The sequence below is a fragment of the Argiope bruennichi genome, chromosome 11 (assembly GCF_947563725.1).
Source record: "Argiope bruennichi chromosome 11, qqArgBrue1.1, whole genome shotgun sequence".
Lineage (NCBI taxonomy): Eukaryota > Metazoa > Arthropoda > Arachnida > Araneae > Araneidae > Argiope > Argiope bruennichi.
This window is the reverse complement of record NC_079161.1, coordinates 40,148,927-40,219,851: the sequence shown is the minus strand read 5'-3', so window position 1 is coordinate 40,219,851 and position 70,925 is coordinate 40,148,927. Positions and strand designations below refer to the sequence as shown.

At 29.5% G+C, this 70,925-nt stretch overlaps 1 protein-coding gene across 1 annotated transcript; it reads right to left on the bottom strand.

Annotated features, from left to right (window-relative positions):
• Nucleotides 1–10,325: 10,325 nt before the first annotated feature.
• Nucleotides 10,326–63,017, bottom strand: LOC129957258 (aquaporin AQPAe.a-like). Its single transcript, XM_056069511.1, has 3 exons — nucleotides 62,390–63,017; nucleotides 21,863–21,943; nucleotides 10,326–12,214 (listed from the first exon to the last, which is right to left on the bottom strand). The coding sequence occupies exons 1-3, from the start codon at nucleotides 62,960–62,962 to the stop codon at nucleotides 12,053–12,055; spliced, it is 816 nt and encodes a 271-aa protein (XP_055925486.1). The 5' UTR covers nucleotides 62,963–63,017; the 3' UTR covers nucleotides 10,326–12,052.
• Between the last annotated feature and the right edge of the window lie 7,908 nt (nucleotides 63,018–70,925).

Sequence of the window (70,925 nt, the reverse complement as noted above, 5' to 3'; positions counted from 1 at the left end):
CCTGTCAGATTTGGTTTGCCTCCCCGTCGGCAAATCTCTGCCGCCGCCTCTGGTCTCACAGTACACATAGAGTTAATTTTTCTTCTATGATCGAGGAATTCAACAAGTAGCGGACCTTGGACGACGAACTCAAGGACACTGTAAAGGACTAGTCTTGTCACGGCCACAGGAATTTTGGGAGAGAGGAATCTTTCGGCTCGTTAATCAATGGGATCATTTAGTCCATGCTTATGGTGCATACTTTGAATAAAGTCTTCATTTATACCTACAGTGTCGTTTCGTACCTTTTCATTTGAACACCCCTTTAGTTAATTTTTGTTTATTCACTAATTCATAGCATTTGATTCCTGTTTTCTTTTAAAAAGAGGAATGCAATTGTTTAGCACATACAATAAATAATATATTTTTCTTTTTTTTACTCTTCATCAATTCATAGCTACTTCAAAGAAAAATAAATGTGAAAATTAGTTTCTATAATGCAGATAATTCGTGTAAATAGTCAAAAATGCTAGAATAACCAATCTGGTTTTTGAAGTTTTTAAAAGTATTGACAGCATTTTGAAGATTTTGGAGATATCCGCAGTTATTTGATAAAATTTTAGACTTCAACATTGCGGAATAGCAACACTGGAACAATTTCGCTGATTTTTATATTTCCGATGGCCATCTTAAAATTTTTTTTAGTTTAGTAATGTTAAATAAAGGAATAAAGTATCTTTTTTTTTCAAAGATTTTAATTTTGTTACAGAAAATTCTTTTAATTTTTATTAATTATTTTATAATGTGATTTACCGAAATAAATTGAAATATTGAGGCTCATTTGTATAAATAAAATAAGTATTCCATTAAACCTGTTCTGGACACTTTAACTGTTCTGGCACTTTAACTAACTTTTCTCTTACACAATTAACTGATAAAGAATCCTTTGTAAAATGTCACTTTATCGTTTACGTTCCTATGTTCTTTTATAAAAATAAAAGGAAATTCATACCTAGCTAACCTTAGAAATTTTGCTAATTTAACTTATATATACTCACGCTCAACTCAGGAGAGAACCTCACAAACACATGGATGAGAAGTTACCATATATGTAAGCAGTGTTACAGATTTGTAATGTTTTTTTTTTTTCCTCAGTGCATTTACTTCTATTGTAAAGAAGATAGTTTTACGGGCAGCTCTGTCAGATACTGAACTGTTGCCCGATCAATGGTCTGCAGGTTTGGCGACCATTTGACTTTGGCGACAAAATGAACAATTTTAAGAATGGACAAAAACAGTTTTCAAGAATTTTGGTTATAGGTCAGTTAAAAAATGATTTAAAATAATTTCTAGAAACTTCTCTATCTTGTCACGGAAGCTATAAAAGGTCGTGAGGCTGAAGTCAATCAGCTGAGCGAAGTGCAACCGTTGAGTTAGTATAGCAGAGTTCAAACGATTAATGAATTGAAGATTGCGCCGTGTATCGAGTCTTGGAGTCAAGTATTGAAGAAGCTTCGAGTCGTATACTGAGAAGCTAGTTTATAGTCAAGTCAGTTGTGAGTCAGCCGTTGAGTACAACTAAAGCGAGGAGACAATGGAGAATAGCCGATGTTTGAGAGATGTGAATAATTGTGAGAAGTCTCCCTACCTGCTGAGGTCTGTCTAGTTACTTTTTGTTCCTACGATTGCTTACTGCTGATTAGTTACTAATATGCTGCTGTTAACAGTAAGCACTGTTGTTATGTACATGTCTGTTGTGTTTTTGTCGTCTGTGTGTTCGGATCTTTGTGTTGTTATTTCTTTATTTGTTATTTATTAATAAGCCTGCTGGACTGTTTCACTACAATCACTACACCGAACCCATTGATTTTCGTTAATTTGCGGATTTTTTCAAGAAATTTTCCCTAATAGTAATCTCCCTTCCCTGGTGGATGCCACGATGGTGTGAGATCTGTAACCCCCCGAAAAAACCCTCGACATTTCTATGATTTGTTTTGGGGAAAAACATTTGCGCCATGAAACATGCCCATTGAAGTCATCCTACCTAAATGCTCATAAGTGGAATTTTCTAAACAAAATCTTACTATTCATTGTTAACTTTGCTCCCAAAAGCCTTCTGACTTTTAAATTCTTAGAAGGCGTGAACGAGGGATCAGATAATAATGGCAAAAAAAAAAAAAAAAAAAATAAGTATACTGAAATTTGAAATTAAAATATTAATTATTCGGAGAAAATTTGATTATTTCGTGAAATGTTCCATTTTTTCTTCGTATAAATTTAGAACTTATAAAATAATTTGTTCAAGCAAAACTGCAAGAACAATATTTCAAATACTTTTGAGAGCATACCTCAGGTTTATCAGAAGCAAAGCTAATCCGAAGTATTATCAGGATTCAACAATAAAAATTTTACGGAGGTTGAAATTTTCTGCTCTAAATGGAAATAAATAAGAAACAGCATGAAAAACCTTAAAACCAGGACAGAGACTCTGGCAACAAATATATTGTAAAATAGATAATTGCAAATTTCAGAATATTAGAGTGTAACAAAAGTTTATGATTTCATTTTCTCCTTTTTCAATTGCAACCACTTTTTCTTCCAAAATAAAGAATATTTTAATATTGACTCAAAGTCTTAAACCGCTTTCTTCTAACAACAAGCATAAATTGTTTTTAGATAGCATTTAATCTTTAGATTGCTATTCTGTAATACAAATGTTATATCGATTAAATCCAATCTTCGGAATAAAGGACGCTAAAGGATTCATTTAGACGTTCGTGTTGTGACGTCTCTTAAGAGCAATAATGGTCAACAACCTTTTAGTGTAATATTTTTTAATAGGTAATTACTTGCACACGTCACATACACATATATAAAGTGATTTCAGCATTTAAATTTGTTAACAGGAAGTCTTATTCCTTGAAACACATCACAGACACCGTTTACAACACCATTTTCACATCACTCCATCATCCATCATGGAGTCTTTCGTTCTGGTCTTTTCTAGAGTTCCTTCATAGAGGGCGCTAGTCAGTACAGTGTTTTAGTTTTTAGTAAATTATATAATAAGTTTAACTCAGTGGAGAAATTGTTTTTCCTTTTTGGAATTTATTAAAGGATTTGGTTTAATTTTGGAGATTTCACATCACGACTGTAGAAGATTAAATTTCGTATTTTTTTTTGTCATGTTTGAATATTTTTCTTTTGTAATGAGAAAGTATTTTAAGGTTAAAAATTTCTTAAGTCTTACTTAGATCAAAGTATTAGCACAGCGTTTCTCAACCTTTCAGTATTCGTGGCCCAGTTTTCAATCATAATATTCATCGCGCCCCCCCGCTTACAATAAAAAGTATACAACAATAATGTATATTTAGTATTTTTGATTCTGTTTTTAAATTATTTTAACTGCCAAAACAAGACTAAAAGCGAGCCAACGTTGGCGAGAAACCATATCTTGCATTTTGGACAAGCGGGCGGTGAACAGATGAAGCGAATGACAGCGAAGAAAATTTAAATATTATATTTGAAATGAAAACCAAACAAGGAGATAACGTAAAAGAATATGAAAGTACGAAAATTCGTAAATGAAAGTTAACCTAAACGGTGTGAGCAAAATTTAGAAATTGGGAATTCATTTTTTCGAACAATAAAAGAAATAAAACGGAAGCATGAGAAAACAAAAGTGAAAAAAATAAGCAATATTTGTGGAAGGAAATCCTCACGGCCGTCTCGAGTATGCGCGGAGAAAATGTTTTCTCATAGGATGAAGGAAAATGTTCGATAACGCAAGTTTCAATTCCAGCCAGTCTCATTCGAGTCGATCCTTTTATCGCTATCGAATCTACCATGAATGTGTATGTTATATATGTTTTCGTGTTAATTGCAATTCACCATATTAAATATTCACGGCAGCAGATTTATGCAGACTCTTGGATAAATTTTTAAGCGGAAGTAAGCAAGCATTAGACGATAGTGAAGCATTAACAAGTACAGAGATGAGCGTGGTTCCGAAAATAAAATCAAGGAAATATTCTCAAGAATACTTAAATTTTGGGTTTACCAGTACTGAAGTAAATGAAGAAGAATAGCCCCTGTATATCATTTGCTCAAAAATGTTAGTCGCAGATAGCATGGAACCTAATAAACTTGAACGACATTTGGAAACGCTTCATAGTGAGTACGTCAAAAACCCAGAGAATTCTTCGAATTAAAATTAAAATCATATAAAAAGCAAAAATCATTTTTTAAAGAAACTTTGTATGTGAATTAAAAAGCTTTAATTGTATCTTACAAAGATCATATAAAATAGCCAGATGTAAAATAACCTCACACCATTGGTAAAGAGCTTATTTTGCCAGCAGCAATTGAGATTGTAGAAACTATGTTTGGAGATAATTTTTCAAAACAATTGCAGTCCATACATCTTTCAAATGATACTGTTGCTCGTCGAATTGGTGATATAGCTGAAGATGTACAGTGTCAGCTTTTCTCGAAGTTGCGTGACAAATTGTTTTCAATACAGCTTGACGAAGCAACAGATAGTAATAAAGATGCTCATTTAATTCCTATGTTCGAATTTGTGATAATATGTCAGCAGTAGAACTACTTTTCTGCAAACCAATAGAACTCAAAACATCAGCGCTCGCATTATTTGCTATTTTAAATGATTTATGAGCGAGGCAAACAGAATGGAAAAATTGCGTCGGAATACGCACCGATAGTGCTCGTTCAATGTCCGGGAGATTCCAAGGTATACAAGCACTTGTAAAACAAAACTCGCCTCAGTGCACACATTGCATGATCCACAGAGAAGCTTTGGCTTCGAAAGAAATGAGTCCTGGTTTGAATATTGTGTTAACTACGGTTGTAACCGTAGTAAATTATACAAAAATGAGACCTCTGAGATCAAGAATCTTTTCCGCACTTTGTAAAGACATGGGTTCATGGGGTAAGATGGTCATCACGTGGGAAATTTTTGCAACGTGTTTATGAATTTGTTAAAAGAAGAAATTGATCTTTTCCTAGAAGAAGAAAACAGACAGGAGGCCGAAAATTTTCGCGATGGTTTATTTGTGATGAAATTGAGATACTTGATCGACATATTCTAGAAATTAAATAACTTGAATCTTCAACTCCTAGCAGCAAATACACATATGTTGGATACGAGTGATAAAGTTAATGCTTTTTGTAGAAAATTGAAATTGTGGAGCAAAAATTTAAAGCAAAAAAAAAAAAAAAAAAAAAAAAAAAAAACCTAACAATGTTTGCAAATGTGGATGATTGTACTAAAACTTATAAGGCTGAAGAAGAACACATAAAAGTTGTTTTATAACCATTGAAAATCATTTAGCCATGCTGGCAAAGAATTTTAAAAAAGTATTTTCATGCTGACGACAAACTGATAGTAAGTTACGAGTGGATTAGGGTTCCATTTCATAAGACTTCTGAAGGACTCTCAATTGATGAGGAAGAAAAATTCATAGACTTCATGACAAGTGGAGAAACTAAAAGACAATTTAGTAATGTTGTTTCTTATGGCACTTGCCACGGACAAGCCTGCTGTTTCGAAGACAGCGATTTAAGCAGGAGGGGGAGCATCTCTTTTTTTTATAGTAGCGCCAACTAGGGCCAAGAGTACGACTTTGCTACGCACGCATCACTCATTCGATTGCACAACCCCTTTTTACAGGAGGGCACATTCACACATCTCACAGATAGAACAACGGAAGAACAACCATGCCAAAACCGGGACTCGAACCCGGGACGCCCAGATCACGGTGAAGACGCGCTACCCCTATATCTACGACGCCGGCACAATTTAGTAATAAATCACTATTTGAATTTTGGAGTAAGGATGATTTTTCTGCTCTAAAAACCAGGACATTTCACATTCTATTACCATTCAACATCCTACCTTTGTGAAACTGGATTTTCTGTTGTGGCTTCTTTGAAGACAAAATATAGAAACAGAACCGAGAGTGGCCATTTCTAATATTAAGCCTTCCTTCGAAAAACTTTGCTCTGCAGGACAAGCCCAAGGTAGTCACTAATAATTATTAAATTTGTTTTTAACTTAGTATGTTTTGATTAAGTAAGTTATGATTTAGTAAGTTGTTTTACTGCAATAATTTACTAAATATGTCGAAATGTATTTTGTTTTCTATGTGTATCTGTGCTTTCCTTTCAGTCAATTAATCAATTTTTTAAAATAATATTTTCTCTTGGATATTCTCGCGCCCCCCTTCTAGTGTGCTCGCGCCCCCCTAGGGGGGCGCGCCCCACAGGTTGAGAATCGCTGTATTAGCACCAATAGCAGTTCCTTAAACACCACACAAATGATTTGGGTGCTCTAGACCATAGAGGCCCATTGAGATTATGATGATAAAGTAAAGACAGTAGTTGGATTAAATATTCACTAAATGGCACAAAAAGATTTTTTTTTAAAAAAATTGAAATTTCATCATTCATGGCAACTAGAAGATATTGGGAAACTTAACATCTTGTGATATTTTTTTTAATCATATATATATATATATATATATATATATATATATATATATATATATATATATATATATATATATATATATATATATATATATATATATATTATTCTCAAAAGAGGTCGATTTCAAATTACTTTACTTATTAAAATGTAAGGTACACAAAAGCGAAAAGTAAATGCAATTCTTTAATTAAACTGTGATCAACTTTTTTCCAAGCTAAAAATATTTTATTAAGGAGTATTTTGATTCAATTATTAATGATGTCACTAAAAAAGATTAATTTGATTATATTTATAACATTACATAAATATAACCAATACTTTTGCAGCATTTTTTTTTTTTAAACAAGACTAAATTTACTAAAATGAGATTTTCAAGAAATTAGAATACTTTATATTTTCTCCAACTAAATTTAAATGTTTTAAATTCATACAGATTTCCTTAAATATTATTAATACTACAGTTGCTTGGATTTTAATGTGATATTTTTTCGAGAATAATTAACTAAAATAGTTAATTAAATTAGTTCCCATAGTTAAGGCATATACAATGTAAATCCATTAAAGTTCTCTTTCCCCCATAAATAATTAAAATATTATCACTTTATTAATAATTTGATTATAACAAATAAATAAATAAATAAATCAAATTTCATGACGTTAGAGCTTTAGGCTCTTATCTAAATTAGTTCAACTAATTTTAATCTTTCTCTTAAACTTAAAAATTATAATTGCTATTCCAAATAATGATGCGGAGGTGCTCGTGACCACTTTGTCACACCGCCGAGATTCAAAATAACACAACCTTGCAGTTGTAATGTGATATTGATATTTAAGTTTGCCGCTTTCGTTTCATGCATATTTTGCGTCATTATTTCAATATTCCTAAATTTTATGCAAATAATTTTTTTACATGTGTTGGCTAAAAAAAATTTCAAACTAAAAAAATATGTTTACCTTGTTGTGTAAAATTCAAATTAAAAAAATATGTTTACCTTGTTGTGTAAAATTCAAATTAAAAAAATATGTTTACCTTGTTGTGTAATTGTTTCTCTGCATTTCTTACTTAAAAAATGTTGTTTACTATTCATGTGTGAATTGTATACCTTCTAAATCACAGATTATATGGATTTAAAAAAATTTTGAAATTGGTATTTTAACATTTTATAGCTGTAATTAATTTCTTTCCGATAAAATACTTAAAAGTTTTTGTTTTTAATTAAGTTAAACTGACTTAAGAAGTTTTCTTTTTGATATATAGATGGCGGCAGTAGTCACTTCGAAATGACTTGGTAGTGCCAATTTCGTTATACATATTATTTTTACTCTTTTGAACAATTAATTAAATAGAAAACAAAATGTAAAATTTACAAGGTAGACAATTTTAATTTGTTTTTAAAATGTCTAATGAGCTTTAGAAAGAATTTTTTATTAAAATAATAATTTGGGAATTTTTTAATAATAAAATAAATTGTTAAAGAATTTTTTTTTTTAAAAAAATATTTTTTTCTTTGTTATATAATTAATATTTTTTTTTGTGTTTGTATTTAAAAAATCAGGATCCGCGATCAACTTGTGAATTATATGCTTTCAAATTCTCAATATTATTCTAACTGGAATTTTTAAATTTTATCCCTATGAAACTTCTATCCTATGAAAAACTTTAAACGTAATTTTTATTCAAATTGATGTGACTTAAGAAGTTTTTATTTCGATATGTAGATGGCGGTAGCAATCACTTCGAACTAACTTGCTGATATCAGCTTCATTATACATGCTACTATTATTCTTTTAAGTTAAGTGATTAAATAGAAAATAATGACAAGGCAGATTATTTTAATTTGACTTCACAAATGTCGAATGAGCTTTAGAAAACGAACTTTTAATTAAAACATTTTATTGATAAATATTTCCCCCATTGCAGGATAAAATAAATTTTTTACCGATTCTTAAAAAAAAAAAAAATTCTTGTTATATTATTAATATCTCTCTGAGTTTGTGTTTAAAAAGAAGGATGCATATTTCACTTATGAATATGCCTTCAAAATTTCAAGATTACCACTAAAGTCGTTACACAAACAGCAAGCAATTTTCTCCTATGAGCCTCATTTTATAAAGTTTATCTAAGAAAGGCGCTGAAGTTTAAAGAATAATCTATAAAATTTTACACTTAATGACAAATAATAAACGATTTTATTATAGTTTCTTGGACTTAATTGGGTTTATTTGATAGCAATGATTAAAAAATTTCTATATCAACAAATGATAGCAATAATTAAAAATGAACTAAATTAAAAAATTTAAGCTCACTTAATTTTACCTTAACATGTGATAAATTTTCGCATGCTATAATTATATTGCTTGAAACTAAACGGGAAATTTCGGGTTAATGATAGTGATTATAACCTGGAAAATGTTTAGAACACAGACGTTCTACAATGTCTTTGCAGGAGCTGCCCTTATTTGTTGTAGGAAAATGAATGAAAGTACGGTTACAGTACAAGTGTAATAAAATGTAGGGTTTTTTTTTTTTTAAATTTTTTTTAATTTTATTTTAAATTTAGGACAATGCAAAAAACAAATTTTGAAAGATAAAAGTTTTGGAAGATAGGATCACCAATTTACGTTATAAATCATAGCAATTACTGATTTGGCGATGATTGAAACTATTTTCGCTGTTAATTTTACTATTAATGAAGATAGGCAAAATTGCATCAACCAGCAAGCAGCCGTAGATCTCCCAATGAGTTAAAAATGAAGGAACCATTCACTTGTATTTCTTCTAACACTTCCATCGAATGAGATATTGAACTGAAAGGCTTAGTTTTAATGACGGAAGATAAGATTAGATCACCCAACAAAAATCTAATTTTGAGCAGTAGATCTTCCAAATGGTTAAAAATGGATTAGCTATTCATTTGTGTTTTCTCTGAAACTTCCATCGAATGAGATACTGAGCTGCTAAGTTTAGTTTTAATGACAGAAGATAAGATTAGATCTCCTAGCAGATAGTCTAATCTTGAGTCGTAGATTTTCTATTGAGTTGAAAATAAAGGAACCACTCATTTGTGGTTCCTCTAAAACTTCCATCGAATGAGATATTGATCGATAGATTTATTGTTAATGAAAGAAGATTAGATCACCTAAAAGGCAGTCTAATCTTGAGCCATAGATCTTCCAACGAGTTAAAATGGAAAGTGCTAATTTACGTCTCCTCTAAAATCGATGTCGAAAGAGATTTTGACTGATAGGTTTATTGTTAGCGAAGAAAGACAAGAGTAGATCATTTGGCAGGTAATTTAATCTTGAGTCATAGATCTCTCAGTGAGTTAAAAATGGAGTGAACACTTATTTGTGTTTATTTTAAAATCACCTTGGAAAGAGAATTTGATGGATAAGTTTACTGTTATTAAAAAAAGATAAGATTAGGTTACCTAGCAGGAAATCTAATTTATCCATAGATCACCCAGTGAGTTAAAAATGCAGAATGGGAGATACGATCTCATTTTTTCTCTAAAATCATCATCACAAGAGAAGAATTTGAAGAATAAATTTATTGTTAACGAAAGACGAGATTAGATCACCTAGCAGACAGTCTAATCTTGAGCCATAGATTTTTTTAATGAGTTAAAAGGGAGAAAATACTTTCTTGGTCATCCTGTAAAATCGCTGTCACGAAAGAAAATTTTTGATTTCAAAGTTTGAATCAAAAGTTAAATATGAGATAGGATCTAACAGAGAAGTTTGTCATTCAACTCTTGAAACATATTGAAGAATATTCTTCGTCTTTTTTAACATCAAAATCAGACCATTTTAAATAAATAATATTTTATTAGCAAGAATGATTAATGAAGGTACACAGTTGTCAAAGAAACACACCAAATATTACAGGCGAAATACAGTAGTTTAAGTAAAAGATAATACACATTTTATTTTACAGTCGTTTAACAGTTAATATTTGATATAATGAAGTAAATGAAAGTACTGCTACTCTATTTTAGAAATGCAGAAAAAAATCAACTCAGTCCTTATAATTGTTTTAAAAATGGGTAACATAATATTTTTTATGGATACAAAATGATATTTACAAAATTTTCAAATCATCACCTTTGAACAAAATTGAATAATAATGAATTTATTATTTTATATAATCAAAGAATTTTAATAAATTATTATTATTATTCTTTAAAAAATACACAATATCTGTTCACTTTATTTAAATTGCATATAAGTAAAATTCTATAAAATTTTATATTATTGCCATGAAATTTTTATCACAATTGAAACATGACAATTAAAATAATAATTCTGAGAAAAATTGCATTACATTGGATAAAATATATTAAAGAACAGCAATACAAGAAAATATACAAGATGAAATAAGATGCTTTGTTTTCGAAAGCATGAAATGAAGCAGAAAGTACTGGCACCACACATGAAATGCTTGTCCCGCTTGATTAACTAAAATCTAACTACATAAATGATAGTTTATTGGAATATTCTCCAAACCAAACAAGTCTTTACATTTATCTGATTTTTTTTTAAGTGCATGTGCAAAATTTATCAAATAGCAAAACAATAAAATAATTATTATTTCAGTTATAAATATGATTAAATATACAAATACTTTTTACTCCAAAATCGTTTGATGTTTTTATTTAATTAGGACTTTAGATATAAATGAATTATTCTTTACTTTAGCAAAACATTTATTCTTCAATTATTTTGAGAAATAAATTCATATATTTCGTTAGACCATAATTGCAATCGACCGTAAGTTCTCAGAAAAACGGTAAATGTGTAAATTTACAATCCAAAAATCGTTTGCATCGCAGATGAATTTCGGCAAAATATTTTAATTACATTTTTTTTTAAAAATGTGGATTTTTATTTTTAACAAAAATTGATCTTCAGTCATTTATTGCACCCAAGATATGGAATTTTTTTTCTATGTTAGAAAGGCTATACAACAGTAATGGATAGATAAGTCGAAGATTCAATAAAAATTATACAATGATATCATTATGTGGCAACACTTATAATCGTAAAAGTGTTGCCAACTAATAAATAGATATCCTACAATCATAATTTGTCCTCATTTGTTTCACATTATTGAAAGGTATAATTTTCTAGATCGTCTGCATGGTTATATGCAAAATTCTCATAAGTAGATTGATTCCAAATGAAACATTTTCAGCTTTAATCACTGATTTAAACGAATTGATGACAGATTTATTAATGCTGATTGCTCGTTGATATCAAATGCCATATTCTCAAGGAAAGGAACATTTTTACAAAAACAGCAACAATAACTGCTGTCTCAAAACAACATAATTAAAATTCCAACAGTCTGTTACTGATTGCTTGTTGGTATCAAGCGCCATTTTCTCAAGGAAAGGAACATTCTTTTTATAAAAATGACATACATTTGAGAAAAGGATATTCATTTTCTCTCTAAACTTATTGGAAAAATTAAGTTCCAACAGTCTTCGAATTCAACGCAAAAGCAACGATGGATGTTTATCAGTCACAAGAAATGGAGACTTTCTTGTAAAAGAACCGTGATAGTCAGATGGACGTTGTTCTATCAGAATCTTTGTCATTGTAGGCCTGAAGAGCATGCAGTTTGGCTCGTTCTACTTCTTCTTTGTCAGGGGGATTGGCAGTGAACAAGTATTCGTATATCAATCCTGCAACTACCCCACCAAGGATTGGACCAACCCAGTAAACCTGGAAAGAAAGACAGATTAATAATGTAGCCAGTGGAAAGTTTTGTTTAAAATGTATTAAACAAAAACCAAATGTGCCTTTATAAAAGTAGGGATGTAATATTTTCGAATGTCACGAATTTTGATCTTGCATCTATATTAAGATTCGTAGATTTTTTTTTTTGAAAGTAAAAAAATTATTTTTTAAAAATAAATACAAAATGCTATATTTTAACATTAAGCAAACAATTTCATACAATTCACATAAAAATAAATATTTAGAAGAAGATTGTTGAAACAAAATAAAAGACAAAAACCAGTAATAGTCTCTTCTAAACTTTTTCGTACACTACAAAATAAAGGTGTTATCTGTTCCATATCCATAAAATTGTGGACGTTGGACAAGGCCATGAAGGACATGAGTACTCTGAATGCATTTTGAATGCTTTTTTTCTTAACGGACAGAAACCAATATTTGACACAAAATTACAATTTTAGTAACAAGCTTACATACCAAATTTCATCTATGAATTTTGGAGTTGCTGCAATCAAAAACATGCGATCAACAGTTCATTTTACCGATTTTATTCAAAATGCGATAAAATTCAAGATCTAAAACTCTGTACTAAATTTCATTTGCGAAGGTTGAGGCGTTTTTACTTTCTCGTATATTTAGAATAAAGATAATATAACAATCGTCAAAAAAAAAAAAAAAAAAAAAAAAAAATCGAACTCGAGATTTGGATGAATTTCCACATTTAAAAAAGATTCCATGAGTTTGAAAAATACATTTTTGGAAAATGTTCGTCTGTCCATGACAAAGATCATTCAAAAGTGCTTTGAGCTAAAACTTGGTCTTAACAACAGATTTGCAGATTTCTATCAAATTTGGCGAAAACTCCATCCATTCTAAGAAAATCTGTCCGTCTGTTCTAATATAATTAACACTATAACAACAAAACCAAGTGAGCTAGATAAATAATATTTGGTACATAAATTTAATATCTATAGTGTTGACACTTGTCAAATTTTGAGCCAAATCCAACGGCGGGTTGACTCTCTGCCGCTCTGTATTTCCAGAAACATGTGAAACGATATTTCAAAAATGCAGTGACTTAAACGTATCAAATTTGATATGGGATTTTGGGAATACAAGTGCAGTTTTGTGTCAAATTTTTATTTCTATTGGTTGAGAAAAATATGTCTTAAGTCCAAATTTGATGTTTAGATAGTATTAAGTGCATTCCAGGAATTAATCATCAAAAAACTCGCCAAGATAGACACGATAGATTCAGTAAAAATGTCAAATTCAGGCAAAAAAACATTTCTTAACTATTGTACGCAAATGCCATGCAAGGCGCTTTCTAACACGTCAGATTTATTAGAGAGTATGCAAGAAAGTTTTGTGGAGACTACGCTTGCTGTTTTATTTTGCCACAATCCAGATTTATGCCGGGTTTACACTCGGCCAGTTATATGTCTGCCAGTAAGGTAACGATTTGTAAATATATTTTTTTATTTATCGTATCAAAACTCCCCCAGGGGGGGCACCTCGAAATGAGGATGAGATGCTTCCGGCATGGTGGTTGGATCTCGCTACCCTGGAGGGTACACTAATAGGTGGGGGATCTGGCTCCTCCCATCGATGACGGGACGTACTTCCTTCGGGGAGGGTTGTACCGTGGCCGGTGACGGCCCTTAGGACTCAACCACAGTTCCCGCCAATGTTGCTGTTGCGGCGGTCCGGTCATTCAGTTTTATGGTTTAAATCCGTGTGCCTTCGGGCGGGTCGGAGAGTTAGATGGTTGACTTATCGTATCAAAACGATTTGATATATATGTTACAGTAAATGTATTTAATCTGTTAATTATGTATCCGTTTATTACATTTACCACTTTATTACATTATATATATATATCATATAATGTAAGTTAAATACCTTTTGGATAACAAGTTTTTTTCAAACTAAATTATTTTCTAACAAAAAAAAAATGGGCAGATGATATTTAAATTTGGGATGCAATATTCATAAAACAGCACATTAAAAATATTTTTTACAAAATTGTATGTAATGATTATAATCATGTGAGAATATGATGTAGCTTTGGTGAGAGGGTTTTTGAAGTTCTAAATCGCGTAGGCAATGAATAAAGCATAAATGGCAGTTTTCATCATCTTTTAATCGCATATATTTTTTTGCCTGCTTTTACCAGTATTGCATTATTATTCTTATGTATGCTTCTTTGAAGCAGATGCGTTTTTAAAAGGTTGACCTGCTTTTACCAGTATTGCTTTATTATTACGTATGTTTCTTTGACAGCAATGCGTTTATAAAAGGTTGACGTCTAGCTATGACATCATAGCTGTTATTTCATTTCAAAATCGGTCGAGCTCCAAAATTTTGTTTGCCAGTGAAAAAAAATTGAAAATTAAAGTTAAAAAAATTATCATTATATATATAAAGAGAGGGGTAGAGATCGATAGAGAAGTCTCGTGATTATTTCACACCAGTTTAAACTGATTAATAATGACTTAAATAAATTAAGACAAATGATGACTTAAAAAAATAATAATGTTCTCACATGATAACTTGAAATTTGCGATCGTGGATTTCATTTTAATTTTTCTACAGTTTTATTGTTTATTTATTTTTTGCCCATACAGCCATTTTCAATAATAACGTGCGCTGCTCGCTTCTAAAAAATTTAAATGCGCTGACGAAACAATGCCGCTATAAATTCGATTTCTAAAAAGTAGATCGCAAGTTTAAAAGCTTCAGAATCCACAGCTTAATGTTTGATTTGCTGATACTATACAATCCGGAACTATACAATTTTAATTTATATTGTTTTGCAATTGTAATTTATATTGCTGATACTATACAATTTGAACTATACAATCCAGATGCTTTGAGTCAACTTCCTGTATAATTTTTGATCAATGAAATGCTTCTAATTTTCAATGTCCCACTGGAAAATATTAATGGACATTAATAATATTGCGTTTACAGATTTGGAATACTTTGAAAATATTAAATATATTTTTAATCATGCAATTTTGAATATGGATTCATAATTTTGCAGAATTTTGTAATTTGTAAGGAATTATGACTTTAACGAATGTCTATCACGGTTGGGTTATGAGGTAAAATAAAATTAGTTTTGATTTAGAATTTTTAACTGATAGATTTTTGCATTAAAAACTAATACAAATTTTTAAAAAAGCATGCATAGAAACTTTGTGAATAAAGCAGAATCAATATAAATTTGAAACTTTAAATAATAAATAAATAAATAGTTGATTCCTTTACAATAAAGTTATTAAACTAAAATTTGCTTGACATCCAAGTATGGTAGCATCGACATAGATTTTAATTTCAAAAGTCAAACTGATTTTAAATGTATTTGATAATTTAATATAGTTGCATGCTCAGATTATATTGCATCAACATTTCCGATTTCATATTTAAGAAATATAATAATGTTTATTAATATGGCAACAGTATTACCTGAATAATAAAGGTAATTTTTATTAAACAACTCACTAACCTCGAATGTGACCATGCATGCTATCTAACATGTGCATTTTTATAGCTTATTTTAATTTCTCGTGTTATGCTTAGATCAGAAATACTAATAAAATTGACTAATTTTATTCGTACTTCTGATACTAATAATACTAATAAAATTGACTATTTTAATATAAATGTATAAGTAAATAGACATTATTTTCCTGCTAGCTGCTACATTCGAAATAATAACAATATTCTACAATTTATTAATAAAAGGAGTTTATATCTATTGTAATATGATTATGTTTCAGACTTGATTCGTATGTTTTAATATTTTTTTTCTAATTTTATATTTTACTATAGCAAAGAAAAATGTATTTACAAACTGTACATGCAATTTAATATCGGCGTAACGTCCGTCTGCATAAACAAAGAAACTGATGACTGTAGAATAAACTTATGTACATTTTGTACATTTTTATCTCAATTAGAATGCCATCAATTGTTTAGACATAATATAGATATCGCTTAGTTTTTAACCTGTGCAATTTTTTCGTGGAATAATATTATATGGAGTTAACGAGTTTTAATCACGCATGTCATAGGAAGCTATTTACATGCAGTATATCACCTTATAAATGTTTTTATGGTAAAATATAGAGTTGTGCGAAAAATAGCTAGTCAGATATATCAGCATCTCGAAATAACGACTTCAGTTTGAATACCAGATTGCACTATTATTTATATGTTTAGAAAACGATAGAACTAAGTATCGAACTATTGAAGAGTTTATTATTTAATGATTTTTTAAAAATGTGATTAATTTTTTTTTTACTTTTTATATTCATATCCTTTCATAATAATTTATCTCATTTTCATTTTTAAAATAATCCTTAAATAATTAGCTATGTTTATATTATAAATAGCTTTCTTTACGTTGATTTCTTTACGGCAGACGATAATGACTTTTTTTTTTTTAAATAAGATAATGCTTTATTTTTAACAGTTATTTTAACAGCTCATAAGTTGAAATTTAACAACATGGCAAATTGAATGATGATTTTTATTTGCTTCTAATTTCCCTAGAACTTTGTCATGAAAAATGCGAGTTATTAACTCTAAATTATTGATACATATCATTTTTAGATTTTATAATTTTTAGAATTCTGAATTCTGAATATCAATCCGATTTTCAATAAGTTAGTGTGAATTTTAGAAAAAAAACTTTTCAATTATTTTTTTATCTAAATTTTAATTTGTATGAAATTTAAAATTCTTTGTATATGTAAATTCTAAAATATTTAGATTTTAAATTCTACTCTTGTATGAAGCAGAAAAATATAATTCAAAAGCAGTGCAATAAAATAATTGTCAATTGGTTTAAGAAAATTATTAACCGCTCGTTAGAATCGATGTTAATTACGTGTCTTTTACAGTGAAATTTGTAATGATCTGTTTAAAGTTTAGATTTCATAAATTTAGGTAGTCCTTTTATGAGATGACAGACAAAAAGTATCAATGAGTAATCTCAATATCATCATTATGTCCATATAATTACGAATTCTAATACAAATTTTTGGATTTTGAATAAAAGTTTTTTTTTTCGCATAAAATAAACAATTAATGGTGTCTTGTCATTGGTTTTAAAAATTCGCTGCAAGAAATTACATCAATTGTGCGAATTCAAATTAATATTAAAACGAGAATTCTGACTACCGAATTTTTAGACTTTTTGTGTATCAAAGTTTTTTTGAAATGAAATTAACACTTCATGATATCTTTCAATTGATTTTGTCATTGTTTTTTCTGCTTAGAAACTCCCTGGAAAGTTCTGTTGGTCTTACTGATTTAATGTGTTGCACATGATTAAGGAAGCACATATTAAAATGTTCAACATATTGTAAACATCCTAGAACACTGGAAAGTTCTGTTGGTCCTAATGATTCAATGTGTTGCTCATGACTAATGAAGCACACATTGAAAACATCCCACAACTACATTGAAAAGCTTTGCTGGTTCGATGTGTTGCTCATGACTAATGATGCGCTCATTGAAGTGTTCAAAACATTGGAAACACCCTAAAACAACACGGGAAAGCTCTGTTGGTCCTACTGTTTCAATGTATTGCTCATGACAATTGATGCACACATTGAAATGTTCAAAACATTGAAAACATCCTAAAACCAAATACTGATTCAATACGTTGCACATGACTAATGAAGCACACATTGAAATGTTCAAAACTGTGTAAACATCCTAGAACATGGGAAAGTTCTGTTGGTCCTACTGATTCAATGTGTTGCTCATGATTAATAATGCACACATTGAAATGTTCAAATGTTGCCTAAAACAAACCTTAGATATTTTATTAAATGAATACAGAAAACTGCAAATGCAAAATTTTCTATTTTCCTTTCGATCGTTTTTTTTATTTATTGAATTTCTAGAGATAATTTTCTGACAATTTTTGTTTTTAAATATTACTTGATTTCCGCAATTTCATAAAGTAATTTTTAACATAAAATTTTTAAAAATGCAAGAACATTAAATTGAAATTTTAGTTCTGTTGGATTATTTAAAGATAAAAAAATTTGTAAAATGATAATTCGATAACGAAATTTTCATAAGGCTTCAGATGAACTTCGTTCCTGTGATGGAAATGCAGAAAAGGTGTACTCGTAAGTCAGTCCTGCTACCATTCCACCCAAAAGTGGACCAATCCAATATACCTGAAATACCAACAAGTGTTTATTTTATCATATTTATTTAGTCTTTAGGTGAGTTTTATCTTTGACTTTTAAATATTTAATAGTTCTGTCATAATTCATTATTTTATCATCATTCCCAAATGAAATCTGATAAATCATACTCGCGATATTCTGGAGCGCCATCTAGTAAATGACTTATTAACTAAAGCAGTAGATAGTATATGGGTACAACAATTTCATTAATGTAAAGTCAGTTAAGATTAATTTTGCAAAAATTGATTAACATTTTTTTATGCGTAGGAAAACACATCGATATTCAATAGGTGTGAAAAAATATGTTTTGAAAAAGGCATTAAACAATGCCTTTTTCTCTGAATCAGTTCATTAATTAATCAGTCTTAGTTACGGCATTTTTCATAACTACCTTAAAGATATGGGGTACTTCAGTAAATTTTCCTCTGATTTTTATATTGTCCGCAAAATTCCACTGAGCAATAGGATATAGTACTATAATTTTTGCCTAACTCTCGGCAGTCGTAAATTATTATCGTTAATCATCAAAACAAATGTTGATTTAGTGAAACTGATGTTCTTCAAATCTGTCATCTTCAACTGATCGCCTTCAGCTCCATCTATTTCTCAGACTTGGTTCTCATATTGGTGCTTTTAATATAATAGATAAAAATATACATTTTTGCAGAAAAATCTAATCCATGAATACTCCGAGATAAATTACTTTTACGATTCTCAGTACATTCCTTTTATAAATTTAAACGAGCAATTCTTGTACATTTATTTCGTGTATTTCGGAAACAGCGCTAACGATTTGGATCACATTTTACATTTGGATAAGATCTTGTTTTTTAAATGTATTTCTATAGGTATATTTACTGAAATAACGCGATTTTACACACTTAATTTTTTTTATAACTAAATATTGAAACGGGACTATACATGGCATGCATACGCGTATTAGAGGTGGCGTAGTGGTTAGGGTTTCGGCGCTTTTTTTCTCATGTTCGATACCCTGTTTGCAATTCAATTTGATTTCGCTTATAACTTTAAACGAATCACAGGAAAGAATTTTACAAAAAAAAAAAAAAAAAAAAAAAATTCCCGACTAAGCTTGGTTTCTCAGGTACTTTATTACTTAAAAAGAGTTAAAATCATCTTCAAATTCCTCTTTCAGCATCAAGTTTTTCAGCCTTTGAAGTCATAACAAATCAATATTAATGATCGATTTTTTATTCGTGATTGTATTGAAAGTATTGTGTATATAGGAAATATCTTTAATTCTTTAAAAATATCAGCTACTAGTTTGGCGTATTTTTTTTTTTTAAGATAAGACTCTATCTTTTTCCTAGACTTAATATCAATTTTTATCATTGAATAAATTATTCCAAATATAAGGAAATCACAAATTTTTATTATTAGAAAAGCCCGTTTCTTGTTACCTTATGATAAAGATTACCAGAACTAAGAAAGAACACCATCCTATTTCTCAGATGGAAGTTCAAAAATGAAAATTGTTTCTTACTCATATCCCCTAAAGATCCTAGTAAATCATTTGTAATGTGGATATTTACAAGCAACAAAAATTGAAAATGATAAATAATTTTTGGGATAGTTTACAAGTAAATGAAAACATAGTATTACTTTCAACTACATTTTTGACATTAAAAAAATTAAAAAAAACAAGTAATATATATATATATAAATTAAAGTCAATTCCTACTTATTTTCTTCTATTATTTATATATATCTTATATTATTTATGATCGGATGTCGCGTCAGTAATCTCAGAGCTTGGCGACAAACTTGGGGACCATTTGCGTCATGGCGACAGATTTGGTGACTTTGGCTACCAAATAGAAATTACTGGACAAATTTAATTAATTGATTAACATTTGAAAAAAACGATATTAACATCATTTGAACTTGAGTGGATGAATTAAAAGTATTTTATTAACGATTGAAAATTTGAGCCAGATATGTAAATATATATAGGGAGAGTGTGAACTAATAGTGGGAATTGGAAAAAAAGCGAGAGAGAAATTCTTTTGAATACAGTAAACATTATATGTTTCATTTTAATGCCTTAAATATACTTTAGAATTTGATGCATATATGTTTTTATTAGTGTAAAAGATTTCTAAATGTAACAAAACATAACTAAAAATGATATCCTTGCCCTATATTATTTGTGGTATTTTGTACTTTCTGTTAAATAAATTAATCTTATAATAATTGTTTATTAAAATATTTAGGGGAGAGATTGATTTAAGGAATTCTTTTAGTTAATTAGACAATATTATTTCCTTTATTAAATAATTTGTTAATATATTAATTAATTAACTGAGATACTTCGTTTTGATTTTAGATAAAAATTTAAAGCATAAAGATTTTGTTTCTTGAAAACTTTGACGACAGTCCAAGCCTGTCTTCCTTTATAATGATATTAGCAAAATGCTATTTCAAACAAGCAGAAGTGATCTCCCTGAAACGTTCTCGCACTTTCATATAAATGTACTTGTGCATAATTATGCGCATCTCATTGTGGAATAATACTTACTGAAAAGACTTTACGATATTTGCTATTTCCTTTAGTGATTAATCGCTGAATATGAGATGGAACCAAAATTGAGCTCATACCTTTCATAAAATGTCCTACTAAATTTCTTACATTAATGTTATTGCGGTTTTGAGTTTCCGCATTTATATGCATGTAAAAGTACAGATCAACTGAAGATTAATTCACTGACAGACATAGTTCAAAATTTGAAACTGATCTGTACTTTAGACGTTACGCCTATGTTCTAAATTTGATCCGTTTAGTACTTTTTATGTGGTAGCTATTGTATTATCTCATATTCGAACAGCTGGAAAAGCAGACTTCCTGTGAATGAATTTCAGTCAAAATTTGATAAAAATCTGCAAATTGGGTGCTAAGACGATGCACAAAATCTAATCCGTCTAACTCAAAGATTGTTTGAGTTATGTTCATAGATAGCTAGAAAGCAGAAATCTGTCAAAATCTCGAGTTTGACTTTTTTGACTATTACAATACTTCCTCTTTTATATATTTATTTACGAGAAAGTAAAAATTAATATTTTATTTGATTGTTAAAACCACATTATGTAACAATTTAAGGATTCATTTAATTATTTTACGCCATTGCATTTAAAAGTTTATTAAGCAATTGAAAGATATCTACTTCAAGCAATTGTGATAATATAATACGACATCTAAAAATATATTTTGTTTTTCTGGAATGTATATTTCTTATGACTTTAAGAAGAATATAATAAGAATTAAAACTAATATAAATCTGTATTTTTCATCGCATTTGTCAATGCATTGTATTTAGCTACCGTTATGATATTTTAGGAAGAGTTTTCTAAAATAAGTGAAAAAATATTCCCTTGGAAATAACTATTTTTAAAGACTCACCCAATGATTGTTGAAGTTGTTCATAATAACAGCTGGCCCAAAAGACCTGGCCGTGTTCATACTGGCTCCCGTGTATCTGATCTATAAAGACAAATAAATAGCATTAGAATAATAACATCAATTCATTATTTACTTTACTATCACCTATTTATTAAAATAATAAATAAAAGAAGCTAAATATTTAACGGCAAGAATATTTAGTTACAAATTAAAAAGCCAAAATTTACCAAAGAAAACAAAGCATATATTGGATAAAAGTAAAAATAAATATTTTTTATTAAAACCCGCGTATCATTAAAAAAGTAGAAATTTGTTTAACAAAAATCTTGAAATCAAAAGTAAAAAGCATAAATGTTTTATAGGCTAAAATAAATAAATTAAGTTAATGGTAATTTTTAAATCATTGATATAGTATATTTTTATATGATAGTATATTTTAATTGCATGAATGTGAAGGAATTTTCTTTCTCATGATATGTATCATGCCTTATCCCATTCTTACAGTATTTAAAAACCTCATACTTCCACATTTTTATTTTGACGTCCAGATTTCAGTAATTCCAGATTCAAGTAATCATTTTCTAGATTTCAATACATATTTTCTAATAAGATATGCATTTCATTTTTATAATTTTTAATTTCTTACTTTTCATCATTAATTTCTTACTTTACTTCATTATTACAACTTTTAAGAAAACATGCAGTTGGTGTTTCTTAGTTGCGCTAACAGATGGCGCTTATCTTTGGGAACCAATAATTAAGCAAATTCAGGCAATTAATTTATAATTAAGTTGGAAGAATAAGAAAATGTAGCATTCCATCGGATACTTGTTTTGGATTTCGAATCTATAACACATCTATATAAGACTGAAAAATAGTTTTCAAAATTTCATCTTTATGAATATGAAATATATGGAGTCGAATAAATGCGTATGTAAAAAAATTAGAAAAGCATATAGTTTTTTCGATAATTACAGCATTAAAACACAAATGCAATAAACGTGTTCTTTCTGAAAATTACATAGATATTTTATATTATTATATTAGATAAAATATGAAATAATCAAATTTAAATTTCAAAATGAATCTAACATCTGTCTTCTGCTTATTCTCTAGATAATAATTGATTCGCAATATTTTCAAACTTAGAAATAGCTTTATAACTAATTTTATAAACATTTTCTAAACCAATGGGAATATTTTCTAATATTATATTAATAAATCAGAGTCCTATAGTTTTAAAGAAATAGACTTTAAATTGAAAAGAGCAAATAATTCATAATTTTATGAATACAAGGTATATTTGTCCTTCATAAGTTTAAAATCTGTTAACCCTATCTAAAATTACACATTAAGGCTTAAAATCTTCATATGAATCATTGTAGTATTAAGTGTAAGCATTTTTGAGGAATTCAAATTTTAAAAATAATTCAGTCACAAAATTCTCTTTAAAACTTTTGTTAAAGTTTTTAACAGTTTTGTTGATATTAGAAGCTTTACGAGAAATACGAATTAAAATATTTTTTTGCAAGCTAGACAACGAATTAATTTATTGACAATTTCAAATTCTTTTAGATATCGTTTTCAGTATATTTTTTGAATAATGCAATAAAGCCACAGACCGGAAATCCTTATGTTTGCAACAACCGTGTATTATCAAAATCAGTGATTCTCATTGTATGAATTTAACAATAATATTAAGCAGACAATACTATCGTGATTTGAATCACGATTTTAATAAAATAGACGATTACTAAGAAAATTCATAACTGTGAGCAAATTTTCAGGTAACTTATTTCATACAGCAATTTCATTGGAATACGAAATAAGCGAGTGTTTCAAATTGTTTTAAAATATTGTTTCCTCATACATATAGAGGCTTATAAATTATATATTATATATTGTTATTTTAGGTAACGAAAGTATTGCAGATCAAAAAGGTAACGTCGTGTTAGTATTGACTAACATTCCTAGTTTTTTTAGTTTTTTTATTTATTTAAATGTTGCATAGATTGGTCTTACAAAAAATGTTTTGTTCGTATTGACTAACATTCCTAGTTATTTATTTAAATGTTGCATTGATTTATCTTACAAAAACGTTTTGTTCGTATTGACTAATATTCCTTTTTCTATTTAATGTTGCCAAGAATAATCTTACAAAAGCGGTGATATTAAACAAGGAAAAATATGACAGTTTATTATACGATGATGTATTTATTTCATAATCGTAGGCAAATGTTTTAATTCCCCGCTCTGGATATCAAAAGGAATTTATTTATGTTCATGTAATTGACGTGATTAAATTTTGTGATCCATTGTGCATTTTGCTAGCACTAAAAGCATTTGACGTAACAACCAGGACAAGACAAAATACAATGAATTTTGTCATGCGACTGTGACGTCATTGGGATTGGCTCGATTGAAGAAATGCTATAAAATAATTTCATGATGCAACGTAATGAACAAATTCATTTATGCACATATATCAAAATATTTTTTTCCATTAAAATAAAATTTTTTATCTTCATCGTTAGTTATCTACATAAAAGCTCTGATTAAAAAAAACAGTTATAGAAATGAAATGTTTAGCTTTTCTGCTTAATCTTATTTAATCTAAATTTTTAACTTTAACTTTTGTTAGCTGTTAGCAAATTTGTAAGCAGAACCCGGCAATGCAGCCTATAATTTCGTTTCTTAAAAATTGCTAGACAGACTTGTTCTAATATAACAACACTGAACTTAAAGAAATTAGGGAACCTATAACCTTTTTTATCTGAAAAAATTATGGAAATTTTTAATTATAAAGATATTTAAGAATAGTATTTAATGGTAATTTATTTCTATTTTATAAAATTATTATTTATGGATTTATTATTTAGGAAAAGTCTCTAGATACAATGTAAAATTTAATCTCTTCATATATAAAAACCAATAATTAATATCACAGTTCATAAATTATTGCAAAAGCTTTATTAAAACCATGTAGAAAGAATAAATATGCAAGGATAATATGTAGAAAAAATTGACTTTTTAAAAATAAACGATGAATATAATTATTTTTCAAAAATAACTGACCCATTGTAATTAGAAAAGTTAAGTTTAAAAAATCGTAAAACAGACGTATATGGGTCACTATTTTGTAAGTAGCTTATAATCTTAATTTCAAGGATAATAATAATAATAATAAAAAAAAATTATTTATGACAAATTATTATGACCTGCTGCCACCTACAGAAAGAAACGGAAAGTATTTTCAACGCTGCAAAATTATTGAAAATCCTAAAAAGTCATTTTCTTATTAAAATTCATATTCTAAAAATAGTGATATAAATATTTTAATTTAATCATTGCTCTTGGAATTTCTTTTAGAAATGAATTATAATTTTTATTTATAAAGGAAAAATGTAATACTGATTTTTTATGAATACAAATATTTAATTAAGGCCATTAATTTATGACTTTCGAAGTTTTCTCTTCTTTTGCAAGTAAGATAAAGGTATTCTTTAGGATTTTCGTTAGTCTTTCACTTTCTTCTCGGTTTCTGAGAGTTCTTGAGGAGTTAGTTCTGATTTCCTCCTCACTTTCCTAAGTTTAATACCGAAGACAAATGAGATAAGGAAAATTTCTAACCTTTTTTTCATACTCTGACTGAATTTGCCATTTTGTATGAATTATATAAAATTCCGATAGAAGAATGCAAACAAGATAAATTAATCGCTTTTATTTACATATATAATGACATGATGTTCAGAAAGAACGAAGCATTCATTTTTTGTAAGGGGAAAAAAAGAATTAGTCCTTAATGAAATTCTAGAACTAAAAAAGACTTTCAAGTAATATTAAATGAGTAGAAAAATATTACGTGCTCTAATGCTACCCTTCAGCACTTTAATAGAAATCTTCGCCTTTTAATGCGAGATTCCATTAAACGTTAAAATCTTTCTAGTTGGCTGATTCTATACCGGTGAAAACGACCGGAATAGACACAACCAGTCCAACCCAGCCAAAAAGGCAAATTATATTTTTAAATATTTTGTTTGAAAATAAATTTTTCATGAAAATTATGTTAAAAAACTGAAAACTAGGTCAGCTCAAAAGAATGATGCAATTCAAATAAGTGATACTTGATTATATAGATGGATCACAAAGTTATACAAAAATTAAAACAATATCGATTTTTTTTAATGCTTTCTTGCTTAAAATGCCGAATATTCATTCATACGAAACAATTATCACTACAATAGAATTGAGATTAAAGTAAAAAATTATTTACAGTAAGCATTAAAAACGCAATTTTAAGGTTGCTGCTTCTTAAGATATGGATTTTGAAGCATGCAACAAATAATTTCCCTACTTCGAAACTAAAATACTATCAGTCAATAGATGTTATAAAATAATACTAATATGAAGGGTAATCTACGCAAAGGAGCATTAATGAAATACTCTTAATTTTTCATTGTCAGATTATTTGGTAAAATTATTTATGATAGTTAATATAGTAAACTCTTGATTTAACAAAAATAATTTGGCTACTAATCTTAAACTCGTTTCATTCTTTTGGGTTCATGAGTTGTTTTTTTAAATCATTCTAATAAACAGTTATAGGAATTTCTTTCTTTTTCGTTTTTTTTTTTTTTGTTTTTGTTTTTTGCTAAATATGGTATTGCATTAAATATTTTATGTTCCTATTAAGCAATGCACAATTTATCCTGTTTTAAATATTGTTAAAGTCACAATTAGCAATTTAACGGACTTTCGATTTCATGATGGTTTCTACATCAATTATTCTATTAAATCTTGGGTTTATCACATTTTAGAGCAAATTTGAAACCAAGATTTCATATTGCCAGATGCTTAGAACAATTTTCAAACGGAGACAAAAACTCAAAAATAAAATTAACGCCTACAACAAAAATTATTTGATAGCTCAATAGCAAATTTGTAATTTTTTTTTTAAGTGTGACGAAATTTGTGTAACATCATTTCGAAATATGCGCCTGATTTAACTTTGACGAAAAAAATATTAAGATGCAAGATATGAATGTATTTAAAAAAGGGAATTTGAATACTGGTATTACTTTGAAAATAATTTATCACAAATGTTTTGATTTAACAAAATGAGGAAATTGTAAGGCAAAAAACATACTGAAACATTAGAGACAACATTTGAGAAAAAATTAATATCTAAAAGTTTTATTTACGTATTGATTGTATTAAAAAGCTATATAATTATATGGTCAAACAATGATGAACGGAACAAAAGTTGAATCATCAACAACAGAAGAGTGATCAAAATCATTGTTCATAAAATTACTTGGTTAGTAACAAGCATTGTCTTTTTTGCTTTGCATGTTTGAAAGTTCATTAATCTTTCAAGGCAATATATTTTTTACATTATAATCTTACATAATTAAGATTTAAATGGTTTCTTTAAAAAAAGAATTGCATAATAAAGAAAGGAAAAGCCTTGCATAAACAAATGAAATAATTTCCGAGTCTGTAAACCTTTGTTTTATTAATTTTTTTCTCTCAAAACAATCTCTGTGTGCCTGCCTTGACAAAGCATTTCGTCTTCCTTCCTAACAACGCATGTAAAAGAACGTGAATAAATTCTTTTTCACCTTTTCTTCAAATAGTGGCAGACAGCCGAAGTAACTATTTTACCCGAACGCCGAACGTCTGCTTAAAATTTACGTTTCAATAAAAGTCGGTGTGGCTGTGACGGTAAAGAAAAAAATAATAATGAAGAGAAACAAAACAAAGAAAAAAGGAAACATCTGCTTCGGCAATAAATCACTGGCCAAGAAAACGCAACACGACGAATGATGCCAACCAAAAGATTATAAATTCTTGGTAGAAAAATATCTTAACCAACAATGGATCGTTACGGTTGCAGCGAACGTCGGTCGCTTGAAGAATTAAAGCGCTTTCGGTCGAAAATAAAATAAAAGTGAAAACAGACGATAAATAGATAGATAATTCGAAAAGGCAAAGTTTTATTTTTTCTGCAGCTAGCTCGTAACTTATTTTGCATTGTTACGCGAAATTTTAGTTATTCGTTCGACCTTAGTACGCGATTATGATATTTCGGAGGGTTTTTTTTTTTTTTTGGTTATTTATTGGCATGGCGTGTTACATGTTGCAACAAATTTGTTTTCTATTCATAGAAAAACGTAATTTCTGAATGACTGACAACTAAGTTGGATAATTTTTTGGATGACAATCTTATACATGTAGAAGTAAATCAGGTGCGCACAAATTGATGCATTTGCAAATCTTGGCTAATCATTAGGCCGATTTTACGCTTTGGTGAACATTAATACATTGTTAGAAATTGTATAAGCCTTGTGGCATTTTATCATTTTCAGCTTGCATTTGAGTTGATTTAGCAGCTATATTATACAAATATAAGCATTTTTCTAGGAAGAAAATGCAATATAAGAAAAGCATAAGCAAAAATAGAAAGTACTTAATTATACAGTTTCAGCTGAAACCTGGGATTTTTAGGAATACTGCTTTCATGTGAAATTAGCAAGGATATATTATATATACAATGCAATTCTTTTACAAGCGTGTATTGTTTTCTGTGATGTCAACATTTCTGCTTTCATTCATTTGCTCTTATGTTTGAAGTATCCATATGTTTAATTCTAGGGGGCTCCTCTCCCTGCTAGTTTATGTTCGCCAACCTCCAGGAACTGCTAATGCAGTTCCTCTCTGATCGGTTCGCGATCCAAGTTTGCTTTGCTCGCTCGCCATCCACTAAACCACTTTAGTCTAGCAACAGATGTATTCAGATTCAACCAATAAAAAGTCACGATTCAATATATCATGATTTCAGATTTCTATTTCTAATTGTCAAGATATTTCAGGACATATTCTGTTCCATAACATGTCTTTTTCTCTTTTCTGTTTTTGATTGTTCACGCTTCAACCCACTCTTTCCCTCAATTTTTGGTAAATAATGATTTTTTTTTTAAATTCTGTTTCTATGATATAGTTCCCGAATTTGAAAAATTGTGAGAAAAACTTTTTTTTTTTTTTTTGCATTTGACAGGCTTGCTGAAAAATATTGCACACAATTGCATCAACAGTTTTTTAATTTCTTAAAAGTAACAAACGCAAATAATATCTTTCTGAATCTTGAATGTTAAAAATGCCTTTAACTTGAGCTCCCATGGAAAGCAACAACTAAGTAGAATTATATTCTCTTATACGCTTCCGATAGCTTTTTTTCTTTCGATTGAATCACTGTTCAGCGAGTCTTTCAATATTTCCGGCGGGTTCAACAGATGTTCCAAAACAATTTTTTTTTATCATGACAACATTATTTGTATTGTCACTTGGGTTCTAGTATAGATTTGAGTGCCCCTTTGCCAAATTTCAGGTATGAGACAAAAATTCAATTTAGAACTGAGTTTTACATCATTCTTACATCATCATTCATTTTTTTTTGTGTGAAATAAATCAGGGTTACGTAATTCACGCTCTGGATTAGAGGAAAAATGTTTAAAACATCCTAGTATAAATATATAATGTAAAATAATTAAAAACCAGTATGATGGTAATATCCATCGTCATGCAAAATTATATCTTAAGCCCAGTGCAAAAACTTCAGTGCCACTCTCAATTAAATTTCTCCACTCGTTATCGCTTTTATTAGCAAAATAAATAAATAAAATCTCAGATTAGTTATAAAAAAATATTCAGAAAATCGCACATTTCTTCCAATCACAGCAAACAGCGGAATGACAAGTTCAAACCGCTATAATAACTGTGGCATTTGATTTTTTTTTTTTTTTTTTTGAAAGCTAGGTTCCTTATTACGCAATAGTCGTGAAAAAAGTTGCCAGCAACAACCAATTTACAGTACACCTGTTTTGAGTACAATTTTGTGTTCACTAAATGTTATAATGGAAATTTCCATCATCATGCAAAGAAGGGTTAATGACCACATGTCAGGTTCCAACGAGGGTGTATCTTTTCGCCACTCGGGACAGCTAAAGTAACGCTCGACTGCAGAAAGAGAAACAATGCGTTCGCATCAAAAGATCCGCTCCGAGTGTATTTCCAGGGTGTCATTCATCAAGCATCTAATCGGTGGGGGTCGAGCCCGACATCACTGACGCAGATCCGTCAGGTGCCCGCGCCGCTGGGCCCGAAAATAGAGTCAGTCTTGAAATAAACACGTTTGCTGAACTCGGGGGAAAGAGGAGTCAGTCCTTGACTTTTGGAGAAATGCTGTCTTTTCTCAAGGAACAACACGTGGTGAAAAGGCGAAATGTTCAAGGCGTTGTTCTTGAAAGATCTCCGTGGAGATAAGTTCAACACTGGATGCTGTTCAACATGAATAGTATTGTAGTATGTGGAGATAAATTTGTTCCAGTGTTAATGAAATGCTGTAAAAACTCGTAACCGGCACCCATTCAAGAGCAATGCTAAAATAATGGCACCTTTGAAAGAATAGATTTAATTCCGAAATTTAAATGTATGGGTTAAAAAAAGAAATACTTGCAACTTTGATAGTTAACTTGTTGATCTGGAATATTTCCTCTCCAGGCTCTTAAATTCGGAAGACATAATTATATAAAATTTTGTTTTTTCTTATTTTTTTATATATGGAATATTTGATGAGAAAGTTTTGTAGTTATTAAAAAATGATTTTGTAAAATCTCAACGCTTTACAACTCTCAGGAATGTGAACACAATTCTCACATGACAGCTCTTTGGAATTGTGTCTGTCTACCTGCGGTCACAGTGATTATTTAATGATTAATTTATTATGAATAGCTAAAATTTGATAGGTTATCTTTACATCAAACTTATAGATATTAATCAAATTTGAAATGAAATCCATTCTGAGCAATTGATTTTGTCTACTTGATTGTCCGAGTGTAAGTCTATCAAAGTTTAAATGAATTTCATTCTCAGGAAGTCTGTCTGTCTGGCTGTTCTAGCACAGGTGAACACGATAACTACAAAACGTAAAAAGCTGGATGAATAAAATTTGGTGCATATATTTAGCCTTTAAAGTGTAAAATTGCATTAAATTTTTAACGAAATTCGGAACGGGGTTGACAGTCTGTTGGTTTGTAGTTTTGAATCCATGTAAACGCTCTAATTCAAAAACGAAATGATATAGACAGAAGGAAATTTAGCAGGCTATCATTGCTATTAAAATGGTATTTCTGAATCATATTTCGATTTTAATTGGTGGAAAGAAAGGCGTTCAAAATGCATACTCGATTTTTTTCACTCTATTACGAAGAACAAAACTCTCATGTTCGCGAGACTGAAAGGAGGGTGGGGGATCCTGGCATTCGTGGCGTTCCACAATTTTATGAGGAGGAGATGAAAATAATCATACTGGTTACTCCGTCCCGCCTAATAAAGGCATTCGGATTAAATCAAATCTGATCGACCGGACCGCCTCGATAGCCACTCTGACGGGCTAGGGTTGAGTCCTAAGGGCCAACACCGGCCACGGTACAATCCTTCCCATAGGAAGCACCTCCAATCATCGATAGGAGGTAGCCCATCCCCACAATTTCTGTACCCATCAAGGTGGCGAGAATCAACCACCATACCGAATGCTTCTCACCCTCATTTCTGAGGTGCCCCCCCCAGTGGGAGAAGGGATGATATCTTTATTAGAAAGTACAAAAGAAATGCCCGAAGAATAATTCCCGCTGATGCAAAAAATTATCAGATATTGCACAATTGCGGTATTCATTGCCATATGGTTTTTAATTCTTAACTCTCTGATATTAACGTCATCATCTTTTATAATGAGTATACAACGATGATGTAACGCATATATCCTCGGAAAAAATTTGGTAATCTAAAGCTTACCTGCGTCAAATAAAATTCTCCAATCTTACTGGGTCTAGATGCAAGTCTACTCAAGTCAATTGGTTAAAAACACATTATAATGTGCAAGTGTAGCAATACCTGCTGGTCAAAGCGACTAATTTATTATATTGCATCTTAGAATTTGTATTAGTCTTTTAAATGTGAAGACGGTTGGACAGTTTCCCTTTATGGTGGATTTTAAGAGGAAATGAGTCCAAATTTCTGTTCCATCAGAAATTTTGAATACTTATATATTATAATATAAAATATATCAAATAATTTTTTAAAATCCTTTTCAATTTAATACTGTAATAAAAAAAATATTTTTGAAAAAATTTTGTGTGTTTCCGACGTTTTAGTGTTTGATTTTCTGGAATATGAAATATACAAAGAGAAAGTATAAGAATTTCTATTTAAGCATTGACAAAAATTATTTCTATGCATAGATAATGAATTTTCATACGAACTTTTATTTTTTCAGAATTAAAGCTGACTTTTATGTAAAAGGAGTCGAAAGTTAAAAGACTTATACTAATTTTTTTTAATGTCTAACGGTAATTAATATTTTAAATATTTTATTAATCAGACAAAAATTAAAACCCCTAAAAGGCATTGAATTTTGAAAGAAGAAAAAAAAAAAAAAAAAAAAAAAAAGTCGAGGAAAAGTCTTAAAAAATATTTGCTCCTTTGAATTCATTAATATTCACTGAAAATATTTATTTAATTTCATCGTACAAATTTTAGTGCTACTTTATTCCCAAATAGGTATAGACTTAAAATATCAAAAAGGAAAGTTTGTATTTTGGACACTATTTTCACTACTTTTCACGTCCGCTATCTCTTTAAACTAAAGCCTGCTAGACCACTGCTTAAATGTTTTTCGTTACATTGCATCATAGCAAGCTTATCCAGATTCCGGATGTTGTATTTCAACCGTAGCGGTTCCAGAATTGTATAACTTTAAAATTCATAATCTATTTTATAACCAAATACCACGAACAATAATTTTCTTCTGAAAGGGAAAACAATAACTTTTATGCCTCAAATATATTTTCCTGATTAAACTTGCAAAAAAGCATGTTTTTCTCAGACATCACCTCTCTTTTGAATAAAAAAACACCGACATTTATCGTACAGAATCACGAATTTTCGATAAAACACAACTCATGACTTTCCCTTTCGCTCCTGACCTTCCCTCAATATGGAACGAAATGCAAGTGCGACAAATTTCGCTTCCAACGTTGGCAAGAGGGAGAACCTGTTAACGGGCGGATAAGTCAGCCGTAAAAATGATGAAAGGCCGTCGTAAAACCCGTTTTACTATCGGCGAAAAGTAAATATTAACATTTTCATGAAAGTTTACGACCAAATCTGAAATCATATTAGCATCTCTCGCGGTGTAATGAAGGACATCAACAGATGTAATGAGCGTGGATTTACGGCCAGTAATAAAATGGTAATATGTTATATAAACATTGAAGTTGAATGATGATCAATTGAAATCCATTTCTTTGATTAAATGGAAAGTAAATCAAATGGAAATTTGATTTTTATTTATGTATCGTTTTAAAGTAAAGTCAACGTTATTTTGGCGCATACTTTCCAGTTTTTAACTGCGATCAGCTAACGAGGGAAACACCAGAGCAGGTAACTCCATCTTCAAGCGCCAGACCAGAGGAGAAACACCTGGTCTCGACGGAGTCAACATTGGGTTCCGGATTTCAAGATTGTAACCTTACTATCGCGAAGCTTTAAAATTACCAATAAGTCGTGATTACCCAATAGGTAAAGGTGGGTTTGCACTCGAAGGCAAGTTATAAGATGGCCAGTAAGACAGCGCATGCTCAGAAAGGGGCTGATTTATGTTTGCCACAATTTCATAAGATAGATTCAGACATTCCATATTTGGCTATAAATAGTCGTTTCGGCGTCTAAGAATTTTTCTTTATCAATGCGTGTCGTATTAAAATGATGGTTATTTACATAAAGAAACATAGTAAAATAGAAAGGAAAAAGAAAGTCAGCATACCTAAATTTGGAAAACTATAAAAAAAGGCAAATAAAATGAAAAAAAAAAAAAGAAACACAACCTCGCATCAGAAAGAACAAAAAAAATGTAGGAATAAATCTATGATAAGTAATCATTTTTTTAAACAAAAAAAAAAAAAGCGACGAATTCTTCAAACGTATGCGCAGTAAGGAAAAAAACAACAAACAAACAAAAAAAAAAACATAATAAATGTTGTTGTCCCGTTGGGACAAGTACTTGCAATAGACCTAACAACATTTTTCTTTCATGCACTGCTTACTGGCCATCTTATAGCTGGCTGAATGTAAACCCACCTTAAGTCTAAAGCATTTCAAAACAAACTAGCGGGTAGGGTAGAGTTTAAAAACATCTCCCTTTTGCCTTTAATTTAAGGTTTAAAAAACTTTAAGTCATTATCGGATGTATTGATTCCAACTTCTGATTTGGCGTCAAACAATTCTGAGAAGTTTCTTAACGTTTAAAGTGATTTATTTAGCAGTATATGAATAAAGCTAAACATGAATAAAAATTAGTTACGCGATCGGAAATCGCGTTTTATTTATGTTATTTAATGCTGGATTGAACAGAGATCAATGAGCTAAAGTTTGCCATTTTTATTATTTTAAATTTATGCTCATTCATTATAGTTTCCTATCATGAACTAACTAGAAGCACAGCTAATATTTTGTTAAACTTTTGTTCTTTCAATATTTATATTTAACTTTTATATTTGACATTCCATTTTTTTTCTTTTAATCATTATTTGTTTTGATTCGTTTTTAGTAATTAATTTAGATTTTAGTGAAGTCTCTCAGTTAGTAATATTTCAGGCTTCCATTGTTTGTTTTTTAATGTTACAAGATATTTACATCTAAAAGTAGAATACATTATACTTTTTTCTGGTATTTTGACTGAATCTGGGGTGGGATCTATGGTGATTTTTTTGGGGGGGGAGCGATTTAATCATTTCTATGCGGTAATACACAACTAATAGAAAATCGAATATATATTCTGGTCCCCTTTCTTCAATCAATTAACATAAAATCTGACACAGAACTGCAATTGTAGTTACAAGACCACATATAAAATTTTATTTAATTAAATTTTTGAATTTACATGCTTGTCAAAGAATAGAGCGATGGAGGATCAATTTCTTGTCGGATTTGGTTCCAAATTCAATACGTATCAATATTTAAGATGACAAACCTGTGTATCAAATTTTATCCAACTAGCTCGTTATATTTTGCATTTATCGTATTTATTTGTAATCGAACAGCCAAACATATAATTTGTCATGAAAGGATTTTGTTCAAAATTTGACAGAAGTATACAAATTTGGTATTAAGTCCTTGCACCAAATTTCATCCGTCTAGCTAAAATTATTTCTGAGTTATTGTATTCATAGACATGACTCAAAATTTTCGAATTTAGGGAAGCTAGAAAATAGAAGATTCGCCAAAATCTTCTATTCGAATTTTTCGACAACTACAATACTTTCTCTTTGTATAGTTCGTATAAGAGAAAATACAAATTTTCTATTTAGTACTCAATTAAAGAAGGGACGAAAAAAGTTTTATTTGAGCATTTTTATTCAGTTATTTGTTTGATAGATGGCTGCACTATAAATTTTAATTCTGTGTACCGAATTTTATCTATCTAGCTGTCTTCGTGTTCTAGTCATCGTGTTAACTTATATTCGAACTGACGGACAGACAGACTTCTTTTGAATGAAGATTGCTCAAAATTTGACAGAAATCTCCAAACTTGCTGTACAGACCATACACCAAATGTCATTCGTATAGCTCAAGTTGTTTTTGACTTATCTTTGTTACAGACAAACAGATGGACAGGTAGACAGACATTTTTTTTAAATGTGTTTTTCTAACTCAAGGAAATCTAAAACGTGAAGATTCCTCAAAACCTTGTGTTCGAATTTTTTGAAGACTACAATACTTTCTTTAGTGTATTTCGTATACGAAAATGTAAATGTTTTCTATTTAGCACCCAATTAAAGGAGTGACGAAAAAAGTTTTATTTGCATTTAATTTTATTAATTTGTTTGTTTGTAAAGCAAAATTGTATGGAGGCGATTTTTAGAAGTTCGTAGCTAGTGACACTTTCAGAGTGAAAGTTCCAGCTTGTTGCTAAGATAGAAGATCTTTGGAAGCTGTAGCGATACATGAGACGAACTGCTTGATTAAGCACAATTCTTCAGTCAGGGGGGAAAAAAAGGAAAGTGCTGATTTCTATAAATTTACGGAAATAAAAACAAACAATGGCGTCTGAAAAGCAGAAAAAAAGTCTAGCAGAAGTATCTCTTATGCTTTAAAGGAGCATGAACTAAAAGAAATGGTATACTCTTCCAAGAATTAAAGAAGCAGACTCTTTTGATAGATGGATTTTCTGAATGAAAAAATAAATTCCTGATTATCTGATTAGAATCTTATCACATCAACTTTTTTCACAATATTCCCAAAAATTTAAGCAGAATTTTGGAGTCGGCTTTCACAGTATAGTACTTAATTTATAAACAAATGTAAATTTAGCTTTCAAAAATGCTTAGTTTTCGGGACATGCTTTTCTTTTTTTACTTCAAATTTACGGAAGTATTTCGCATTTTGCATGCAAATTTATAAACTTGATCAATAAACAGTGAAAAAATGTTATTACAAAAACACAGACGATAAAATAAATAATGCTTTTTTAAATGATGCTGTTTTCAAATTGACATGTTTCTGTAAATTGTATCATGTAAAAATCGTTTGGCAGCATCGAATGCAACAGTTTACGCTATCAGACCAGACGTAAATACAAGAATCAAGTTTAAAATTTTATCGTGTTACAACGTTTAGGACTAGAGGTTCGACTTCCTTTTTTTAATCATTGCAATACTGTTTGCGTTTCGTATACGGAGAAGTAAAAATAGTCTCGCTATTGTAGAAGATTCAAAAGTTTGATGGTAGGTAGATTTCGAAGGTAAAAACTTATTTTTTTAAAAAATTTTTTGATTGTGAATATTAATATTTTTGGTTTGCTTATAAATGTCCAATTAAAATTAATAAGAACTGTTTAATACAGAAAATTAAAAAAAGCTACAATAAAAAAAATACGAATTATTGATGACTGCCATTTAAGAGAAAATTGTTACAACATATTAAAATACAAAATCATATAAATATAAACTTTATAATAATTAAAATAAATCTTTCTAAAATTTATTTTTAATTCTCTGCAATCTGTAAAATTCAGAATTTTGACACTTTATCCATTTAAAAGTTCAGTTTTTTCAACTATCAAATGAAATAACATTTTGTAGGGGGAAGATTACTATGTTCTGACTTAGCTAAAAATGTATAAGAACTAGAATTGCTTACGGAATAGAGTTACTATCTGCGCAAATACAGTGGAACACCTCGTAAAACGAACATAGTTCGTTTCTGAATTTTACTCGTATTACGGAAATGTTTTTCCTATAGGAAACCATGTAAAATAGGACGATGTGTTCCTTTCCGAAAAAAGTACTCAAATATATAATAAAGTAATTTACTATTTACAATGAATGCTTTTAAAAAGAAAACTACCTAAAAATGTTCGTCTTTGGGTACGTTTCAAAATTTGCTGAAAATACGACTCAGTATTATCGTTAAATGAATTTGTAGAATACATAGCCATTGCCTTATAAGGTGATGTTTCTCAAAATAGATAGTATAATTTCTTATATTTTCAGTATATTACTTATTTCATTGAGAGGATTTTCTCTATAGATAGATATCCTTTATTACCCTCCTCTTTAGCTATATTATTTCCTCCTGATGAAAAATATTCTTTTCTCTTTTCTTGCACAGAAAGCAGCTCCTTAATTTTTTTACTAGTTCTGACAATGCACTTCTATCAGATCATTGATGTCGTTGCTATTTATCTCTAAAATTATTACATAATTAATAATTATTAAATTATGACATAAATAATTAAAACATGTACTTGTTCAAATCCTCGGGGACACACCCGATAGAGCTATCCGGCCAAAACATATAAGGGTTCTCTCCAAACAAACACTCAAACTGAATACAGGTCAATCGAGCACGTAACGTCACGATGTCTCCTCTCTACTAGTTCTCCGAAACATTGTTCATTAAACGAGTCGCTTTTTTTACATTCTCGTATTCGTAGTATAAAGTATAGTCAAAATCGTCAAAAAAATTCAAAAGCCTGTTTAAAGACGATTTGACAAATCTCCATGTTTCAGACCACCCTGATTTCCAAAAACACATTTTTGGAAAATGTCCGTCCGTCTAATTGTTTTTCTATGACAAAGATAACTCAGAAACGCTTTGAGCTAGAAGGCTGAAATTTGGTATACGGTCTTTACACTGAATTTGCAGGTTTCTATCAAATTTTGAGTAAAATCTGCTCAGAAAAAATTCGTTTGTCCGATTTTTCGAATATAAGTTAATAAGATAACTACAAAATGAAGTGAGCTAGATGGATAAGATTCGGTACACAGGTTTAACATCTATAGTGTATTTTGAGCCATATCCAATAACGGGGTGATTGTCTGTCGGTCTGTACTTTCAGAAACATGTAAACGCGATAATTCAAAAAACGCAATGACTTAAATATATCAAATTCGGTATGATATTTTTTTGATTACAAGTGAAGTTTTGTGTCGAATTTTTGTTTCAATCGATTGAGAAAAATGCGTTTTAAGCACAAATTCCATTTTCGGATTCTATTAGAAGCCTGTCACGTATTAATCACCAAATCACGTATTAATCGCCAAAGATGGCATGAAAATGCTAAATTCAAGCCAAAGGTTAATATTTCGTAGTTATTGTACGTCAGTGCCATCTAAGGCATTCTCTGGCATGACAAATTTATTAGAGAGTAAGCGAGAAAGTTTCTGGGAGACCTCTTCCATTGGTTACATTTTGTTTTGCTCGTAATTCCCTTCATCGTTATGAAAGACGCTCACTAAGCAAGGTTTGACTAACAAAGACTTAATTTTAGTTTAGTTTAAAAAAAAATATACTTCGAAGTGCTAACCAGAGTCGTCAAAAACGATGAGTTCAACCATTATGCTCAAAAGGCTCGTTCCATTCCTCGTAAATGATAGTACATGCGTGTTGAGGAAAATAAACAAAATTTTGAAAAAAAGAATTACTGAAAGGAATTTCTAATGCCAAATACAATATCCATTTATTTTAAGGTAAGAATTGCATTGTTATTTACGAACTTGCGTGCACCAAAGAGTTATATATCTTGCAAATTCTCATTCGAAAATTAAGAAGGAAAAAGAAAGAAATGAATCACAATACATTAGTGAAGAATATCTTCCTATTAAAGCATACAAATTTAGGCTTATGAAATCAAACGCATTGTTCTTTGTCATTATAGTTCATAACGTTAAGTAACCTCTTGCGGGAATTCAATAGCAAAGCACGCAAGATTCTTGTTGTTCTCTTAGACATCGGTGCAAATTCACGGTCACGGTTAACACTCAGGACGTCATAGACGAATGAATTCTAAAGTATAGAGAAAAAAAAGAAAAAGAAAGAAGCACACGATTCACTAGAAAACCGAGTCACAGTAGACCAAACGATATCTATTATCAAGACTTCATTGTCTTCGGAATTACGCGTTTTTTTAAAACTTTTGATGACAAGTGAATGGCAGTATTAATGACCGTGGCATTGTGTCGGGTTCATGTAGTTTGGAACACAAAAAGAAGAAGATTTATTTACAAGAACCTTGAAATTCGTCTTATTTCATGTAGTTCGTTCAATAGTAAACGGTGAGTAGAGTTCGATTCGAAAACAATTTTTTTTGTGTGTGTGCAATTTGAATTGACTGTAACCGAGACAGAAAAAAGTAGCAGTTAAGGAACACAAAAAAAGTGAATAATGTAACAGTGGGCGTTCGCCGTTAAAAGAATGATTTAAAGATTGTCATGGATAAGTGAAGTCTCGCAAAAATTTGAGAAATAAAGAAATAGATAATTGACTTTGCATTGTTTTCTCGTCCGAAAGTGCTTTTTTTTTATTTGCAAGTTCGTACTTTCAAGAGATTTTTTAAAAAGAAAACTTAAGAATTCAGAGTAAGTCGAAGGACACATTTTCTATTTCCTTTAATTAGTAAATTTGTTATAAAAAGCCCCATTATATATCAGCAATATTTTTTATGTATTATTTTAATAGATTTTTCATGGCTGCTTAGCTTTCTCGAATACAAAGCATATAAAGAGAAAATGTTTTAATCGTTGAAAAATTCGACTATTTTCATTATAATATATTTGAAAGAATCTCTGTTTTTTAGTACCGAATTCGGAAATAAAATTTTTTTTGAATTTGGCCTATGTTCAAACACGATAATTCAAAATTCAACTAGCCAAAAAAGGCAAAATTTGACACATTTGCACCAAATTTATCAAAATTTATACATCCTCAATGCCTGATTGTACAAAGAATTCATATAAATGGGGACCTAAATCTGTTTTGAATCAAATACGAACTTCTTGTATTGTTAAGAATCTATAATACCATTCCGTTCCACATTAGTGTTATGGAAGGAAGGAAAGATTTACAGAGAACATGAAGGAATTAGGTTCTATTTCTCTGAAGAACCGAGATTTAGCTATTCTTCTAGAAAATTAATTTCATATGATGTTACTGGAATTAATTTTCGAGATATATATATAAAAAATATGTGTGTGTGTGTGTGTGTGTGTGTGTGTGTGTGTGTGTGTGTGTGTGTGTGTGTGTGTGTGTGTGTGTGTGTGTGTGTGTGTGTGTGTGTGTGTGCCCTCTAAATTGATATTTCTTTTTTAAAAAAACATTTTATTGCATCAAAAAAAAATTGGCAGAAACAAAAGTAGTCTATCAACAGTGACTGTTTCATTTACGAATTCACCGTGAGTTCCTTTTCCTAACAGCTATTTCTTGATTAAAAACAGTTCAGTTAACGTTCCTCCTGGTAAAATGCTAACTGAATGAAAATGACAAACATGTATTAAGTGTTATACTTTAAAAGTGACATGGTTTATTAATTTTAAATTTATTTGTAACAACAGCGTTTTTCTTGAGGATTAAATTAATTTAAAATAAAAAAAATCAGGGATGAATTTGATTTTGCTTAAAGGTAAATTCAAAATATTAAATCAGACGCCAAGTTAAATCTTTCTAGTTAAATCTTATAAAATTCCTGATTTTGTATTCAAATTTGAATTTGATCATTTTATGAAACATAATATAAATTTTTGCACATAATGCATTTAAACTAAAGAGGCTAAAAACTAATATTCCAAGTGCTAACAATTAATAAACCCTCGGTCAAGAAAGTAGATACAGGCATTGTAGGCCTTGGTCCACATGGGCTGTCGTGCCATTGAGTTTAGCTAATAATTAATAAATCTATTCCATACCACACATTATTAATGATTATAAAGACCTACCAAATGGAAGAACAAATATTATGATATTTTCTATGCAGGAAAGTTTAAAAAAATATAAATAATTTTATTATTTTATTAAAATATATATTGTCCGTTATTAAACGATCTAGTCGCCTTTAGAAAACAAATGCATCATAGAAGATATTAATTGAATTAAATTTCGATGAAATCTTTGACGTAAAAGATGATTATCCTTCTATCAACAAAATATTTTAAAGCATTCAAATTTTGATAGCAATTAAAGAAATGATATTTCAATAGCCTTATGTCTGTTTTGTTCCGTGTCTACAGAAACCATTCCTTGGGATACAAAACTTTAACTAGCCATTTCGTCTATTTTTAACTTTTTCATACTAAAACTTTACATTCGTAGTTCTCATGTAAACTGCAGAGATATTAAACAGGATCTTACTTTCTCTGCTTTTAACAATTTAAGAAAAGCACCTGATTAAATATCTGCTGGCGCAATGAAACTAATTTGAATTTTATTATAATAATAAAATCTATTGTTGAAATTTATACGAAGAAATATTTTTATGAAATGGTCGGAATTCAGGGAAAAAAACTGGCTTCAGCGGTTTCTTAAAGTGGTTTCCAAATCAATTTTATGATTTTATGCCATCATATTATCGGGAGTTATCGCTAAATTCTAGCTTTATCGTAATATATATATATATATATATATATATATATATATATATATATATATATATATATATATATATATATATATATATATATATATATATATATATGTATATATATATATATATATATATATATATATATATATATATATATATATATATATATATATATATATAAAACCTCTTGAAGAAAAAAGTTTATTGTCCAAAATTTATTAATAACAAATTTAGTAGCTTTAGGTCAAAGAAAAGTGTATATCTAATATGTCTGTAGACAGTCAATTCACAAACACATATGCGTACACACGCGCGCTCACTAACATTCTTTATTATTAGTAGAGATTTAGCTTATGAATAAAATATAAATAAATCGTTATTATTAAAATTCAATTTGAAAGAATTGTTTTCCAAAAAACAATCGAGTTATGCATAGAAATTTCTATACGATTTCTATATACCATTGTTGCAAGAAATTTCTCAATTAAAAACAAACTCTAAAACATGAATTTAAAAAATCGTCTTGCGGACAATTCACCAAACGATTTCAGAATCCAGATGCTTCTTAGAAGGCGTGACTGCATGTGCTGACAGCACTTTCATGCATCCCGCCAAGGCTAGAAGCAACAGGTATTGTTTCGCTCAGAAAAATATGCGAAATACGTAAATTATTCATAAAAAAAAAAAAAACCGTTGTTTTTAGTATTGCATGGCAATAACTAACTTCACTCTTAATTTTTGTTCTTCTTTTCTACCCGTACACCACCTGCCAATCCACTGTTGTTTTCCAAGAAGAATAGCAGGAGAGAGGGTATTTACTGAGAGTGACTGCCGTAAATGATTGTAGGTACTACAACAATGAAGAAAAAGAATTTTTGAGGGTTCTGAACAAAAAGCAACAACAAGAAAAAACATGAACTTCAGTGACAAGATAGAATATTTTGGGTAAAGTTTAACGATCGGGGCAGAATTTTGAGGTAAATTTTTTCCTGGGTCAGCTGATAATCGTATAGATTGGCGTACCACCTATAAATTATTACATGCATTGCGAAAAAAAAATCGTCCAGAATTCTGTGCAGGAGAGATCGGTAGACCTAGAGCTGTAAATAATGGAAAGTGGTATTTCTTGGCTCATATATTCTCAATAAGAAAAGGCTTTAAAAAAGTTTGATAAAATTTTCATTTTAAAATTTAGTGTTAATATTTTTATGAAAGATTTCAGAATATATTTTTACACAAAAAATGATTTTTCTCTATTTTAAAATTTAAAGAAAGGAATTTCAGTTATACGTATTTTATTATTCCATAACCTTTCTTCAGTTTTAACAAGTCTGCATGTATAAGACGTCAGTGTACGTGACACAGAAATCCTTCTTATTACTTCTTGTCAAAAAAAAATGTTTTGTTCAGGACCAGGAAGGTTGGAAACGTGTAAACATGATCTAACAATACCAAGGCTAAGGAACAAACAATACTAGATTAAGTCTTTGGAAACATCCCGCTTGTAAAAGGACGTAGGTTCATTGGCAAATCTAAATCTGGTCAATTAAAAAAAATTCAGAGGTAAACAAGCAAAATAACAAAACTATTTTTCACAAATGCTGAAAGGTTTGAAATGCCGAGATACGTTCCAATAATGCCTAACTTAAGGAACAGAATGCAAACAATATTGGGAAATCATTGAAAGCGCTCTGTATTGCTTTTAATCTTTGATGTCTGTATATCAGCACAGTACATACAAATTTGGTTTATCGAAATATTTAAAAAAATTATAATTATTAGAGCCTTAAAAAGTGATACAATGGGCAAAATGTCTGAAACATGGGAAAAAATTGACAATAGATAACGGTCCAAAATTAAATAGCTCTATAAATTAGCAAGCAATAACTCGATAAATTCGGAGCAACAACAATCACATGATCTTTCTAAATAATCTAAAATCACACACGCACATTTATATTATTTGTATGTAATGTGTTGATGTATATATGTAAACATCATTTTAAAAATATGTGGCCGGAAAGAAGAAACTTTTAAATTTTAACTTCTATTTATTTCACCACGGCAGTCATATTAAGTACAGAGAAAAATCGATAAGATGTGCGTCAGTTTACATCGCGATACAAGGGCAAAAGTGATCGAAATTTTTCCTTTTAGTTATTTTACTATGAGATTCTGATACGGACTTCTTTGTCAATTTAGGAAAAGAAATGTTCAATATCATTGAAAAGTATGTGTAGTTTTAGGGATTTTTATTTCTTCGTTCCTGGTGTGGGGCCACGTAGTCAGTAATTTTGTTAAGCACGCGTTAGAAATAATTGAATAAAAAAAGTGATAATTGGACCAAGAAATAAGAGAAAATTTTTGAATGAAATTAATATGGCTTAATTTAAGAAAAAAAATTCTGAAATAAATTAGGATTGATATCAGATTTATAATTTTCATTACACATACGTACATATATATTCAGTTTTATAAATTCTACAATACTATAAAATCATTATTAAGGGCCACAATTCACTGACGTAAAATTAAATAAAAAATGTTGACAAACTGAAAATAATTATAAATCCTTAAATGGAAATTACAAAAAGATCTTTTAGAGTATGTTCAGTAATATTAATGTAATTGCCATTGCCGAAATAAAATGCATAGAATTTTAGTGCTATTTGTAAGAGAGATAAACTCACAAATTGCAGTAATAGGAATCAATATGCATAAAAGTTATTATTATCGTCTGCATAATAACTTTTATGCAGACGATAACAAATCTTCACAAAATTTAACAAAAAATACTGTTTTATACAAGTAAAACGGGCTTAATTTTTGTAAAATAAATACGCGATACGCACAAAAAGGCTTATTGTTTACTGAAACTCAATAGTATTCTAGAACAAAATCCAACTCGATAAACAGTGAAATAAAAGTCACGACTCGATGAAATTTGGGATGAGTTTATCGCACGACTTCTCAAATGTCTCGATTGAAAGACACCAGAGCAAACAATCGGGAAATGAAACTGTTATCACATTTATAAGATACCAAGTCACGGCCGAGGTATCAATTCGCTGCTTTAGACACAAGCCGACGAAAACAATTTTATGGACACATTATGTTAAATGAAATGATAATGGTCTCTTTTGAAGAGCATAATTCAAGGCGGATAACTGGAAATGCGATATTCGATTCAAAATACAGGACAGACGATAATGATGTTACCTAAGCCAATAACTCTTTTTTCAAAATTAGAAAATAAAAGGAAAAATGTTTCTTATAAGAGTTACTGTAGGAAAAATATTATTTTGAGCTTGAAAAGAAATTAAAGAGTTCAATAAAGAAATTTCAACCCGATCATACTTTTTTTGGATTCACAAATTGAAATATTCGAATTAAACTTCACTGTGTACGGGTCACGAGATTTCTCGTTTTTAGCCGGCGGAAATTGTTGTGGCCGGACCACGAGATATCTCGTTTTCATATTTTTTTTTCAGTTGAATCGATGCATAACCAATCAGAGGCAAATATTTTTGTTACGTTACCAGGGTAACGAAGCCTTACGCTTTTATATGGCAAATGATTAGCAACATAACTGAATGTCGACATTCCAAGCATGTGGAAACAATCAGTCAGTATAGTGAGTACATCGGTAGATATGCGCCAATCGTTCTCCTTACCTTATAAAGTGTCTTATTATTGTACACTTTTGTTTTTTCAAAGTCCAAGTTTTAATTTGTAAGGAAACAGCTTTTTAAAATGCAAAAAAATCTTAGATAATAAATTGATGCATAAAATATATTTAAGAATACTTTATGTTAATATAATACCAAATGTAAATAAAAAGATCTGAATATATGAACCCTATTGCTTGCCGAGTATGCTTCTAGAGCATTCAAAAATGTGTAGACCCTGAGAGCACGTTGAGCACCGTACGCAATGTGTTAACTCTCTCCTGTACAAAGAAAAAGCATTATAATCGTCATAACATTCGGACTCAAGATTTTCACGGATCTTTACGTTTCAAACCTCCTCAGTTCCGAAAAACATATTTTTGGAATTATATCGTATATCAACTCAAAAACGTTTTGAGCTCGATGGATGAAGTTTGGTATCAATCTTTACACCAAATTTATCGATTTCTATAAAATTTTGAACGAAATTCATTCAATGGAATTCTGTCTATGCGGCTATCTGAATACAAGAACACGATAATTACAAATTGAAAAAAGCTGGATTTAGCGTCTAAATTGTAGATTCGATCAATTTTTGAATCACATCCGTCAAGGGGTTGACTGTTAGTCGATCTGCACTTTTGCATGTGTTTAAACACGATAATTCCAACACGTAACAACTTAAGAAAATAGAATTTCTTATGTAATTTCTAGTGAGGACAACTACAGTTGTTTTTTCAAATTTATTTTTAATTGGTTGGAAAAAAAAGGATTCCAAAATATATGTTCGACTTTCTGGGACTTGTGCATTAACCGTATCCCAGTAATTAATCGCCAAATAGGCTCTTTTGTAAATACTATTCGCCAATTACATGCTGTTACCGATTAATAATACATGATTAACGATTTTTTCTATTGTACAATAAAGAATGCAAATCTCATGTGCGGGGCACTGAAAATAAATATCTGAGCACTTATGGTTTTCATGACCTTGCCCGTGGTCCGCAATTTTATGCAGGACTGGCGAGGGGACAAAACATTGGTTAGAGAATATGTTAGAAAGTTCCGGGAAGACCAATAAGGCTGTTTTTTACATATATCAAATGTTGATAGGCGATGCAGTTAGCTATTAACCTAAGATTTTGATAGAAAAGATTCCGCCCATCATATTTTTAGTTCTGTGTGTTAAAATAAAAAATTAAATTTAAAATCAATCGGCTCATTATACGCACTTAAATTATTTATCCCTAACCTTGCAAGAAGAAAGTCGTTTAGAACTAATTTAGTCCATCAAATCTAGTCACACCATGAGAAGAAGTGTATGAATTTTGAGGGAAATCCTCCAACCATTTATAAGTAATGCTAATCAGATATAGTAGCGGACTTCCAAGGAAGGTAGCTGCCTAGAATTTTGCCGCTGAGAAGGTGCCGCATGCAATTAAATCAGAGCATTTTACTGTCCAATCTGCAATATAATTAATGTAGTAAACCAACGGGAAAGGTGCCCTCAAAATTTTCTCGCATATACTATGTTAAAGATATCATCCTAAAGAACGCCTTGTAGAGCAATGGTGTGCCATGGTTATAAAATCCTAACATTTGGCGAGAATTTAGCATTTCTTGGCGAGTTATTTGGCAATAAATTCTTGGCATATTATTAATAATATCCGAGAATCGAATTTGCATTTTAGACGTGTGTTTCGAAACCGACTGAAATAAAAATTTGACACAAAACTACCCTTGTAGTCACACAATCCTATACCAAATTTGATATATTTAAGTCACTACGTCTTTGAGTTATGTTTACAAGTTTCCGAAAGTACAGACAGACAGAGATCAATCCCTGTTTGGATATGACTCAAAATGTGATAGATGTCTAGACTATAGATATTAATTCTATGAATTTAATTTTATCTACGCAGTTCTCTTCATTTTGTAGTTATCGTGCTAAATTATATTCGTACAACCGGACAGACAGACTTTTTCTGAGCGGATTTTGCTCAAAATTAGATAGAAATCTACAAATAGTATAAAGACCGTATAACAAATTCCATCCATAAGACCAAATAGTTTTTGAGTTATCTTTGTCTCAGGTAGAGAGATAGACAGAAATTTTCCAAAACTGTGTTTTCCGAGCTCAGGCAGATATAAAACACGAAGATCGGTCAAAATTTCGATTTCGAATACTATATTTCCTCTAAATTACGTATACCAGAAAAAAAAAATAGAAATTCTATTAATTATGAAATATTACAGCAACATTATCACTTCAACAAGTGCAATTTATCAGATTCGTATATGCTTCATTATGTTCACTTAGTTATTAAAATATTTAAAACATCGAACGTCTGCTTATACATATATTGTGTACAAATATGGATGCATGACTATCTGAAGTCATAACAGATAAAAAAGAAAAAATATGTTTTCAAAATATTATTAAAATAAAAAAGATTAATTTAAATAAATCATGAATATGATAAAAAATATATTGAAATGTGAAATTAAATTTAAGAAAGTGTTGAAATGAAATTAGTTTCTTAAAAAAGCTTAGATACTGCCTATGCTGCATACAATTAAACCCATCAATGATCAATTACACACGTTAAATGACTTGTTCCTCTTAGAAGAACGGAATGGGTTGTTGTTGCTTTATCCTATCAAATGAAGTCACCCAATGAGTACAAATTTCATCGAATTTGCTTTAGTTGTTCATAGATGGCGCTGGAAGAAACATCAGATATATAAATGTTGAATTTTATATTGAAAGATTTGTAACATTTTTGTCGATTGTGACGATGCATTTTCTGGTTTAATTAAAAGCTAGAAGAACAGAAAAAAAACTAATACATTGATTTACAGACCACTGTTTTCATCTTTATATAATCGTTTGGCTAGACTGAAAAGGAAATATTTTTGGAAGAGAACTATTTTGAAGATCATAAATCTATATCGCTACACGATGTAATGTATCGTTTGTTTTATGAATGATATTTTCACTATCGCAGACGAGATATAAACATACTTCTAAAACAGTCGGCCTCGCCTCAGTTATTCTCGTAAATCCACGCGATGAAATGGCAAAAACATACGTAAAGTAATTTATATCGTTTGGTGAATTCAAAAGAATGTTTTTGCGAAAGCGTCGCCGTTCGAAACACACCAAGCAGACAAGGACATGAACTGAAAGTTGATTTAAATAGTGAATGATTCTGAACTTTTCGAAAATGTTGGAATTGATAAAAGTTTTGATTTATATGCATGTTTTTGCGAGATTTTGTCACTTGTCTTGAAATTTATGCTCATATTTTAAGAGAAAAGAATACAGTGACAATAACTCCATTTAAATTTTGCAATGATTTATGTTTGAATCTTTTCTTGTTATATTTCTCAGGATATTACTTTATTATTTTCTGCGCCATGTTTCACTCAAAAATATGTGCATAAAACAAAATAAATGGTCAAACATACATTAAATTTTATTCAATACAACTGGTTAAAAAACATTTTATGCTTGGTATTGTGAACTTAGAGATGATTTCATCGTTTTAAATATATTTCTTTAGTAAAAGGCATTAGATTACATAAAAGATTTCAATTCTTTTACATATTTCTGTGTTTATCACAAAAACTCATTAAAAACAAATACTTATATCAAAACGTGTCAACAGAATGATTGCCGTCATTAAAAAATCCCTTCAATGAAAATATTCGTGCAAAAGTAATTTAAGATTTAATTATACTCTTTGGTTAAATGCAAATTACAATGTTCGGTACCTTTTCATTTGCAATGAAATTAACAATTCTAAAAGTACAATAAAAAATAATCGTAAAATTAAGATATGAGACATTTTTAGACCAAAATTTAAGATAATTGTTTAAAAAAAGATAGTCTAGCTAATTAATAATAATATAATTTAATGTATTATATTAGTAGTAACGTATTAAATTAGTATTAACGTATAATTAGATAAATGTTAAAGAAAACGTGAATAAAATAATCTTCATTGGCAGAAATTTATTGTATATCCAAAATACCTTTTTTAAAGGAGCTAAATGAAATTTTTATTTTGGAGAGTGCATTTTCAAAAATATTACTTCTTAAATAAATACTGGATAAGATAATTCTACATCCGCAAAATATATATTTATAGAATGGTGCACAAGATTTAATATCAAATGGTATATAAATTGCAATGAATTTCATTGTAGTACGATGGAAAAAAAAACATGATCTAATGTTAAATTCTTTTTTTTATGTTTGCATAAAATATACTTCTGCTAATATTTTCCTCCATTCTCAGAAAGTGCCTTATACTACTTTCCTGAAGCATTTTAAGGCTTCGAAATGGTATTTCTTTCAGAGGATCAACTGATTATAGATGTTGACTACAGAAGGCAGTTTCAATTATAGAAATAGGAAAAAGTCAGATGGTGCAATATCTGGACAATATGGAGCTTCAAAAACCTTAATTGTAAACCTTTTCTAAAAGTTAATATCATTGTGGACATGTATTATCGGAGTGCAAATTATCTTTCCACAATTTAGGATTTTTTCGATATAGGAATCTGATCAATAATAACCATCTCTAATTATAAAACAATAATCTTCCCATATCAGTGTAATTTGATAGACATATTGATTATTATGTGAACTAATAATCTACTTAAGCGTGATTCATCTATGATATGTTCTTTGCCTTCTTTAAAGATTTTATACTATTCATGTTTTTGATAAACGGAAGCTGTCTCTGAAGATTTTTTATACAACATTTCAAATACTTTTGTTGCATAAAAGGCATTTTGAAAACAAATTTTATTTCATATTCTTTGCTCACTTACTTCAAACATATTAAACAATCAGTAAAATCAGAATTCTTTTTTTTTATTGGTAAAAACGAAACTATTTTCAGACGATAGAAAAATCAACAAATTAAAAATTCTCTCTTTCTTTTTATTAAAAACAAAACTATTTTCAGACGATAAAAAAATTAAAAAAATTAAAATTATCTTTTTTTATTAAAAACAAAACTATTTTTAGACGATAAAATCAAATCAACAATAATAATAAGTATTGCAGATATAAATACAAATCGTAAAAGTATCTGATAGAAGCTTGCAAACTATTACTTATATATATGTGCAGTAATAAAATGCTCTTTGATCTCAGTAATATATACACATAAATCTCCTTTTACCACTAAAGGCAATAATAGTGAGCATAAATCTAGATAGCTAAAAGCACAAAATGTCATTCTCAGATATGGGGGAAAATGTTCATGGTCAGAAAAAGAGCAAATTCGAAAAGAGAAACCGAACTCTTGTAGAACAATGAAAAATAAACAACCACAAAATGCGGTAATGTGTCCTGACAAGAACGTAAACCTAACGAATCAGAAAATAACTTACTATTAGATTATACGATTCTCATCTTGAATCTGTGTTTACGGACAAAATATGAATGCACACTACATGTACACATGACAGAATTATGCCAAAGTCAACTAGATTATTTATACTTTTCATTGTGAAGTATAATTCACTTTCATAATTTATACAGAAAAAGTGCACATTCAGATAGATAATGTGAAGTGGTAAGATTTATGTAGAAAATATCTGTGCGAAGTCGTTTTATACAGAATTCTCCGCACTGAATATTTCGCAACTAAGTGATCTGTGTTATGTGAAGTATGCCTAAATTATTTTTCCGAATTTTAACGGTCTAACTCTAATAATTTTTTAGTCAATTTTGTCACTGACAGACAGACGGTCATTTTCCAAATATGTGTTTTTCGAATTCAACAAGATCAAAAACTTGGAAATTCGCCAAAATCTCGAATTTTTCGACAATTACTATACTTTCTGTATAGTAGGTATGCGAGAAAATAAAAAGTTTCATCTATGTAGTTTGGGAAAGTATATGGAAGACATTTTATATTGAAGAAAATATGAAAAAAAATTATTTGGAAGTATTTTAAAAAAAGAAAAAAGAGGGATTAAAATTACATAAATTATAAGTTTGCATCAAAGTGGCAAATGAATCACTTAATGCAAAAAACATGCAAAAGATCTAACGCATTCGATTCCCTTAATACTTCGATTACATTGAATTATAGGAAATGTAATAAATTCTAACAAATAATTTTTTTAAAAATATTGTGAAAACATTTCCGATTCGTTTTAATGACAACAGAAAGTCTTGAAAGTAAAACTCTTAGAAACAGAGCAACTAAATTTACTTCAAAATAAGGTTTAAATAAGGTTATGAATTGGATGTATCTGTGAATTTGAATTGCTTTCTTTTTCATTTTGAAATTTATTAGCTAAAAATAAATTAAAGCGCCATTTTTGCATAATTTTAAGACATCAATTATTTTGTTATTAATGACTCTCCTTATATTTAATGGGGTTTTTTTAAACTTAAGTGCACTTTTAAAAACATTTCTTTTTTATTTCCTCTAACACAAAATATCTGAAAAAACCAGTGAAAGTGATCGCCCCAGGACTTTCTAGCATACTTTTTAATAAAGGTGTTTATCCTAGAGAGTCTTGCATAGCATTGGCATACAATAGCTATGAAATATTAAACTTGGGCATGAATTTAGCATCTTTAATGAATTTATCACATCACCCTTGGCGAATGTTTTGGCGATTAATTCATGACATGCGATTAATAGTATCCAAAAAGTCAATTTTTGTTTCAGACACGTATTTCCCATCTGATTGAAACAAAAATTTGCTACATAACTACTTTTATAGTCACAAAATCCTATATCAGATTTGATTTATTTTAAGTCTATGTGTTTTTGAGTTGTCACGTTTACATCTATTTGAAAGTATAGACCAACAGACGGTCAACCCCTTGTCGGTTTTGGCTCACACTTTGATAAATGTCTGTACTGTAGACATTAAATTTGTGTAACGAATTTTAGCTATCTAGCTCTTTCTGCTTTTTATTTATCGTGTTGAATTATAATCGAACAGCCGGGTAGACAGACTTCCGCTGAAAGGAGTTTGGTTAAAATTTTATCGAAATCTACAAATTTGATATAAAGAAGTTTACCAAATTTCATGCTTCTAGATCAAAGCGATTTTGAGTTATCTTTGTCATAGGCAGACAGACGGACACTTGCCAAAAATGAGTTTTTCGAATTCACTAAGATCTAAAACGTGGAGATTCGTCAATTGAATTTTTTGACAATTACAATACTTTCTCTATACTACTACACTAGAAAGTAACAAAGCATTTTAACCCTCAAAACAACTGACCTTTGAAATTTGATGAATATCTACGTTTTAGACGTGTATGAGCCTAAATGTGCTCAGCAAAGATGAATAAATATTTATAGTTTTATTACTAAAACTATAGAAATATAGAAATCTTAATGGTGGACTAATTCTATCAAAGGATTGAAAGAATGTCTGTAGATTCGAGCATGTGTGAATATGATAATTTAGAAACGTTAATGAGATTACTAGATCGTTTTAATAAAAAAGTGATGATATCTGAATGATATTAGACTTCCTTTAGATTTTTTTTTAGAATTAGACTTATTTTAGAGTTATCACAGAAATGCAATAAACTACAAAAAACGGAATACTAATATGTGGTCTTCATAAAGGGTGTCCCACAATTAACGAAAGATTTGAATTTGCCACCATTCGTGTAGGAAAGTGTTGGTAACCCTATTAAAAAAAACCATTTGACAGCTGATCATTTAGGCTTAATAAATTGGATCGTTACACGATAGAACAACCAGTTAACGCCAGATTTGAATTAAATTAAAAACACAGTTTTTTCTTTAAATTGTTACATTTTTATTGAATCGCAAAGTGCCTAGAATAGGGTTATATATGGGATTATACAAAGGGCAAAAGACTTCCACATCTTTGCTGGCACATACGCATTCTTTTGTTGAAATTTTCCGTGACCATTTTGCATAAAATATGGCTGAATTTCGTTGATGCAGTGTTGAATTCCCCTTCAATGCACGCGTGCTCGTGCGCTTGTTGTCGTAGATATTTGACTTCAAATAACCCCTTGAAAAGAAATCCAGTGGTGCTAAATCACACTATCCAGGAGGACAATTCTCACATTTTCGAACCTCGGCCACCAGTCTTTCATTATTTTTGAAATATTGTTCAGCAATGAAAGCACGTTGTTTTGTCCTGTAATTCTCCATTTGTAATTCTCCTGTAATTCTCCATTTTTCTCCATTGTAATTCTCCATTTTTGTCCTGTAATTCTCCATTTGTAATTCTCCTGTAATTCTCCATTGTAATTCTCCATTTTTATCCTATAATTCCCCATTTGTCCTGTAATTCTCCATAAATTATTATCTGCCAAATGGATTTTTTTAATAGGATTGCCAAAAGTTTACTCCACGTATGGTGACAAGTTCAAATATTTTGTTAATTTTGGGACACCCTTTATTAAGATTTTGGACTCTGGGATTGATTAATATAAATATTCATCAAATTGTTGAGATAATAAATACAATAATCTCCATTTTTACATTTCTCACAAGAGAAAAACAACGAAATGGTGACCTTGTGAAGTATTTAAATGCTTCTAGAAAAATTCTACACGTGCAGAAATGAATGTCAAACGTGTGTGAAAACAATTTTTTATTAATTTTCACCGTATAAAAGAAAACACAATTTAAGCTCCTATCTGCGGCTGTTTCGCTATAAATATGACATTAAATTCTTAAGAATACCCCGTTTAATGATAAAACATCGTTTCTTAACAAAACAAAATGTCTTTATCTGCAAGATCATCAGGCTTTCATGGATATTTTTCTTACTTATCTGATAAGTAATCATAAAGAACTTCTGAACTTTCATTTAAGTTTATGCAGTGAATATTACTTCAGTTATTCAAACACTTTTTATTTTATTGCGAGATATTACCGGGTTTTTTTTACATTTATGCTAGACAATTTAAGAATAAATATTTTTTTCATAACAAAGTGGGTTTTTTTTAAAATAAAAAATAAAAATAATTCCTTTTTCCGACCAATTTGTAAAATTACAAATGGTTCAATTGTAAACACTCAGCATACATTTGATTAAAATGTAAAATACTTGTAAAGATCTTTCCTAATCATAATATGTCGCATAATTTTCTTGTTGTTCCTTGTTTTAAGCATTTAATAAAATTTAAGAGAAGAAATTAATAAAATTTTCTATAAATTTTAACTATTTACAAACATGTTCTCAGAATTTATCAAAACTTGTATATTCATCAATATATATATATATATATATATATATATATATATATATATATATATATATATATATATATATATATATATATATATATATATATATATATATATATATATATATATATATATATATATATATATATATATATATATATATATATATATATATATAAACCAATATAAGATGCTAATATACAATTCAAACAATTTAACCATATATAGAATCTTTAGTTGTGAGACTTATGATAAATGAGCTATCAACTTAACAAAAAAAACTTTTTCTAGAATTCCATCTGATTATAATTTCTTAAGAAATGGAATGAAATTCCGCTAATAATCATATAAAATATTATAATGTCTTAAAAACCATAATAATTTTTTTTTCGATTTTTCTCCAATCGAAACACAAATGTGATTTAATTTCCCTAAAAAAACCCAGGCTCAGTGTATTGGAGATATATCTGATTTTTATTTCACGAGCTATTTATATCTTCCAAAGTGATTTCAACCAAAAAAATATATTATACTTTTTTTATGAGATTACTCATTTATCAAGGAAAAGGGGGTTAAAACCATCAGCAATTTAATTATGTTAGGAAAATTGTTTGTGAAATATGTAAGGATCCTTTATAAAGGTAGCGTTTGAAGCAATTAAAATTAACACTGAAAGCTGCAATATTTTATTTAAAAATTCCATTTCCCAGAAATAATTAAATAAAACCTTAAATAAATGTAAATTGCATTATCCATTGCTTACAAAAATTTTGACATTGATAAATTATCATTTTTAAATTAGTCGGCTAAAATCAACATTGCAAAAATGATTGAAAAATCTAAGGGGAAAATTATGTAATAAATAACGAATAAAAAGTATTTTACAATCCGAATAATTCATCGAAAAATATAAGAAAACAAAATAAAAAATACGATTTTGGGAATATCTGACAAATAAGTAAATTGAGCAATTTATTGAGCTATTCGTATAAATTTCCATTTCACAACTTTTACATTAAAATTTGCAATGACAAAATTCCGTGACGTCATGAACCGCTAACAACGAAAAAATAACAAGGATTGTAAACAATATTCAAAGGCCAACGCTGATTGAAGGATATTTCAACAGAAACATTTGTTGTTATAGACGTAAAAAATAGCAAGTTATAAGATTCAGAATCTTTTTTCCCTGGAGAATAGAAAATTATATTCCTCCAATATTCGTTTAAAAATGCCCAATTTAAAAATTATATTCAAAATGACTACCAAAGCGATATTTATTTATCTCTAATATAAATAAAATGAATATTGTAAAAATCCTATTTGTAGGAGGAATTTCATAATTTGGCGCCATTCTTAAAAATATGAGCAATATAATTTTGCTAGTCAGCAATGGTGATGAAAATTACTCCAAGTATTCGCCAGACGGTTTTATATTTTATGTTCTAAATCAATGGTGTCTAAATTTCTAAATACTACAATCTATATTTTAGAAACCGAATCTATAGCAATCCACTTCAGTTTAAGTGCCATGGGTTTTTTTTTAGTTGAAAGGCGTATATTATTTACGAAAGAGGTTTAATATATTATAAAGGAACTTTTATTATTAAAAATGATGAACATTCATACAAATAAGGACGAATTGTTTAGAAATTAATGAATATTCAAATTGAATTGAACCTTCATAGCGGAAAGGTTTTTTTTGATTAGGTGAGTAGAGTCGAAAAAAGAAGTAAAAATTCTGTTTGAAATCAATAATTTTATTTCAGCTTTTCTGTCTGAATTTCAATGGTAATTTTCTGTTTAATAGATCAGTTACTATTCAGGTATAGACAGATGAAGACAGACTTCAATTACAATTTGGGCTTAAAGATATCATAATAAATTTCAGATTTTTTTCACCTAGCTTTGTATTTGAGTAATAATTATCACAAGAGAAACGACATATGGATGTAAACTACAAAGAAAGTTTTTTTTCAACTAAAACCTGCAAATTTATCAATTTTTAGAGGTCGAATATTTTACTGACATTCTTTTTTTTATGTACTTTATATAAAAGAAAATAAAAATGACTTTTCTTGTAGAAGAAAACAGAAATGACTTTTTCATGCTTGGTCTAAAATATAAAGCTTGTAGCTGGCGGATATTTTAAAACAAAAGCTAGTTAAATTTATTACGTTTATAGTTTTGGATTGTTATCGATGAAATAAAAGAATATCTGGCATTGTTTCTTTCTTGCGGCCGAATCTTATAACATAAAATAATCCATAATTTAAAATTTTATGCAGCAAGAGATGTAAAATTTTTACTAAGAATACTAGAGACCCAGAATAATCTGGTTTTTACTGCAAGAATTAGTAATATTCTTATATTTTAAACCATGAAAATAAATGAAAACGTCTATATTTCTGCTCCATTGATTTACTACTAGATATAGCATTCTTCAGCCTACAGGTTATAAATGTTAAGCAATAAATAATTCTAGTCAATTCATTAATTATTCGTCTTTTATTAAAATAAATAATTTCTTTTTAATTTTTTTATTCGTATGGTAGATGATATGGCATTCTTCTAAATAAAGGGTAATATTTGAATTATATAAGAAAATAAATAATAGATGTTAAGCAATAACTATAAATTCTAGTCAATTCATTGATTATTCGTCTGCTATTAAAATACATGATTTCTTTTTAATTTTTTTATTCGTATGGTAACTGATATGACATTCTTATAAATAAAGGGTAATATTTGAATTATATAAGAAAATAAATAATAAATGTTAAGCAATAAATATAAATTCTAGTCAATTCATTAATTATTCGTCTGCTATTAAAATACTTTATTTCTTTTTAATGTATTTAATGGTTTGGTAGTTGAAACGATATTCTTCTAAATAAAGGGTAAAACTGATCACCTCGAAATTTTTTTGTATGATAAAGGTGTTATCGCATAAAAGTGTCAACATTAGATAAGGCCTTGAACTCCACGAATGTTCAGAATTAAATTTTCAGAATTCTGCATTTGCGCTGCAGAATTCTGTGAAGAAAACTAAACACAGAACAAAACTGCATTTTGGAAGCTTTTTTTTCTAACTGATTAAAGCCAAAATTTGGCACAGAAAGAAAATTGTAGAAACAAGATTGTATATAAAATTTCATTTATCTTAGTTGCGATTTTGAGTAACCACGCTTAAATGCATTAAAAGCAAAAACGGAAAAACGATCAACTTCTGCAAGGATTTAATTCAAAATTTGATAAAAATCAGCACATTGTGAAAATTCAGACAGACTGGTGGCCAATCCTCTGAAAAATTTGATACAAAAATTGAAAAATTGACACACATCAACAGTTCATGTGCCAAATGCATGTTTCAATTTTTATTTATTCATTTATACAGGGTGTTTATAAAGTCCCGGACCCTTTTTGATGTTTAATAACTCGTAAAATAATAAAGATATAAACAAACTTATGGCATTTATTGATGGAATAACTCATATATTTTCCTTTTCAGGTTTGAATATTTTTACTTTTGTAAATATCGTCTGCACGTGTGGTTAATTTCAGATAATTTCATTTTCCAGTCTAAATATCTGTACTTTTCTAAATATTGTCTGATTATTAATTGCATTTTTCTCTCTTTTGTTTTTGGGAACTATTGCAATGTTATGTTTACTTTTGATGTGTTTGTTCTATGTAGTACTTTTGTATGTGATGTTTTATTCTAGCGGATATTAAGGAGAATGCATACACCACAAGAGAAAGCACAGATTTTATGGTGGTTCATAGAGAAGTATCGAAGATAAGAAACGTTCCAGACGTCCTTGCACAAGTGATTTTGATGTTGAGCGTGTCAGAGAGACATTTTTACACAATCCTAGAATATCTGTGAGATCAGCGGCAACAGAATTGGATATGCCAATTTCGACGGTGTACAAGGTTATTAAGAAAAAATTAAGACTGCAATCATACAAAGTTCAAATTGTTCAAGTTTTGGAACCGAACGATAGGCCTAGGAGGATGGCCTTTGCAACAGATATGCTAAGGAGGATAGAAGATGCTGCTGATTTTTTGAAGAGCATAATGTTCTCCGATGAAGCATCCTTTCATGTTTCTGGCATTGTCAATCGCCATAATGTGAGCAAATGGCTCTGTGGATGCCGACATGCTTGTCGCTACCTGGCGTGAAATTGACTATCGACTTGATATTCTCCGTGCGACGAAGTGGGCACACGTGGAAGTTCATTGACAAGGGTCATGAAACTTTTTGAGTCTATTTAACCATTTATGTTATTAATTTAAATCTATCTTTATTATTTTATGAGTTATTAAACATCAAAATGGGTCCGGGACTTTATAAACACCCTGTACTTTGGAAGAAGGGACTGCGCAACTAGGTGTGAATTTTTTGAAAGTTTAATTTGAGTTTTGATTAATCAAAAATGAATCGGACTTTGGATATTTTTGCGCCATAATAACAGCGAACCGTACAGGAATGATTTTTACATCATCTAAAAGTTCAAAAAAAATTGTTCTTTTAATTATATTAATAGTCATCAAATTTTTAGAAAATTTTGGTAATTTTTTTTTAAAGATACATTTTTTTTTGTTTTTTATTCAATAATAAACTACATTGATACTTTGAAATTCGAACCACTTTCAGCATTTCATTAAGTATTGAATTGTATGATTTTCTTCCATATTTAAAGCCAAAGAAGAATTCTCTTAATAATCTGTGCAGTTTATCAGACGAATGAAAAATGAAATTACAATATGTGTAAGTTAGAAAATGGACAAGCATTCCTTGACATTTTGAACGGATATTTGCTTTTAATAACGCTATGACCTCTTAGGACTGGTTTCGATTATAAAGGTTTATCTAATCAGTGACAGGACAGTCAAAATGTGACAAGGTTTTAGTGCCTGCCAATTTGGCAGAATCATGGATATGAAAATGTATCTAAACGAATTAACTGGATTTAAATATAACCACTATTTTTTGTGAATCAGCTGATCGACAGAAGCGACTAGTATGAAATAAAAATTGACGAAATCAGTACAGCAGTCAGGTCTGAGAGCCGCAATTTTTCTCAAAGAAAGCGTACACTAACATTTTTTTTTATATATATACATCTCTCATATAAGCTCATACTAGCATTTTCTAGTTTAGGAAATGATTTGTTTATAGTTATTGGTAAACAAAAGGCCGTTTTATCCTGTTCGATTGCTAAAATTCACACAAATAAAAAAGGAAAGATATTTACTATTTTTTTATTGCATACTAAAAAAAAAGATTAAACGGAATAGCGGGAAAAACTTCAAACCAAATATTTTGAAGGTTTTTTTTAATAAAATTCAGAATAATGATAACAATAAAATCTCTTAACTAATTAATTTCGCCGCAGATAAGCACAAAACGCCTATATAATAGGAAAAAAAGGGGGTATAAAAAATTTAATATTTTTTTCCCTAAAGCCATTAATTTGTTAATCGAAACCGACAAAAGACAAATTTTCTCACAAGGTACCTATTAATGTTATTCCTCTTCCTTTAGCAAAAAAATGTGGACCTTAGACAAGGTTGTAAACGCCATGAGTACTCAGATTTTTATTTTTAGAGTCCCGAGTACTTTATCTTAAGTAGAGTAGAAAAGAAAATTGAATAAGTAATTTATATGCAATTTTTTCGACCGACTGAAAAGCTAAATACAATTATAATAACAAGAACAAATACCGAATTATATTTATCGACATTGTTGCGTTTTAAATTATCACATTTAGAAGATCTACGGATGATGAATCCTTTGATGAGTTTCCTTCAAAATTTGATAGAAAAAGTAAATACATTTCATATTCTTAATTTGTATCGAAATTTCATTTATCTAGACTGGTGCGTTTTTGAGTTATCGTGTACACATGCATGAAAGTACAGAAAGCCAAGCATTCTCTCACTTGATGGATTCACTCCAAAATTTGATACAGATCTTTCAAATGCTTAATTTTTGCGACTAATTGCATCCATCTAGCTCCTTGTATTTTATAATTGGCATGTTCCATTGAAATCAGATAAACATACTTCCTTTTAAGGGATTTCGTTCAAAAGTTGATAAAAATCTACAAATGTGGTGCAAAGAACTACATACCAAATTTCATCCATCAAGCTCTCAAAACTCATCAAACTCCAATGCTTATTTTGAGTTTTCAAGGCTGAACCTTAACAGAATTTCACATCTTTGAGGTAATGGAAATTTTCCATTTTATGCTTTCAAATATATGGTCATGTTTTTTTAATCTTGTTAAATTATGCATTGAAAACGCCAGGTCTAAAATGCTTAATATATCTGTGAAATCAATTTTTCATTTAATTTTATATTCATATATTCGTTAGAATGAATATCAATAAATTTGTTTTATCTTGGGGAAAAATTAAATGCCATTTAATTAAATATTGCAATTAATTATTAATAGATATTTAAAAATTCCGTCATAAACAAAATTTTTCTAAATTAATTAATAAAAACTTCACGACGCAAGAGACATTACGCGAATTTATTCTAGCTTATTTAAAATCATTATCATAATATATTCTTTTGCATTACGCTAATTAATTTCCTAGAAAATTTAAAATAGTAGTTAGTAAAATAATAAAGCAAATTTCCTCACAACGTTTATTGTGAATTTAAATACCTAAATTAATTTTATACCAAAAATGATTAAGAATTAAATCCGCGGAACTAAATATTTTGCTTCACTAACATTTCCCCCTTTTATTATTTTCAAATCATGTAAGGATTAATCACCCGAAATAATTTTTGATTTGAAAAATAAATTATAGCCAAACGATTTTTATGAATAACTTGAGTTTTTCTTTCTGCAATTAGTATTTATTTTATCAAATTATTTAACTTACGGTTGTAAAAAAAAATGATTAGTGAAAAATTTTATAATACATAGATTATTTCTTTTTATTTCAGGCTACAGCACAATTTATTGTTAAATTTTTATTACAGTTCAGTCATTTATTAAGCTATAAAACTGCTGCAGCATTTTTAAAATTGTTTTATTTGACTCGAAAAATAAAATTGTATATTATTTCCTAAGATATCATTTTTCGCCATAGTTTTTGGCATAATTTAAACAAGCAGTTGTCAATTAGATAAAAATAAAAGTTAACACAATCGTACTTAGATTTTCTGTCTCTTTCTCTTGGTGGGAGAGGTGATGTATTAGTAAGAGAGAGAGAGAGAGATGCAAGAAAAAAAAAGCATTAGTTTCAATACACTACTTATTAAAACCAGGATAAAACGTATTCTAATATATTAAACCATTTGAAGCATAAAAATAATATACATTTCCTAAATTTGGATTATAGAGCTTAAAATATAAATTCATATTCAAATTGATAAAAAGTACTTTAAAAATTTATTGGAAGGAAGCAAGAAAAAAAATTTAATTATCAAGTCTCAAATATTTAAAAAAAAATCAGAACCTCTCTACTTCTGAAATTGTACGTACAGAAAAGATAAAATACACAAAGTAGATCATATTAAGAATTGAAAAGTATAATAGCAAATGTGAAGAATCTGAGATCTTACAAATTTATTTCATAAATTTTATCAAGATTAGATAATTAGCATAGTAAATAATAATAAAAATAAACTTACCGCCCATAGATGGCATGCAGTTATACTCAGTCCGATTGCCAGGGGTGCAGATCCCTTCACGTCCAACCTGTTTGAATCGCATACTGCAAATACAGTGAACACCAGGACGAATGTGATGAGAAACTCTACTCCAGTTCCTTGAACAGCCGTCACCTTTTCGTGCAACATCGTCTGTCCCAGGGTGGTGTTCAATGCGTCAGGGGTCACAGATTTCAGTACAGCCGCCCCGGCAATGCCTCCAGCACACTGCATAACAATGTACATCAATGCTCTTAGTACAGAAATCTTGCCAGCTACCAGCATTCCTGCAGTCACAGCCGGGTTGATGTGTCCACCCGAGATATGGCATATACACTGGACCATGGTGCCCACGATTAGACCAAATGCCAGGGCTATCTGTACTATGGATGGAGTCTCATCGTATCCTGTCCCCCAACCTGTACAGGACCCACAGGCGACCAGGACTAGAAACCCAGTGCCCAGGAATTCTGCTGGAAGGGAGCGCCAGAGAGTGCTACTCCAGGACAACTCGTCGATCCCTACGACAGCACGGAACTTACGAACTCGACCCATTATTTATCGTTTGTGTTGCTGCTCCTGTGGAATAGAGGCGAAATGAGATTAGCGGGATCTCGCAGGCGATATTTATACTCTTCTTCCTCTCTGGGAGGGAGAAAAAGGGAGGTAGTGAGCGCGGTTGGAGAGACGCATGCTAAGAATAAACAAATAAATAAGCTTTGATTGGGATGGCTGGATGCGGTTTGGGATTATTCTCTTTCTTTGAGACTACGCGGTTTTGAGGCTTAGGATACGATTTTTTTTTCCTTTGTTATAACTGACCTCGAAATTGTGGTGCAATGGATCCACGAATTGGGATTAGGATACGTTAGGAGAAAAAAAAAATGTCTGTAATATAACAAAGTAGTAAGACTTAAGAAACGAAGGGGGGAAAAAAAGAAAGAAAAAAAAGATAGGAAGTAAAAGCACAAAAAATAATTGTTTATGTGGGTTTATATGTTATAAGATAAAATGTTTGTAAATAATATCGTTTGCATATTAAAATTGATAAGTATTTTCTACTTGCTTTAAATTTATTAATAGGAAAAATATCTTTGCGAGTAATATCATATGCATATTAAGACTTTGATGTATTTTGTATTTATTTTAATTTTATTAATAGGAATAGTACTTTTACAAATAATATCGTCTGCATATTAAACTCGGAAAAATATTTTTTCTTTAAAATGAATTTTACTGTTAGATGAAATATCTTAGTTTGCAAATAAAATCTTTTGCATATTAAAACTGAGAAGTGTTTTCCATTTATCTTAATTTTATCAATAGACATAATTTAATTTTATTAATCTTAAAATTTATATCAATAATTAATAATCTTTGCTAGTAATATCATTTGCATAGTGAGCCCGAAATATATTTTTCTTTTAAAATGAATTTTACCGTTATAAGGGATATCTTTGTTTACAAATAATATCGTTTGCTTTCTAAAATTGAGCTATTATTTTTCTATGTTTTTTAAATTAATTTTTGTATTGGAAAGAATATCTTTGTTCGAAAATAAAATCATTTGCCTGTTAATATGGAGATGCGTTTCCTATTTCATTTAAAATTATATAATTTTGTTTTCACATTTAAATGAAAACATTTTTAGAAGAACTTTGAGTGAGCAATTTATTATCAGTGCTGCTCCGATTTTTTTTTATTAAATCTATCACTAAAAAATAATTTTACTAATTATGTGTGGAGTTAATTTTCATTCTTAGAACAGAAAGAAATACATTATATTTCTATTATAAATAAGAATTATTTAATATTTGCATGTATTTTAATAAGGATAATATGAATGGAGAGTGTAAAATTTTATTTGTTCTTAAAATTAATTTAATTTTATCCCATTTTAACATTGATTCAAACGATAACCTTGACTTCTTAGTTTATTACTTAATTTTTCGGATTTTCTGGTAAATTTATTATAAGAACGAGATTACAACTTATATCACAATACCAATCAAGGACAGATTAATATTTATCTTTGATTTTTTTAGTTTTATTCACGGAATTAAAAAAAGCATCTTATATTACTTTCCTATTAATAGAGGAATTTATTATATGGTTTTAATTATCGTTTGCATATTAAATGTAAGCGATGCGACTTGAATTGAAGAAATAATTTAATTCTGCTTTATAGCATCATTGAAAGTATGAAAAAAGGAAAGTCTTAATATCCTATTGCTGGGATTTCTTTTCTATTTGGCCTAATATTTCATCTGGCAAAAAATTAATAGCAGAAAAATGCCGGAAATTTCTCCTTAAGTTTAGTTAATTAAAAATAAAAAAACAAACATCAGAATTACATTCCTTCCACCAAAAAATATTTATACCAATTTTAATAACTCAAGGTCAAATAGTTAATTTAACAGAATGCAAAACACACAAACATTTTCCCCTTTCTTCTTCCTTTTCTTAAAATTATTGTATAGATATTTCAGCACAGTCATAGAAAAGCAAAATGCAAAGGAGGTTATCAAGCATCTTAAAATATATAATATAAATATAATGAAATCCAAATCTGAAATACGAAAAATCATTCTGAAAAACAAAAATGAAAATTAATTCAGTACAAACAATGTGTTAGTAAAGGCTTTATCAATTTTACCCTGAAATCTAAAGTATTTTAAGATATTATTTCTATTATATATTTATTTTTCATTATTTTTTTATTGTAATTTATGATTTTTTATATACTTTTATTTATTCTTCTTTGTATCCTTGTATATTTAAAGTTTTCCATTTTAGTATCCATATTATGTTTCATTTATTCTACTTTGTACCATTACATATTTAAAGTTTCAAGTTTTGTATCCATATTATGTTTTATTTATTCTTTATTGTACCATTGAATATTTAAAGTTTCCAGTTTAGTATCTATATTATGCTTTATTTATTCTTCTTTGTATCATTGTACATTCAAAGTTTCCATTTTAATATCCATTTTATGCTATATTAATTCTACATTCTACTATTGCATATTTAAAGTTTCCATTTAGTATCCTTTTTATTTATTCTTCATTGTTCTATTGCATATTGAAAGTTTCCATTTTAGTATCCATATTATGTTGTACATGCATAGTACCAGAACAAACAGTAATTCGTCTAGGTTTTATATTTTAGAAGTGAAAGAATAGAAGTCTCCTTTTATGCTTCTTTTTCAAATAATTTTTAAAGCATTACTTTATGGCAAAATATTTACAGAAATCAAATGATGAAATTTAAATACACTGGAACTGACAAATTTGAACGGATTTGTAATTAGAGCTTTTTTCTCTCTGTGCCCTTGAATTATTTATTAACTAAATATTGCAATTTCGCAAAACTTTTTTAAATGTAAAATCTGACAAAGAAATAGAAAACTTTTCTCCCTCTCTCTCTCTCTCTCTTTTTTTTTAGATATTGATTAAAGATCAAGTAAACATTGAAAAATGCTGAATAAAAGGAGACTACAAACTACTTTTTTTTAATGAAATTTTAAACTGAACATCAAAGCTCAAAATATACTACAAACATAATATATTCTGAAAGTTGTTATTCAAAACTTCTTTTATAAATCGAAGAAATCATAAAATTCGCGACAATTCAAAAAGAGGAAATAAAACTTTCATTCAGTCAGGCGTTTAAATCAATGCGTCATGTTTTTCCAATAAAACGGAATTTTCTAGAATGAATTTTTTTTTTTTTTAACATTCCACATAAATATCGTTTTTGTTACATCATTACTAAAACAATATCCATGGTCAATTTAGATATCCTTTGAATATAATATGAATATTTGAAATTCTTTTCGAATGTGTAAAAAGAAAGATTTCGTTACTGTGATTTCCAAGAGCAGATGATACGAGATGATATATAAGACTCCCAGTTTACTTGGCAATTTTTAGATTACGCCAAGATCGCCAAGCTTTATTACACATAATGCAATCATCAAGGCAATATTTCTTGTATGCTTGGAAAAAAAAACTAGGAACCGTAAATATCTACAAGTACTGAGCAAATCATTTGTGCCTTGGTTTTTTTTTTTCCTTAATTGGAGTAATTTTTGAATATATCAATGTTTATAGCTGCCATACTAACTGAAAATTGCAACATGCATGATTCAAAAATTATGCTTTAGTTTAGTTTAGTTACATTAACGTCCCGTTTTAACCCTTTAAAGGGCCATTTTTTTCTAGTCATATTATGTTAAAATATTTTGAGGCTTGAAATTAGAATAAGAAAAGGGATTCATTTAGCTTATTAGATAAATTTAATTTGATTAATTAATTAATTAAGTACAAATCAAGACACGTCATTTTGTGTGAGATAAAGAACTGAAGCATCTAAGTTTCTGTCTTTCTAAAAAAATTTGCCAGAGCTTGTGCCAACCTACATAATTTCATACAAAGATTGATAAATTTGGTGGTAAGCATACTTCCCACGGCCCTAGAAAGGGTTAAAGCAACACTAGGGCTATTTTGGGACATATTTCATAATTTTGAAACTCAATCTGATGACGAAGACGACAACTGAGCTGGCAGTCCACTGTTCCACACCAGAACAGCGGGAAGACGTTTGGTCCAGACGAATTTAACGCGCACCAGTCCCGTTTACACAACGGTTCTTCCTTGGAATCGGGTCTCGAACCTGGAGCCCTTCGGATCCGAAACCGGGACTATATCACCAAGCCACAGCGGCCCTAAAAATTAGGCAAAACGCTCTAAAGAACAGACCTTTGAATCCACGTCTATTAAGTTTTGTCAACTTGCTACCAGTATTTCTTGGGAAATAACTGGCTAATAAGTAAGAGTTATTAAAAAATTTTGTAAAGTTTTTAATTGAAAATTAATCAAAATTTTAATAATTTTTAATAGTTTTGGAACAAATTATTGCTTAAAACTAATTTTGAATCACTTTAAAATTTAGGTTTCTTTTGTGCCAGTTTTATTTTGTTAAAAATTTCCCTCTGATTATAATAAATTAAAACCTGCGGGAATGATCTCTCAGAAATTTTCTTGCATATTCTGGAATAAGAGTTTTATCCCCCGTCCCTGACATAAAATTGAGTACCTTAGGCTAGGCAGAGAATGCTTTGCATGGTATTGGTGAAAAGTAGTTACCAAATATCGATCTTTGGCGTGAATTTAGCATTTTTCTGAACCGATCTTGTGATCCTTGACCTTTAATCCTATGCATGCAGTTATTGGCTATACCGAAAATCGAATTAATATTTCAGGCGCGTTTTTTGCCATTGGTTTGGAACTGAAAACAACATTTGATAAAGAATTACAATTGCTGTTATGAAATCACTTACCGACTTAAGATATATTAATTCATTCCGTGTTTGATTTACCGCGTTTTACTAGCTTGAGAAAATACAGACCGACAGACAATGAGCCCCTTGATGGATTCGTTTCCAATTCGATAGGTATTTACACTTTATATGTTAAATCTGAGTAATTTTATCTATCTATTTCCTTTCATTTTGTAGTTATTATGTTAACATAAATTCGGCTAGCTGGACAGACTGACTTCCTCTGAATGGATTTCACTCAAAATTTGACAGAAATCTATAAATTTGGCTTGAAATCATGCATCAAATTTGAACCTTGTAGTTAAAAACGGTTTTGAGCTGTTATGTTAACTGGCGGACAGATTTAATGCCAAAATTGTGTTTATCGAACTCAGGCAGGTTCGAAGCGAGGAAATTCGTCGAAATATCGAATTCGAATTTTTTGATGTTTACAATACTTTCTCTGCACTTCGTGTACGAAAAAATAAAAAATACATTTTGTAATAATATATTTCATTGCTTTAGTTGCTGTATTCCTATTCATGCACATCGCCGAGATATTAAATATAATTTTGATTTATCACTGTTGTGTAGTTAAAAGCGAATTTTAAAAATAAATTAAATTAGCAAATTAAAACTAAAATATTATCGAACTATATCGTTTTGAGCAAGAAGTTCCTTTTCCTGCGGGGACGCGGTGGACTGGAGATAAGGTCTCGGCTTCGGAACAGGAGGGTTTCAGGTTTGAGAGCTCATTCGCTCCCGCTTACACGGCGGTTTCTGTGAACGTAAATCCGTCGTGACTAAACGCCCTCCTGCTGGTGTGGTGTGGAAGCTTGGAAACGGGGTGCAAGCTCAGGTGTCGTCCTCGCCATCTGACTGCAGTTCAAAATTATGGAACCGGAAGTCCGTCCCAGAATAGCCCAGGTGTTGCTTTAAAACATGACATTAACATAACTAAACTAAACAAAACCTTTTTCCTGCCCTCCTCTGTTGAAACAAAATCTCAAAATCTTTGACAGTGAGATTTTGCAAAAGTCCCCGTTTTATGTCTACCCCTGTTTGATAAAATCATTTTCACTTTCTCACATACGTAGTGTAGAGAAAGTATATTAATCGTCAAAAGGTTCGAACTCGAGAATTTGAGTTTTTTTTAATGTCATTGCTCCACATTTTAATATTAGAAATATTTTATTGAAGGATATCAAGCTAATCAAAAGAGATTTATTTAAAATTACACAATATCCTTAAGTTTTGCCCCTAGCCCTCCAAAACGAGGTGAAATGGTGGTAGAACGATTTTACGTTTTTCTACCAAAACTAATGCAGCTATATCTCTCATATCTAGATATATCTATCAACACCTCAATCGATGTGAGGTATTTCTTTCTTTCTTCTCCTTAAATGAACAAAAATGAATTTCAATTAACAAGAACCAGTCAATAACATGCTGTTTTAAGTATTCAGGATTTCCCCAAAAAGTGAAATAAACTTTTAGTTCTACAAATATTGCACCTAGACATGTACTTCCAATTATAAAGTTTCATTAAAAAAGGTGGGTAATTGTATGAAAGATTCTCGTTTCTGTAAAGGTTGATAGCAAAAAGTTTTTTTTTTTTTAATTAAATTTCTATACGTTCCTACAAGTATGAAAGCTTTAATTTGTAAAATGTTTCTCATACTCTGGTCTATGCGCACACAAAGTTTAATATTTTATTTTAATTGGTGGAAAATGCAACATTGATTTTATAAGAAATGAATCGAAGTTTGAACATTTAAAATACCTCAGAAAAGAAATAGAATTCTGAACAAGAAAATAAATTTCTTTGCTCGCATTTGTGTCCGTAATTTGAAGTTTTCCAGATGGTACAAATCATGATGCAACTTGGAACGTTTTGCAATGCTAAAGACTTAGTACTATGGAACCATAATGTTGGCCAAGTTGAAGAATGAAAATGTTCGCCATTTTTTTCCGAATTCCTGACCCATTTCTGGAAAGTGTACTTACGGATCAGTTGCGCAATTGCAACAGTTAAGCGCCGAGACATTATATACGTGAGACACAAATTGGCGTTTTATCTTATTTTTCAACTTACCCTAGTGTCAGTCTTACCTTACAGTCAGTCTAAAATTCAAAATGACAAAATCGACAGTGATTGATGCATTACAATTACACGATCAACATCTGAAATTTTAAAATTAATCTTTACCTTAGGTAAAATCAGATCTTTCCTTTCTGAGAAAGGCAATTTCGACAAATGTATATTGCTATGATCAAAATAGAAAAAATTTCAAAACTAGTAATTTTGAACGGAACAAAAGCAATCTTTGTCCAAGAGGTTCATCATCAATGTCAATTTTCTAAAAATATATAAGTAATTCTGATGTATGTATTTGACTATTTTTTAAAAAAAATAATGAAGTCACCAAATGTGCTATTTGATATAAGGTATTTACACCACAATTGCAGAAAGAATAGAAAATAAATCTTGAGTAAACTCCGTTCAGAGGAAGTCTGTTTGTTCAGCTATTCGCATAACACGATAACTGCAAACATAAGAGAGTCAGAGAGACAAAATTCTGTACACAAAATTAATAGCTATAGTGTAGACATCTGTCAAATTTTGAACAAAATCCAATAAGGAGATGAACGTCTGTAGGTCTTAATTTTCAGAAACAAGTACAAGCAATCACTCAAAGACGCGATGACTTAAATATCAAATTTGGTATGTGATTTTGATTAGTTCTATAGACTACCAGTGTACTTTTGTGCCAAATTTTGGTTTTAATTGTTTGAGAAAAACGTGTCTAAAACACAAATTCTATTTTCGATACTATTAACCGCATACCAAGGATTACTCGCCAAAAAAATCTGTTCAACGATCACACGATAGATTCAGTAATAATGCTAAATTCACATATTTCTTAATTAATGAACACTATGCAAAGCGTTCTCTGGGAAACACAGATCACACTTTATCACAGAATGTGTGAGAAAGTTTTAGGAAGAAAATTCCCTTTGGTTATCAATTAATATAAAACCTAAAGGGATGAATAAAAACCAGGGGTAGAATTCCTTGTCGACGCCTGACATAGGAGACTCTGTTTACATTGAAACTCGCTGTTTGTTCAAAATTTGAGTTGAATGAAAATGAAAGGATCGGAAGCATAAAAACCTCACGGTAATTCAACTCCT

What these genes read in the sequence shown, in the direction of transcription:
- LOC129957258 (XM_056069511.1), bottom strand. Translation starts at nt 62,962, where the DNA reads ATGGGTCGAGTTCGTAAGTTCCGTGCTGTCGTAGGGATCGACGAGTTG. An exon ending in CTGCATGCCATCTATGGGCG is followed by an intron (nt 21,944 to 62,389) that starts GTAAGTTTATTT and finishes TTGTCTTTATAG; the next exon opens with ATCAGATACACGGGAGCCAG. An exon ending in ACAACTTCAACAATCATTGG is followed by an intron (nt 12,215 to 21,862) that starts GTGAGTCTTTAA and finishes CTTTCTTTCCAG; the next exon opens with GTTTACTGGGTTGGTCCAAT.